The sequence below is a fragment of the Crinia signifera genome, chromosome 2 (assembly GCF_055691185.1).
Source record: "Crinia signifera chromosome 2, ASM5569118v1, whole genome shotgun sequence".
In the NCBI taxonomy this organism is placed as follows: Eukaryota; Metazoa; Chordata; class Amphibia; order Anura; family Myobatrachidae; genus Crinia; species Crinia signifera.
In genome coordinates this window covers 157,605,778-157,677,866 of record NC_139218.1, presented here as the reverse complement: position 1 = coordinate 157,677,866, position 72,089 = coordinate 157,605,778, and positions in this window count along the sequence as shown.

The window sequence follows — 72,089 nt, the reverse complement described above, 5'->3', positions numbered from 1 at the left end:
GTATTTCAGGGGTGAGTTAGCAGGTTATTGGGGTAGTAAGTCCTGATTTTTTTGGAGGTTGCAGTGACCACTACGCCATTCAAAATAGGCAGGCTTTAGCATAAGCATTTAGGCCCCGTAGGATGATTTTAGCTAAAATGTGCCCCAAACACTCAAACCGGCTTGTATCTTGCAATGGAAAATATGGGAAACATGACTTAGACAGCAAATGATACACTGTATGCCATGTTTCCAAATTTTTATGCACAGTGGTTACAGCATGAAGTGAATGCATGTGAATATACACAGGTGCATTGCATTAAACAAGTCCAATGAGCGTGAAAAAAATGGCCGGCCTGCCTGCTTTCATCCATCATTTGTTCTAAATTTATAATTAATCAATGAGCTGAGGTGGAGTCTTAGCCAGTGGTACCATCAGGGGTGTGTAATGCACTTTAGGGTAGACAGCCAATCAGCTGCCAGATTCAATCTGTCAATCAAACACAGCAGCCAATCAGAGAGCTGGCCATTGATCAGCAGGCCCTTTATGACATCACAGACAGACCCACGGAACTCTCTGTGCTTGTCTGCTGGCTGGCTGTCAGTTGGGTGGGTGGGCGGCAGAGGGGGAGGATGTACGTCTCGTTTCTCCTGAAAATTGCGTTTTTTCGGCGTTTCCGGAAAAAGTCGCGGTCCGACGCGCAAAAGTGGGGTATCGTAGAAATCGCCTTTAAAAGACGCACCTTTCTGGTCCCACAAAAATGGGCATTTCAAATTAGAAACAAGTCAAATGAACAAAATAGTGTGAATAAGTAAGTATTTCAGGGGTGAGTTAGCAGGTTATTGGGGTAGTAAGTCCTGATATTTTTGGAGGTTGCATTGACCACTACGCCATTCAAAATAGGCAGGCTTTGGCATAAGCAGTTAGGCCCCGTAGGATGATTTTAGCTAAAATGTGCCCCAAACACTCAAACCGGCTTGTATCTTGCAATGGAAAATATGGGAAACATGACTTAGACAGCAAATGATACACTGTATGCCATGTTTCCAAATTTTTATGCACAGTGGTTACAGCATGAAGCGAATGCATGTGAATATACAAAGGTGCATTGCATTAAACAAGTCCAATGAGCGTGAAAAAAATGGCCGGCCTGCCTGCTTTCATCCATCATTTGTTCTAAATTTATAATTAATCAATGAGCTGAGGTGGAGTCTTAGCCAGTGGTACCATCAGGGGTGTGTAATGCACTTTAGGGTAGACAGCCAATCAGCTGCCAGATTCAATCTGTCAATCAAACACAGCAGCCAATCAGAGAGCTGGCCATTGATCAGCAGGCCCTTTATGACATCACAGACAGACCCACGGAACTCTCTGTGCTTGTCTGCTGGCTGGCTGTCAGTTGGGTGGGTGGGCGGCAGAGGGGAAGGATGTACGTCTCGTTTCTCCTGAAAATTGCGGTTTTTCGGCGTTTCCGGAAAAAGTCGCCGTCCGACGCGCAAAAGTGGGGTATCGTAGAAATCGCCTTTTAAAGACGCACCTTTCTGGCCCCACAAAAATGGGCATTTCAAATTAGAAACAAGTCAAATGAACAAAATAGTGTGAATAAGTAAGTATTTCAGGGGTGAGTTAGCAGGTTATTGGGGTAGTAAGTCCTGATTTTTTTGGAGGTTGCAGTGACCACTACGCCATTCAAAATAGGCAGGCTTTAGCATAAGCATTTAGGCCCCGTAGGATGATTTTAGCTAAAATGTGCCCCAAACACTCAAACCGGCTTGTATCTTGCAATGGAAAATATGGGAAACATGACTTAGACAGCAAATGATACACTGTATGCCATGTTTCCAAATTTTTATGCACAGTGGTTACAGCATGAAGTGAATGCATGTGAATATACACAGGTGCATTGCATTAAACAAGTCCAATGAGCGTGAAAAAAATGGCCGGCTTGCCTGCTTTCATCCATCATTTGTTCTAAATTTATAATTAATCAATGAGCTGAGGTGGAGTCTTAGCCAGTGGTACCATCAGGGGTGTGTAATGCACTTTAGGGTAGACAGCCAATCAGCTGCCAGATTCAATCTGTCAATCAAACACAGCAGCCAATCAGAGAGCTGGCCATTGATCAGCAGGCCCTTTATGACATCACAGAAAGACCCACGGAACTCTCTGTGCTTGTCTGCTGGCTGGCTGTCAGTTGGGTGGGTGGGCGGCAGAGGGGGAGGATGTACGTCTCGTTTCTCCTGAAAATTGCGGTTTTTCGGCGTTTCCGGAAAAAGTCGCGGTCCGACGCGCAAAAGTGGGATATCGTAGAAATCGCCTTTTAAAGACGCACCTTTCTGGCCCCACATGGGCATTTCAAATTAGAAACAAGTCAAATGAACAAAATAGTGTGAATAAGTAAGTATTTTAGGGGTGAGTTAGCAGGTTATTGGGGTAGTAAGTCCTGATTTTTTTGGAGGTTGCAGTGACCACTACGCCATTCAAAATAGGCAGGCTTTAGCATAAGCAGTTAGGCCCCGTAGGATGATTTTAGCTAAAATGTGCCCCAAACACTCAAACCGGCTTGTATCTTGCAATGGAAAATATGGGAAACATGACTTAGACAGCAAATGATACACTGTATGCCATGTTTCCAAATTTTTATGCACAGTGGTTACAGCATGAAGCGAATGCATGTGAATATACAAAGGTGCATTGCATTAAACAAGTCCAATGAGCGTGAAAAAAATGGCCGGCCTGCCTGCTTTCATCCATCATTTGTTCTAAATTTATAATTAATCAATGAGCTGAGGTGGAGTCTTAGCCAGTGGTACCATCAGGGGTGTGTAATGCACTTTAGGGTAGACAGCCAATCAGCTGCCAGATTCAATCTGTCAATCAAACACAGCAGCCAATCAGAGAGCTGGCCATTGATCAGCAGGCCCTTTATGACATCACAGACAGACCCACGGAACTCTCTGTGCTTGTCTGCTGGCTGGCTTTCAGTTGGGTGGGTGGGCGGCAGAGGGGGAGGATGTACGTCTCGTTTCTCCTGAAAATTGCGGTTTTTCAGCGTTTCCGGAAAAAGTCGTGGTCCGACGCGCAAAAGTGGGGTATCGTAGAAATCGCCTTTTAAAGACGCACCTTTCTGGCCCCACAAAAATGGGCATTTCAAATTAGAAACAAGTCAAATGAACAAAATAGTGTGAATAAGTAAGTATTTCAGGGGTGAGTTAGCAGGTTATTGGGGTAGTAAGTCCTGATTTTTTTGGAGGTTGCAGTGACCACTACGCCATTCAAAATAGGCAGGCTTTAGCATAAGCATTTAGGCCCCGTAGGATGATTTTAGCTAAAATGTGCCCCAAACACTCAAACCGGCTTGTATCTTGCAATGGAAAATATGGGAAACATGACTTAGACAGCAAATGATACACTGTATGCCATGTTTCCAAATTTTTATGCACAGTGGTTACAGCATGAAGTGAATGCATGTGAATATACACAGGTGCATTGCATTAAACAAGTCCAATGAGCGTGAAAAAAATGGCCGGCCTGCCTGCTTTCATCCATCATTTGTTCTAAATTTATAATTAATCAATGAGCTGAGGTGGAGTCTTAGCCAGTGGTACCATCAGGGGTGTGTAATGCACTTTAGGGTAGACAGCCAATCAGCTGCCAGATTCAATCTGTCAATCAAACACAGCAGCCAATCAGAGAGCTGGCCATTGATCAGCAGGCCCTTTATGACATCACAGACAGACCCACGGAACTCTCTGTGCTTGTCTGCTGGCTGGCTGTCAGTTGGGTGGGTGGGCGGCAGAGGGGGAGGATGTACGTCTCGTTTCTCCTGAAAATTGCGTTTTTTCGGCGTTTCCGGAAAAAGTCGCGGTCCGACGCGCAAAAGTGGGGTATCGTAGAAATCGCCTTTTAAAGACGCACCTTTCTGGCCCCACAAAAATGGGCATTTCAAATTAGAAACAAGTCAAATGAACAAAATAGTGTGAATAAGTAAGTATTTCAGGGGTGAGTTAGCAGGTTATTGGGGTAGTAAGTCCTGATTTTTTTGGAGGTTGCATTGACCACTACGCCATTCAAAATAGGCAGGCTTTGGCATAAGCAGTTAGGCCCCGTAGGATGATTTTAGCTAAAATGTGCCCCAAACACTCAAACCGGCTTGTATCTTGCAATGGAAAATATGGGAAACATGACTTAGACAGCAAATGATACACTGTATGCCATGTTTCCAAATTTTTATGCACAGTGGTTACAGCATGAAGCGAATGCATGTGAATATACAAAGGTGCATTGCATTAAACAAGTCCAATGAGCGTGAAAAAAATGGCCGGCCTGCCTGCTTTCATCCATCATTTGTTCTAAATTTATAATTAATCAATGAGCTGAGGTGGAGTCTTAGCCAGTGGTACCATCAGGGGTGTGTAATGCACTTTAGGGTAGACAGCCAATCAGCTGCCAGATTCAATCTGTCAATCAAACACAGCAGCCAATCAGAGAGCTGGCCATTGATCAGCAGGCCCTTTATGACATCACAGACAGACCCACGGAACTCTCTGTGCTTGTCTGCTGGCTGGCTGTCAGTTGGGTGGGTGGGCGGCAGAGGTGGAGGATGTACGTCTCGTTTCTCCTGAAAATTGCGGTTTTTCGGCGTTTCCGGAAAAAGTCGCGGTCCGACGCGCAAAAGTGGGGTATCGTAGAAATCGCCTTTTAAAGACGCACCTTTCTGGCCCCACAAAAATGGGCATTTCAAATTAGAAACAAGTCAAATGAACAAAATAGTGTGAATAAGTAAGTATTTCAGGGGTGAGTTAGCAGGTTATTGGGGTAGTAAGTCCTGATTTTTTTGGAGGTTGCAGTGACCACTACGCCATTCAAAATAGGCAGGCTTTGGCATAAGCAGTTAGGCCCCGTAGGATGATTTTAGCTAAAATGTGCCCCAAACACTCAAACCGGCTTGTATCTTGCAATGGAAAATATGGGAAACATGACTTAGACAGCAAATGATACACTGTATGCCATGTTTCCAAATTTTTATGCACAGTGGTTACAGCATGAAGCGAATGCATGTGAATATACAAAGGTGCATTGCATTAAACAAGTCCAATGAGCGTGAAAAAAATGGCCGGCCTGCCTGCTTTCATCCATCATTTGTTCTAAATTTATAATTAATCAATGAGCTGAGGTGGAGTCTTAGCCAGTGGTACCATCAGGGGTGTGTAATGCACTTTAGGGTAGACAGCCAATCAGCTGCCAGATTCAATCTGTCAATCAAACACAGCAGCCAATCAGAGAGCTGGCCATTGATCAGCAGGCCCTTTATGACATCACAGACAGACCCACGGAACTCTCTGTGCTTGTCTGCTGGCTGGCTGTCAGTTGGGTGGGTGGGCGGCAGAGGGGGAGGATGTACGTCTCGTTTCTCCTGAAAATTGCGGTTTTTCAGCGTTTCCGGAAAAAGTCACGGTCCGACGCGCAAAAGTGGGGTATCGTAGAAATCGCCTTTTAAAGACGCACCTTTCTGGCCCCACAAAAATGGGCATTTCAAATTAGAAACAAGTCAAATGAACAAAATAGTGTGAATAAGTAAGTATTTCAGGGGTGAGTTAGCAGGTTATTGGGGTAGTAAGTCCTGATTTTTTTGGAGGTTGCAGTGACCACTACGCCATTCAAAATAGGCAGGCTTTAGCATAAGCATTTAGGCCCCGTAGGATGATTTTAGCTAAAATGTGCCCCAAACACTCAAACCGGCTTGTATCTTGCAATGGAAAATATGGGAAACATGACTTAGACAGCAAATGATACACTGTATGCCATGTTTCCAAATTTTTATGCACAGTGGTTACAGCATGAAGTGAATGCATTTGACTATACACAGGTGCATTGCATTAAACAAGTCCAATGAGCGTGAAAAAAATGGCCGGCCTGCCTGCTTTCATCCATCATTTGTTCTAAATTTATAATTAATCAATGAGCTGAGGTGGAGTCTTAGCCAGTGGTACCATCAGGGGTGTGTAATGCACTTTAGGGTAGACAGCCAATCAGCTGCCAGATTCAATCTGTCAATCAAACACAGCAGCCAATCAGAGAGCTGGCCATTGATCAGCAGGCCCTTTATGACATCACAGACAGACCCACGGAACTCTCTGTGCTTGTCTGCTGGCTGGCTGTCAGTTGGGTGGGTGGGCGGCAGAGGGGGAGGATGTACGTCTCGTTTCTCCTGAAAATTGCGATTTTTCGGCGTTTCCGGAAAAAGTCGCGGTCCGACGCGCAAAAGTGGGGTATCGTAGAAATCGCCTTTTAAAGACGCACCTTTCTGGCCCCACAAAAATGGGCATTTCAAATTAGAAACAAGTCAAATGAACAAAATAGTGTGAATAAGTAAGTATTTCAGGGGTGAGTTAGCAGGTTATTGGGGTAGTAAGTCCTGATATTTTTGGAGGTTGCATTGACCACTACGCCATTCAAAATAGGCAGGCTTTGGCATAAGCAGTTAGGCCCCGTAGGATGATTTTAGCTAAAATGTGCCCCAAACACTCAAACCGGCTTGTATCTTGCAATGGAAAATATGGGAAACATGACTTAGACAGCAAATGATACACTGTATGCCATGTTTCCAAATTTTTATGCACAGTGGTTACAGCATGAAGCGAATGTATGTGAATATACAAAGGTGCATTGCATTAAACAAGTCCAATGAGCGTGAAAAAAATGGCCGGCCTGCCTGCTTTCATCCATCATTTGTTCTAAATTTATAATTAATCAATGAGCTGAGGTGGAGTCTTAGCCAGTGGTACCATCAGGGGTGTGTAATGCACTTTAGGGTAGACAGCCAATCAGCTGCCAGATTCAATCTGTCAATCAAACACAGCAGCCAATCAGAGAGCTGGCCATTGATCAGCAGGCCCTTTATGACATCACAGACAGACCCACGGAACTTTCTGTGCTTGTCTGCTGGCTGGCTGTCAGTTGGGTGGGTGGGCGGCAGAGGGGAAGGATGTACGTCTCGTTTCTCCTGAAAATTGCGGTTTTTCAGCGTTTCCGGAAAAAGTCGCGGTCCGACGCGCAAAAGTGGGGTATCGTAGAAATCGCCTTTTAAAGACGCACCTTTCTGGCCCCACAAAAATGGGCATTTCAAATTAGAAACAAGTCAAATGAACAAAATAGTGTGAATAAGTAAGTATTTCAGGGGTGAGTTAGCAGGTTATTGGGGTAGTAAGTCCTGATTTTTTTGGAGGTTGCAGTGACCACTATGCCATTCAAAATAGGCAGGCTTTAGCATAAGCATTTAGGCCCCGTAGGATGATTTTAGCTAAAATGTGCCCCAAACACTCAAACCGGCTTGTATCTTGCAATGGAAAATATGGGAAACATGACTTAGACAGCAAATGATACACTGTATGCCATGTTTCCAAATTTTTATGCACAGTGGTTACAGCATGAAGTGAATGCATGTGAATATACACAGGTGCATTGCATTAAACAAGTCCAATGAGCGTGAAAAAAATGGCCGGCTTGCCTGCTTTCATCCATCATTTGTTCTAAATTTATAATTAATCAATGAGCTGAGGTGGAGTCTTAGCCAGTGGTACCATCAGGGGTGTGTAATGCACTTTAGGGTAGACAGCCAATCAGCTGCCAGATTCAATCTGTCAATCAAACACAGCAGCCAATCAGAGAGCTGGCCATTGATCAGCAGGCCCTTTATGACATCACAGAAAGACCCACGGAACTCTCTGTGCTTGTCTGCTGGCTGGCTGTCAGTTGGGTGGGTGGGCGGCAGAGGGGGAGGATGTACGTCTCGTTTCTCCTGAAAATTGCGGTTTTTCGGCGTTTCCGGAAAAAGTCGCGGTCCGACGCGCAAAAGTGGGATATCGTAGAAATCGCCTTTTAAAGACGCACCTTTCTGGCCCCACATGGGCATTTCAAATTAGAAACAAGTCAAATGAACAAAATAGTGTGAATAAGTAAGTATTTCAGGGGTGAGTTAGCAGGTTATTGGGGTAGTAAGTCCTGATTTTTTTGGAGGTTGCAGTGACCACTACGCCATTCAAAATAGGCAGGCTTTAGCATAAGCAGTTAGGCCCCGTAGGATGATTTTAGCTAAAATGTGCCCCAAACACTCAAACCGGCTTGTATCTTGCAATGGAAAATATGGGAAACATGACTTAGACAGCAAATGATACACTGTATGCCATGTTTCCAAATTTTTATGCACAGTGGTTACAGCATGAAGCGAATGCATGTGAATATACAAAGGTGCATTGCATTAAACAAGTCCAATGAGCGTGAAAAAAATGGCCGGCCTGCCTGCTTTCATCCATCATTTGTTCTAAATTTATAATTAATCAATGAGCTGAGGTGGAGTCTTAGCCAGTGGTACCATCAGGGGTGTGTAATGCACTTTAGGGTAGACAGCCAATCAGCTGCCAGATTCAATCTGTCAATCAAACACAGCAGCCAATCAGAGAGCTGGCCATTGATCAGCAGGCCCTTTATGACATCACAGACAGACCCACGGAACTCTCTGTGCTTGTCTGCTGGCTGGCTTTCAGTTGGGTGGGTGGGCGGCAGAGGGGGAGGATGTACGTCTCGTTTCTCCTGAAAATTGCGGTTTTTCAGCGTTTCCGGAAAAAGTCGTGGTCCGACGCGCAAAAGTGGGGTATCGTAGAAATCGCCTTTTAAAGACGCACCTTTCTGGCCCCACAAAAATGGGCATTTCAAATTAGAAACAAGTCAAATGAACAAAATAGTGTGAATAAGTAAGTATTTCAGGGGTGAGTTAGCAGGTTATTGGGGTAGTAAGTCCTGATTTTTTTGGAGGTTGCAGTGACCACTACGCCATTCAAAATAGGCAGGCTTTAGCATAAGCATTTAGGCCCCGTAGGATGATTTTAGCTAAAATGTGCCCCAAACACTCAAACCGGCTTGTATCTTGCAATGGAAAATATGGGAAACATGACTTAGACAGCAAATGATACACTGTATGCCATGTTTCCAAATTTTTATGCACAGTGGTTACAGCATGAAGTGAATGCATGTGAATATACACAGGTGCATTGCATTAAACAAGTCCAATGAGCGTGAAAAAAATGGCCGGCCTGCCTGCTTTCATCCATCATTTGTTCTAAATTTATAATTAATCAATGAGCTGAGGTGGAGTCTTAGCCAGTGGTACCATCAGGGGTGTGTAATGCACTTTAGGGTAGACAGCCAATCAGCTGCCAGATTCAATCTGTCAATCAAACACAGCAGCCAATCAGAGAGCTGGCCATTGATCAGCAGGCCCTTTATGACATCACAGACAGACCCACGGAACTCTCTGTGCTTGTCTGCTGGCTGGCTGTCAGTTGGGTGGGTGGGCGGCAGAGGGGGAGGATGTACGTCTCGTTTCTCCTGAAAATTGCGTTTTTTCGGCGTTTCCGGAAAAAGTCGCGGTCCGACGCGCAAAAGTGGGGTATCGTAGAAATCGCCTTTTAAAGACGCACCTTTCTGGACCCACAAAAATGGGCATTTCAAATTAGAAACAAGTCAAATGAACAAAATAGTGTGAATAAGTAAGTATTTCAGGGGTGAGTTAGCAGGTTATTGGGGTAGTAAGTCCTGATTTTTTTGGAGGTTGCATTGACCACTACGCCATTCAAAATAGGCAGGCTTTGGCATAAGCAGTTAGGCCCCGTAGGATGATTTTAGCTAAAATGTGCCCCAAACACTCAAACCGGCTTGTATCTTGCAATGGAAAATATGGGAAACATGACTTAGACAGCAAATGATACACTGTATGCCATGTTTCCAAATTTTTATGCACAGTGGTTACAGCATGAAGCGAATGCATGTGAATATACAAAGGTGCATTGCATTAAACAAGTCCAATGAGCGTGAAAAAAATGGCCGGCCTGCCTGCTTTCATCCATCATTTGTTCTAAATTTATAATTAATCAATGAGCTGAGGTGGAGTCTTAGCCAGTGGTACCATCAGGGGTGTGTAATGCACTTTAGGGTAGACAGCCAATCAGCTGCCAGATTCAATCTGTCAATCAAACACAGCAGCCAATCAGAGAGCTGGCCATTGATCAGCAGGCCCTTTATGACATCACAGACAGACCCACGGAACTCTCTGTGCTTGTCTGCTGGCTGGCTGTCAGTTGGGTGGGTGGGCGGCAGAGGGGGAGGATGTACGTCTCGTTTCTCCTGAAAATTGCGGTTTTTCAGCGTTTCCGGAAAAAGTCGCGGTCCGACGCGCAAAAGTGGGGTATCGTAGAAATCGCCTTTTAAAGACACACCTTTCTGGCCCCACAAAAATGGGCATTTCAAATTAGAAACAAGTCAAATGAACAAAATAGTGTGAATAAGTAAGTATTTCAGGGGTGAGTTAGCAGGTTATTGGGGTAGTAAGTCCTGATTTTTTTGGAGGTTGCAGTGACCACTACGCCATTCAAAATAGGCAGGCTTTAGCATAAGCATTTAGGCCCCGTAGGATGATTTTAGCTAAAATGTGCCCCAAACACTCAAACCGGCTTGTATCTTGCAATGGAAAATATGGGAAACATGACTTACATCGCTTTCAGACCGCATAACTGGCTTTGACCCTGTATTTGGAAACGTTTCCAAAAACGGGTCTGCCAGATAAAACCCCTTTCACACCGCAGCACTTAAACGGTATATTACCGTTTAAGTGCCGATTTTTTGACACTGGCAGACCCGTTTTTGGAAACTTTCCAAATACAGGGTCAAAGCCAGTGCAGCCTTCAGCCCTCCCCTCCGTGCAGCTCCCCCCCCCCCTCGTGTGTCGACCGAGAGCATGTCGACGCCCCCCCGCGCATGTCGACGCCCCCCGCGCATGTCGACGCCCCCCCCACCCCGCGTGTCGGCGCCCCCCCCCCCCCCCGTGTCGACTTACCCCGTGCCGGTACCTCCGTTGTGGACTGCAGCTCAGTATGCTCGGAAAACACTTATGAAAAAAGTGTCTTCCAGAAAATGGCTGCCCCATAGGAAACCCAGTTTAAAAAAACTGTCTTCCGTATGGGGGGCAGCCATTTTCTGAAAGACACTTTTTTCATAAGTGCTTTCCGAGCATACTGAGCTGCAGTGCCGGGAACCACAACGGAGATACCGGCACGGGGTAAGTCGACAGGGGGGGGGGGGGGGGGCGCCGACACGCGCGGGGGGGTCGACACGCGGGGGGGGCGTCGACACGCGCGGGGGGGGCGTCGACACGCGCGCGGGGGGTGTCGACACGCGCGGGGGGGTCTCCAGTGCTGTGAATACTTAATGAGCGCTCATTAAGTATTCACTGTGCTGAATTTAGGACCCAGCTCATTGGCTGGGTCCTAAATACCGTTTCTGAGCCGATTTTTGCGCTAAAATACCGGTTCAGAAACGGGTAGGACCCTGCATTTTAACCGGTTAGAAAAAACGGCATTTTCTAACCGGTTAAGTGGGACTGGACCTTTCAGACCGCACACATTACCGTTTTAAAACGGTAAAAAAACGGCAATTTACCGTTTTAAAAGTGCGGTCTGAAAGGGGCATTAGACAGCAAATGATACACTGTATGCCATGTTTCCAAATTTTTATGCACAGTGGTTACAGCATGAAGTGAATGCATGTGAATATACACAGGTGCATTGCATTAAACAAGTCCAATGAGCGTGAAAAAAATGGCCGGCTTGCCTGCTTTCATCCATCATTTGTTCTAAATTTATAATTAATCAATGAGCTGAGGTGGAGTCTTAGCCAGTGGTACCATCAGGGGTGTGTCATGCACTTTAGGGTAGACAGCCAATCAGCTGCCAGATTCAATCTGTCAATCAAACACAGCAGCCAATCAGAGAGCTGGCCATTGATCAGCAGGCCCTTTATGACATCACAGACAGACCCACGGAACTCTCTGTGCTTGTCTGCTGGCTGGCTGTCAGTTGGGTGGGTGGGCGGCAGAGGGGGAGGATGTACGTCTCGTTTCTCCTGAAAATTGCGGTTTTTCGGCGTTTCCGGAAAAAGTCGCGGTCCGACGCGCAAAAGTGGGATATCGTAGAAATCGCCTTTTAAAGACGCACCTTTCTGGCCCCACAAAAATCGGCATTTCAAATTAGAAACAAGTCAAATGAACAAAATAGTGTGAATAAGTAAGTATTTCAGGGGTGAGTTAGCAGGTTATTGGGGTAGTAAGTCCTGATTTTTTTGGAGGTTGCAGTGACCACTACGCCATTCAAAATAGGCAGGCTTTAGCATAAGCAGTTAGGCCCCGTAGGATGATTTTAGCTAAAATGTGCCCCAAACACTCAAACCGGCTTGTATCTTGCAATGGAAAATATGGGAAACATGACTTAGACAGCAAATGATACACTGTATGCCATGTTTCCAAATTTTTATGCACAGTGGTTACAGCATGAAGCGAATGCATGTGAATATACAAAGGTGCATTGCATTAAACAAGTCCAATGAGCGTGAAAAAAATGGCCGGCCTGCCTGCTTTCATCCATCATTTGTTCTAAATTTATAATTAATCAATGAGCTGAGGTGGAGTCTTAGCCAGTGGTACCATCAGGGGTGTGTAATGCACTTTAGGGTAGACAGCCAATCAGCTGCCAGATTCAATCTGTCAATCAAACACAGCAGCCAATCAGAGAGCTGGCCATTGATCAGCAGGCCCTTTATGACATCACAGACAGACCCACGGAACTCTCTGTGCTTGTCTGCTGGCTGGCTGTCAGTTGGGTGGGTGGGCGGCAGAGGGGGAGGATGTACGTCTCGTTTCTCCTGAAAATTGCGGTTTTTCGGCGTTTCCGGAAAAAGTCGCCGTCCGACGCGCAAAAGTGGGGTATCGTAGAAATCGCCTTTTAAAGACGCACCTTTCTGGCCCCACAAAAATGGGCATTTCAAATTAGAAACAAGTCAAATGAACAAAATAGTGTGAATAAGTAAGTATTTCAGGGGTGAGTTAGCAGGTTATTGGGGTAGTAAGTCCTGATTTTTTTGGAGGTTGCAGTGACCACTACGCCATTCAAAATAGGCAGGCTTTAGCATAAGCAGTTAGGCCCCGTAGGATGATTTTAGCTAAAATGTGCCCCAAACACTCAAACCGGCTTGTATCTTGCAATGGAAAATATGGGAAACATGACTTAGACAGCAAATGATACACTGTATGCCATGTTTCCAAATTTTTATGCACAGTGGTTACAGCATGAAGCGAATGCATGTGAATATACAAAGGTGCATTGCATTAAACAAGTCCAATGAGCGTGAAAAAAATGGCCGGCCTGCCTGCTTTCATCCATCATTTGTTCTAAATTTATAATTAATCAATGAGCTGAGGTGGAGTCTTAGCCAGTGGTACCATCAGGGGTGTGTAATGCACTTTAGGGTAGACAGCCAATCAGCTGCCAGATTCAATCTGTCAATCAAACACAGCAGCCAATCAGAGAGCTGGCCATTGATCAGCAGGCCCTTTATGACATCACAGACAGACCCACGGAACTCTCAGTGCTTGTCTGCTGGCTGGCTGGCAGTTGGGTGGGTGGGCGGCAGAGGGGGAGGATGTACGTCTCGTTTCTCCTGAAAATTGCGGTTTTTCGGCGTTTCCGGAAAAAGTCGCGGTCCGACGCGCAAAAGTGGGGTATCGTAGAAATCGCCTTTTAAAGACGCACCTTTCTGGCCCCACAAAAATGGGCATTTCAAATTAGAAACAAGTCAAATGAACAAAATAGTGTGAATAAGTAAGTATTTCAGGGGTGAGTTAGCAGGTTATTGGGGTAGTAAGTCCTGATTTTTTTGGAGGTTGCAGTGACCACTACGCCATTCAAAATAGGCAGGCTTTAGCATAAGCAGTTAGGCCCCGTAGCATGATTTTAGCTAAAATGTGCCCCAAACACTCAAACCGGCTTGTATCTTGCAATGGAAAATATGGGAAACATGACTTAGACAGCAAATGATACACTGTATGCCATGTTTCCAAATTTTTATGCACAGTGGTTACAGCATGAAGCGAATGCATGTGAATATACAGAGGTGCATTGCATTAAACAAGTCCAATGAGCGTGAAAAAAATGGCCGGCCTGCCTGCTTTCATCCATCATTTGTTCTAAATTTATAATTAATCAATGAGCTGAGGTGGAGTCTTAGCCAGTGGTACCATCAGGGGTGTGTAATGCACTTTAGGGTAGACAGCCAATCAGCTGCCAGATTCAATCTGTCAATCAAACACAGCAGCCAATCAGAGAGCTGGCCATTGATCAGCAGGCCCTTTATGACATCACAGACAGACCCACGGAACTCTCTGTGCTTGTCTGCTGGCTGGCTGTCAGTTGGGTGGGTGGGCGGCAGAGGGGGAGGATGTACGTCTCGTTTCTCCTGAAAATTGCGGTTTTTCGGCGTTTCCGGAAAAAGTCGCGGTCCGACGCGCAAAAGTGGGGTATCGTAGAAATCGTCATTTAAAGACGCACCTTTCTGGCCCCACAAAAATGGGCATTTCAAATTAGAAACAAGTCAAATGAACAAAATAGTGTGAATAAGTAAGTATTTCAGGGGTGAGTTATCAGGTTATTGGGGTAGTAAGTCCTGATCTTTTTGGAGGTTGCAGTGACCACTACGCCATTCAAAATAGGCAGGCTTTAGCATAAGCAGTTAGGCCCCGTAGGATGATTTTAGCTAAAATGTGCCCCAAACACTCAAACCGGCTTGTATCTTGCAATGGAAAATATGGGAAACATGACTTAGACAGCAAATGATACACTGTATGCCATGTTTCCAAATTTTTATGCACAGTGGTTACAGCATGAAGCGAATGCATGTGAATATACAAAGGTGCATTGCATTAAACAAGTCCAATGAGCGTGAAAAAAATGGCCGGCCTGCCTGCTTTCATCCATCATTTGTTCTAAATTTATAATTAATCAATGAGCTGAGGTGGAGTCTTAGCCAGTGGTACCATCAGGGGTGTGTAATGCACTTTAGGGTAGACAGCCAATCAGCTGCCAGATTCAATCTGTCAATCAAACACAGCAGCCAATCAGAGAGCTGGCCATTGATCAGCAGGCCCTTTATGACATCACAGACAGACCCACGGAACTCTCAGTGCTTGTCTGCTGGCTGGCTGTCAGTTGGGTGGGTGGGCGGCAGAGGGGGAGGATGTACGTCTCGTTTCTCCTGAAAATTGCGGTTTTTCGGCGTTTCCGGAAAAAGTCGCGGTCCGACGCGCAAAAGTGGGGTATCGTAGAAATCGCCTTTTAAAGACGCACCTTTCTGGCCCCACAATAATGGGCATTTCAAATTAGAAACAAGTCAAATGAACAAAATAGTGTGAATAAGTAAGTATTTCAGGGGTGAGTTAGCAGGTTATTGGGGTAGTAAGTCCTGATTTTTTTGGAGGTTGCAGTGACCACTACGCCATTCAAAATAGGCAGGCTTTAGCATAAGCAGTTAGGCCCCGTAGGATGATTTTAGCTAAAATGTGCCCCAAACACTCAAACCGGCTTGTATCTTGCAATGGAAAATATGGGAAACATGACTTAGACAGCAAATGATACACTGTATGCCATGTTTCCAAATTTTTATGCACAGTGGTTACAGCATGAAGCGAATGCATGTGAATATACACAGGTGCATTGCATTAAACAAGTCCAATGAGTGTGAAAAAAATGGCCGGCCTGCCTGCTTTCATCCATCATTTGTTCTAAATTTATAATTAATCAATGAGCTGAGGTGGAGTCTTAGCCAGTGGTACCATCAGGGGTGTGTAATGCACTTTAGGGTAGACAGCCAATCAGCTGCCAGATTCAATCTGTCAATCAAACACAGCAGCCAATCAGAGAGCTGGCCATTGATCAGCAGGCCCTTTATGACATCACAGACAGACCCACGGAACTCTCTGTGCTTGTCTGCTGGCTGGCTGTCAGTTGGGTGGGTGGGCGGCAGAGGGGGAGGATGTACGTCTCGTTTCTCCTGAAAATTGCGGTTTTTCGGCGTTTCCGGAAAAAGTCGCGGTCCGACGCGCAAAAGTGGGGTATCGTAGAAATCGTCATTTAAAGACGCACCTTTCTGGCCCCACAAAAATGGGCATTTCAAATTAGAAACAAGTCAAATGAACAAAATAGTGTGAATAAGTAAGTATTTCAGGGGTGAGTTATCAGGTTATTGGGGTAGTAAGTCCTGATCTTTTTGGAGGTTGCAGTGACCACTACGCCATTCAAAATAGGCAGGCTTTAGCATAAGCAGTTAGGCCCCGTAGGATGATTTTAGCTAAAATGTGCCCCAAACACTCAAACCGGCTTGTATCTTGCAATGGAAAATATGGGAAACATGACTTAGACAGCAAATGATACACTGTATGCCATGTTTCCAAATTTTTATGCACAGTGGTTACAGCATGAAGCGAATGCATGTGAATATACACAGGTGCATTGCATTAAACAAGTCCAATGAGTGTGAAAAAAATGGCCGGCCTGCCTGCTTTCATCCATCATTTGTTCTAAATTTATAATTAATCAATGAGCTGAGGTGGAGTCTTAGCCAGTGGTACCATCAGGGGTGTGTAATGCACTTTAGGGTAGACAGCCAATCAGCTGCCAGATTCAATCTGTCAATCAAACACAGCAGCCAATCAGAGAGCTGGCCATTGATCAGCAGGCCCTTTATGACATCACAGACAGACCCACGGAACTCTCAGTGCTTGTCTGCTGGCTGGCTGTCAGTTGGGTGGGTGGGCGGCAGAGGGGGAGGATGAACGTCTCGTTTCTCCTGAAAATTGCGGTTTTTCGGCGTTTCCGGAAAAAGTCGCGGTCCGACGCGCAAAAGTGGGGTATCGTAGAAATCGCCTTTTAAAGACGCACCTTTCTGGCCCCACAAAAATGGGCATTTCAAATTAGAAACAAGTCAAATGAACAAAATAGTGTGAATAAGTAAGTATTTCAGGGGTGAGTTAGCAGGTTATTGGGGTAGTAAGTCCTGATTTTTTTGGAGGTTGCAGTGACCACTACGCCATTCAAAATAGGCAGGCTTTAGCATAAGCAGTTAGGCCCCGTAGGATGATTTTAGCTAAAATGTGCCCCAAACACTCAAACCGGCTTGTATCTTGCAATGGAAAATATGGGAAACATGACTTAGACAGCAAATGATACACTGTATGCCATGTTTCCAAATTTTTATGCACAGTGGTTACAGCATGAAGCGAATGCATGTGAATATACAAAGGTGCATTGCATTAAACAAGTCCAATGAGCGTGAAAAAAATGGCCGGCCTGCCTGCTTTCATCCATCATTTGTTCTAAATTTATAATTAATCAATGAGCTGAGGTGGAGTCTTAGCCAGTGGTACCATCAGGGGTGTGTAATGCACTTTAGGGTAGACAGCCAATCAGCTGCCAGATTCAATCTGTCAATCAAACACAGCAGCCAATCAGAGAGCTGGCCATTGATCAGCAGGCCCTTTATGACATCACAGACAGACCCACGGAACTCTCTGTGCTTGTCTGCTGGCTGGCTGTCAGTTGGGTGGGTGGGCGGCAGAGGGGGAGGATGTACGTCTCGTTTCTCCTGAAAATTGCGGTTTTTCAGCGTTTCCGGAAAAAGTCGCGGTCCGACGCGTAAAAGTGGGGTATCGTAGAAATCGCCTTTTAAAGACGCACCTTTCTGGCCCCACAAAAATGGGCATTTCAAATTAGAAACAAGTCAAATGAACAAAATAGTGTGAATAAGTAAGTATTTCAGGGGTGAGTTAGCAGGTTATTGGGGTAGTAAGTCCTGATTTTTTTGGAGGTTGCAGTGACCACTACGCCATTCAAAATAGGCAGGCTTTAGCATAAGCATTTAGGCCCCGTAGGATGATTTTAGCTAAAATGTGCCCCAAACACTCAAACCGGCTTGTATCTTGCAATGGAAAATATGGGAAACATGACTTAGACAGCAAATGATACACTGTATGCCATGTTTCCAAATTTTTATGCACAGTGGTTACAGCATGAAGTGAATGCATGTGAATATACACAGGTGCATTGCATTAAACAAGTCCAATGAGCGTGAAAAAAATGGCCGGCTTGCCTGCTTTCATCCATCATTTGTTCTAAATTTATAATTAATCAATGAGCTGAGGTGGAGTCTTAGCCAGTGGTACCATCAGGGGTGTGTCATGCACTTTAGGGTAGACAGCCAATCAGCTGCCAGATTCAATCTGTCAATCAAACACAGCAGCCAATCAGAGAGCTGGCCATTGATCAGCAGGCCCTTTATGACATCACAGACAGACCCACGGAACTCTCTGTGCTTGTCTGCTGGCTGGCTGTCAGTTGGGTGGGTGGGCGGCAGAGGGGGAGGATGTACGTCTCGTTTCTCCTGAAAATTGCGGTTTTTCGGCGTTTCCGGAAAAAGTCGCGGTCCGACGCGCAAAAGTGGGATATCGTAGAAATCGCCTTTTAAAGACGCACCTTTCTGGCCCCACAAAAATCGGCATTTCAAATTAGAAACAAGTCAAATGAACAAAATAGTGTGAATAAGTAAGTATTTCAGGGGTGAGTTAGCAGGTTATTGGGGTAGTAAGTCCTGATTTTTTTGGAGGTTGCAGTGACCACTACGCCATTCAAAATAGGCAGGCTTTAGCATAAGCAGTTAGGCCCCGTAGGATGATTTTAGCTAAAATGTGCCCCAAACACTCAAACCGGCTTGTATCTTGCAATGGAAAATATGGGAAACATGACTTAGACAGCAAATGATACACTGTATGCCATGTTTCCAAATTTTTATGCACAGTGGTTACAGCATGAAGCGAATGCATGTGAATATACAAAGGTGCATTGCATTAAACAAGTCCAATGAGCGTGAAAAAAATGGCCGGCCTGCCTGCTTTTATCCATCATTTGTTCTAAATTTATAATTAATCAATGAGCTGAGGTGGAGTCTTAGCCAGTGGTACCATCAGGGGTGTGTAATGCACTTTAGGGTAGACAGCCAATCAGCTGCCAGATTCAATCTGTCAATCAAACACAGCAGCCAATCAGAGAGCTGGCCATTGATCAGCAGGCCCTTTATGACATCACAGACAGACCCACGGAACTCTCTGTGCTTGTCTGCTGGCTGGCTGTCAGTTGGGTGGGTGGGCGGCAGAGGGGGAGGATGTACGTCTCGTTTCTCCTGAAAATTGCGGTTTTTCGGCGTTTCCGGAAAAAGTCGCCGTCCGACGCGCAAAAGTGGGGTATCGTAGAAATCGCCTTTTAAAGACGCACCTTTCTGGCCCCACAAAAATGGGCATTTCAAATTAGAAACAAGTCAAATGAACAAAATAGTGTGAAGAAGTAAGTATTTCAGGGGTGAGTTAGCAGGTTATTGGGGTAGTAAGTCCTGATTTTTTTGGAGGTTGCAGTGACCACTATGCCATTCAAAATAGGCAGGCTTTAGCATAAGCAGTTAGGCCCCGTAGGATGATTTTAGCTAAAATGTGCCCCAAACACTCAAACCGGCTTGTATCTTGCAATGGAAAATATGGGAAACATGACTTAGACAGCAAATGATACACTGTATGCCATGTTTCCAAATTTTTATGCACAGTGGTTACAGCATGAAGCGAATGCATGTGAATATACAAAGGTGCATTGCATTAAACAAGTCCAATGAGCGTGAAAAAAATGGCCGGCCTGCCTGCTTTCATCCATCATTTGTTCTAAATTTATAATTAATCAATGAGCTGAGGTGGAGTCTTAGCCAGTGGTACCATCAGGGGTGTGTAATGCACTTTAGGGTAGACAGCCAATCAGCTGCCAGATTCAATCTGTCAATCAAACACAGCAGCCAATCAGAGAGCTGGCCATTGATCAGCAGGCCCTTTATGACATCACAGACAGACCCACGGAACTCTCAGTGCTTGTCTGCTGGCTGGCTGTCAGTTGGGTGGGTGGGCGGCAGAGGGGGAGGATGTACGTCTCGTTTCTCCTGAAAATTGCGGTTTTTCGGCGTTTCCGGAAAAAGACGCGGTCCGACGCGCAAAAGTGGGGTATCGTAGAAATCGCCTTTTAAAGACGCACCTTTCTGGCCCCACAAAAATGGGCATTTCAAATTAGAAACAAGTCAAATGAACAAAATAGTGTGAATAAGTAAGTATTTCAGGGGTGAGTTAGCAGGTTATTGGGGTAGTAAGTCCTGATTTTTTTGGAGGTTGCAGTGACCACTACGCCATTCAAAATAGGCAGGCTTTAGCATAAGCAGTTAGGCCCCGTAGGATGATTTTAGCTAAAATGTGCCCCAAACACTCAAACCGGCTTGTATCTTGCAATGGAAAATATGGGAAACATGACTTAGACAGCAAATGATACACTGTATGCCATGTTTCCAAATTTTTATGCACAGTGGTTACAGCATGAAGCGAATGCATGTGAATATACACAGGTGCATTGCATTAAACAAGTCCAATGAGTGTGAAAAAAATGGCCGGCCTGCCTGCTTTCATCCATCATTTGTTCTAAATTTATAATTAATCAATGAGCTGAGGTGGAGTCTTAGCCAGTGGTACCATCAGGGGTGTGTAATGCACTTTAGGGTAGACAGCCAATCAGCTGCCAGATTCAATCTGTCAATCAAACACAGCAGCCAATCAGAGAGCTGGCCATTGATCAGCAGGCCCTTTATGACATCACAGACAGACCCACGGAACTCTCTGTGCTTGTCTGCTGGCTGGCTGTCAGTTGGGTGGGTGGGCGGCAGAGGGGGAGGATGTACGTCTCGTTTCTCCTGAAAATTGCGGTTTTTCGGCGTTTCCGGAAAAAGTCGCGGTCCGACGCGCAAAAGTGGGGTATCGTAGAAATCGTCATTTAAAGACGCACCTTTCTGGCCCCACAAAAATGGGCATTTCAAATTAGAAACAAGTCAAATGAACAAAATAGTGTGAATAAGTAAGTATTTCAGGGGTGAGTTAGCAGGTTATTGGGGTAGTAAGTCCTGATTTTTTTGGAGGTTGCAGTGACCACTACGCCATTCAAAATAGGCAGGCTTTAGCATAAGCAGTTAGGCCCCGTAGGATGATTTTAGCTAAAATGTGCCCCAAACACTCAAACCGGCTTGTATCTTGCAATGGAAAATATGGGAAACATGACTTAGACAGCAAATGATACACTGTATGCCATGTTTCCAAATTTTTATGCACAGTGGTTACAGCATGAAGCGAATGCATGTGAATAAACACAGGTGCATTGCATTAAACAAGTCCAATGAGTGTGAAAAAAATGGCCGGCCTGCCTGCTTTCATCCATCATTTGTTCTAAATTTATAATTAATCAATGAGCTGAGGTGGAGTCTTAGCCAGTGGTACCATCAGGGGTGTGTAATGCACTTTAGGGTAGACAGCCAATCAGCTGCCAGATTCAATCTGTCAATCAAACACAGCAGCCAATCAGAGAGCTGGCCATTGATCAGCAGGCCCTTTATGACATCACAGACAGACCCACGGAACTCTCAGTGCTTGTCTGCTGGCTGGCTGTCAGTTGGGTGGGTGGGCGGCAGAGGGGGAGGATGTACGTCTCGTTTCTCCTGAAAATTGCGGTTTTTCGGCGTTTCCGGAAAAAGTCGCGGTCCGACGCGCAAAAGTGGGGTATCGTAGAAATCACCTTTTAAAGACGCACCTTTCTGGCCCCACAAAAATGGGCATTTCAAATTAGAAACAAGTCAAATGAACAAAATAGTGTGAATAAGTAAGTATTTCAGGGGTGAGTTAGCAGGTTATTGGGGTAGTAAGTCCTGATTTTTTTGGAGGTTGCAGTGACCACTACGCCATTCAAAATAGGCAGGCTTTAGCATAAGCAGTTAGGCCCCGTAGGATGATTTTAGCTAAAATGTGCCCCAAACACTCAAACCGGCTTGTATCTTGCAATGGAAAATATGGGAAACATGACTTAGACAGCAAATGATACACTGTATGCCATGTTTCCAAATTTTTATGCACAGTGGTTACAGCATGAAGCGAATGCATGTGAATATACAAAGGTGCATTGCATTAAACAAGTCCAATGAGCGTGAAAAAAATGGCCGGCCTGCCTGCTTTCATCCATCATTTGTTCTAAATTTATAATTAATCAATGAGCTGAGGTGGAGTCTTAGCCAGTGGTACCATCAGGGGTGTGTAATGCACTTTAGGGTAGACAGCCAATCAGCTGCCAGATTCAATCTGTCAATCAAACACAGCAGCCAATCAGAGAGCTGGCCATTGATCAGCAGGCCCTTTATGACATCACAGACAGACCCACGGAACTCTCTGTGCTTGTCTGCTGGCTGGCTGTCAGTTGGGTGGGTGGGCGGCAGAGGGGGAGGATGTACGTCTCGTTTCTCCTGAAAATTGCGGTTTTTCTGCGTTTCCGGAAAAAGTCGCGGTCCGACGCGCAAAAGTGGGGTATCGTAGAAATCGCCTTTTATAGACGCACCTTTCTGGCCCCACAAAAATGGGCATTTCAAATTAGAAACAAGTCAAATGAACAAAATAGTGTGAATAAGTAAGTATTTCAGGGGTGAGTTAGCAGGTTATTGGGGTAGTAAGTCCTGATTTTTTTGGAGGTTGCAGTGACCACTACGCCATTCAAAATAGGCAGGCTTTAGCATAAGCAGTTAGGCCCCGTAGGATGATTTTAGCTAAAATGTGCCCCAAACACTCAAACCGGCTTGTATCTTGCAATGGAAAATATGGGAAACATGACTTAGACAGCAAATGATACACTGTATGCCATGTTTCCAAATTTTTATGCACAGTGGTTACAGCATGAAGCGAATGCATGTGAATATACAAAGGTGCATTGCATTAAACAAGTCCAATGAGCGTGAAAAAAATGGCCGGCCTGCCTGCTTTCATCCATCATTTGTTCTAAATTTATAATTAATCAATGAGCTGAGGTGGAGTCTTAGCCAGTGGTACCATCAGGGGTGTGTAATGCACTTTAGGGTAGACAGCCAATCAGCTGCCAGATTCAATCTGTCAATCAAACACAGCAGCCAATCAGAGAGCTGGCCATTGATCAGCAGGCCCTTTATGACATCACAGACAGACCCACGGAACTCTCTGTGCTTGTCTGCTGGCTGGCTGTCAGTTGGGTGGGTGGGCGGCAGAGGGGGAGGATGTACGTCTCGTTTCTCCTGAAAATTGCGGTTTTTCGGCGTTTCCGGAAAAAGTCGCGGTCCGACGCGCAAAAGTGGGGTATCGTAGAAATCGCCTTTTAAAGACGCACCTTTCTGGTCCCACAAAAATGGGCATTTCAAATTAGAAACAAGTCAAATGAACAAAATAGTGTGAATAAGTAAGTATTTCAGGGGTGAGTTAGCAGGTTATTGGGGTAGTAAGTCCTGATTTTTTTGGAGGTTGCAGTGACCACTACGCCATTCAAAATAGGCAGGCTTTAGCATAAGCAGTTAGGCCCCGTAGGATGATTTTAGCTAAAATGTGCCCCAAACACTCAAACCGGCTTGTATCTTGCAATGGAAAATATGGGAAACATGACTTAGACAGCAAATGATACACTGTATGCCATGTTTCCAAATTTTTATGCACAGTGGTTACAGCATGAAGCGAATGCATGTGAATATACAAAGGTGCATTGCATTAAACAAGTCCAATGAGCGTGAAAAAAATGGCCGGCCTGCCTGCTTTCATCCATCATTTGTTCTAAATTTATAATTAATCAATGAGCTGAGGTGGAGTCTTAGCCAGTGGTACCATCAGGGGTGTGTAATGCACTTTAGGGTAGACAGCCAATCAGCTGCCAGATTCAATCTGTCAATCAAACACAGCAGCCAATCAGAGAGCTGGCCATTGATCAGCAGGCCCTTTATGACATCACAGACAGACCCACGGAACTCTCTGTGCTTGTCTGCTGGCTGGCTGTCAGTTGGGTGGGTGGGCGGCAGAGGGGGAGGATGTACGTCTCGTTTCTCCTGAAAATTGCGGTTTTTCGGCGTTTCCGGAAAAAGTCGCGGTCCGACGCGCAAAAGTGGGGTATCGTAGAAATCGCCTTTTAAAGACGCACCTTTCTGGCCCCACAAAAATGGGCATTTCAAATTAGAAACAAGTCAAATGAACAAAATAGTGTGAATAAGTAAGTATTTCAGGGGTGAGTTAGCAGGTTATTGGGGTAGTAAGTCCTGATTTTTTTGGAGGTTGCAGTGACCACTACGCCATTCAAAATAGGCAGGCTTTAGCATAAGCAGTTAGGCCCCGTAGGATGATTTTAGCTAAAATGTGCCCCAAACACTCAAACCGGCTTGTATCTTGCAATGGAAAATATGGGAAACATGACTTAGCCAGCAAATGATACACTGTATGCCATGTTTCCAAATTGTTATGCACAGTGGTTACAGCATGAAGCGAATGCATGTGAATATACAAAGGTGCATTGCATTAAACAAGTCCAATGAGCGTGAAAAAAATGTCCGGCCTGCCTGCTTTCATCCATCATTTGTTCTAAATTTATAATTAATCAATGAGCTGAGGTGGAGTCTTAGCCAGTGGTACCATCAGGGGTGTGTAATGCACTTTAGGGTAGACAGCCAATCAGCTGCCAGATTCAATCTGTCAATCAAACACAGCAGCCAATCAGAGAGCTGGCCATTGATCAGCAGGCCCTTTATGACATCACAGACAGACCCACGGAACTCTCTGTGCTTGTCTGCTGGCTGGCTGTCAGTTGGGTGGGTGGGCGGCAGAGGGGGAGGATGTACGTCTCGTTTCTCCTGAAAATTGCGGTTTTTCGGCGTTTCCGGAAAAAGTCGCGGTCCGACGCGCAAAAGTGGGGTATCGTAGAAATCGCCTTTTAAAGACGCACCTTTCTGGCCCCACAAAAATGGGCATTTCAAATTAGAAACAAGTCAAATGAACAAAATAGTGTGAATAAGTAAGTATTTCAGGGGTGAGTTAGCAGGTTATTGGGGTAGTAAGTGCTGATTTTTTTGGAGGTTGCAGTGACCACTACGCCATTCAAAATAGGCAGGCTTTAGCATAAGCAGTTAGGCCCCGTAGGATGATTTTAGCTAAAATGTGCCCCAAACACTCAAACCGGCTTGTATCTTGCAATGGAAAATATGGGAAACATGACTTAGACAGCAAATGATACACTGTATGCCATGTTTCCAAATTTTTATGCACAGTGGTTACAGCATGAAGCGAATGCATGTGAATATACAAAGGTGCATTGCATTAAACAAGTCCAATGAGCGTGAAAAAAATGGCCGGCCTGCCTGCTTTCATCCATCATTTGTTCTAAATTTATAATTAATCAATGAGCTGAGGTGGAGTCTTAGCCAGTGGTACCATCAGGGGTGTGTAATGAACTTTAGGGTAGACAGCCAATCAGCTGCCAGATTCAATCTGTCAATCAAACACAGCAGCCAATCAGAGAGCTGGCCATTGATCAGCAGGCCCTTTATGACATCACAGACAGACCCACGGAACTCTCTGTGCTTGTCTGCTGGCTGGCTGTCAGTTGGGTGGGTGGGCGGCAGAGGGGGAGGATGTACGTCTCGTTTCTCCTGAAAATTGCGGTTTTTCGGCGTTTCCGGAAAAAGTCGCGGTCCGACGCGCAAAAGTATGGTATCGTAGAAATCGCCTTTTAAAGACGCACCTTTCTGGCCCCACAAAAATGGGCATTTCAAATTAGAAACAAGTCAAATGAACAAAATAGTGTGAATAAGTAAGTATTTCAGGGGTGAGTTAGCAGGTTATTGGGGTAGTAAGTCCTGATTTTTTTGGAGGTTGCAGTGACCACTACGCCATTCAAAATAGGCAGGCTTTAGCATAAGCAGTTAGGCCCCGTAGGATGATTTTAGCTAAAATGTGCCCCAAACACTCAAACCGGCTTGTATCTTGCAATGGAAAATATGGGAAACATGACTTAGACAGCAAATGATACACTGTATGCCATGTTTCCAAATTTGTATGCACAGTGGTTACAGCATGAAGCGAATGCATGTGAATATACAAAGGTGCATTCCATTAAACAAGTCCAATGAGCGTGAAAAAAATGGCCGGCCTGCCTGCTTTCATCCATCATTTGTTCTAAATTTATAATTAATCAATGAGCTGAGGTGGAGTCTTAGCCAGTGGTACCATCAGGGGTGTGTAATGCACTTTAGGGTAGACAGCCAATCAGCTGCCAGATTCAATCTGTCAATCAAACACAGCAGCCAATCAGAGAGCTGGCCATTGATCAGCAGGCCCTTTATGACATCACAGACAGACCCACGGAACTCTCTGTGCTTGTCTGCTGGCTGGCTGTCAGTTGGGTGGGTGGGCGGCAGAGGGGGAGGATGTACGTCTCGTTTCTCCTGAAAATTGCGGTTTTTCGGCGTTTCCGAAAAAAGTCGCGGTCCGACGCGCAAAAGTGGGGTATCGTAGAAATTGCCTTTTAAAGACGCACCTTTCTGGCCCCACAAAAATGATAATTTCAAATTAGAAACAAGTCAAATGAACAAAATAGTGTGAATAAGTAAGTATTTCAGGGGTGAGTTAGCAGGTTATTGGGGTAGTAAGTCCTGATTTTTTTGGAGGTTGCAGTGACCACTACGCCATTCAAAATAGGCAGGCTTTAGCATAAGCAGTTAGGCCCCGTAGGATGATTTTAGCTAAAATGTGCCCCAAACACTCAAACCGGCTTGTATCTTGCAATGGAAAATATGGGAAACATGACTTAGACAGCAAATGATACACTGTATGCCATGTTTCCAAATTTGTATGCACAGTGGTTACAGCATGAAGCGAATGCATGTGAATATACAAAGGTGCATTGCATTAAACAAGTCCAATGAGCGTGAAAAAATGGCCGGCCTGCCTGCTTTCATCCATCATTTGTTCTAAATTTATAATTAATCAATGAGCTGAGGTGGAGTCTTAGCCAGTGGTACCATCAGGGGTGTGTAATGCACTTTAGGGTAGACAGCCAATCAGCTGCCAGATTCAATCTGTCAATCAAACACAGCAGCCAATCAGAGAGCTGGCCATTGATCAGCAGGCCCTTTATGACATCACAGACAGACCCACGGAACTCTCTGTGCTTGTCTGCTGGCTGGCTGTCAGTTGGGTGGGTGGGCGGCAGAGGGGGAGGATGTACGTCTCGTTTCTTCTGAAAATTGCGGTTTTTCAGCGTTTCCGGAAAAAGTCGCGGTCCGACGCGCAAAAGTGGGGTATCGTAGAAATCGCCTTTTAAAGACGCACCTTTCTGGCCCCACAAAAATGGGCATTTCAAATTAGAAACAAGTCAAATGAACAAAATAGTGTGAATAGGTAAGTATTTCAGGGGTGAGTTAGCAGGTTATTGGGGTAGTAAGTCCTGATTTTTTTGGAGGTTGCAGTGACCACTACGCCATTCAAAATAGGCAGGCTTTAGCATAAGCAGTTAGGCCCCGTAGGATGATTTTAGCTAAAATGTGCCCCAAACACTCAAACCGGCTTGTATCTTGCAATGGAAAATATGGGAAACATGACATAGACAGCAAATGATACACTGTATGCCATGTTTCCAAATTTTTATGCACAGTGGTTACAGCATGAAGCGAATGCATGTGAATATACAAAGGTGCATTGCATTAAACAAGTCCAATGAGCGTGAAAAAAATGACCGGCCTGCCTGCTTTCATCCATCATTTGTTCTAAATTTATAATTAATCAATGAGCTGAGGTGGAGTCTTAGCCAGTGGTACCATCAGGGGTGTGTAATGCACTTTAGGGTAGACAGCCAATCAGCTGCCAGATTCAATCTGTCAATCAAACACAGCAGCCAATCAGAGAGCTGGCCATTGATCAGCAGGCCCTTTATGACATCACAGACAGACCCACGGAACTCTCTGTGCTTGTCTGCTGGCTGGCTGTCAGTTGGGTGGGTGGGCGGCAGAGGGGGAGGATGTACGTCTCGTTTCTCCTGAAAATTGCGGTTTTTCGGCGTTTCCGGAAAAAGTCGCGGTCCGACGCGCAAAAGTGGGGTATCGTAGAAATCGCCTTTTAAAGACGCACCTTTCTGGCCCCACAAAAATGGGCATTTCAAATTAGAAACAAGTCAAATGAACAAAATAGTGTGAATAAGTAAGTATTTCAGGGGTGAGTTAGCAGGTTATTGGGGTAGTAAGTCCTGATTTTTTTGGAGGTTGCAGTGACCACTACGCCATTCAAAATAGGCAGGCTTTAGCATAAGCAGTTAGGCCCCGTAGGATGATTTTAGATAAAATGTTCCCCAAACACTCAAACCGGCTTGTATCTTGCAATGGAAAATATGGGAAACATGACTTAGACAGCAAATGATACACTGTATGCCATGTTTCCAAATTTTTATGCACAGTGGTTACAGCATGAAGCGAATGCATGTGAATATACAAAGGTGCATTGCATTAAACAAGTCCAATGTGCGTGAAAAAAATGGCCGGCCTGCCTGCTTTCATCCATCATTTGTTCTAAATTTATAATTAATCAATGAGCTGAGGTGGAGTCTTAGCCAGTGGTACCATCAGGGGTGTGTAATGCACTTTAGGGTAGACAGCCAATCAGCTGCCAGATTCAATCTGTCAATCAAACACAGCAGCCAATCAGAGAGCTGGCCATTGATCAGCAGGCCCTTTATGACATCACAGACAGACCCACAGAACTCTCTGTGCTTGTCTGCTGGCTGGCTGTCAGTTGGGTGGGTGGGCGGCAGAGGGGGAGTTTGTACGTCTCGTTTCTCCTGAAAATTGCGTTTTTTCGGCGTTTCCGGAAAAAGTCGCGGTCCAACGCGCAAAAGTGGGGTATCGTAGAAATCACCTTTTAAAGACGCACCTTTCTGGCCCCACAAAAATGGGCATTTCAAATTAGAAACAAGTCAAATGAACAAAATAGTGTGAATAAGTAAGTATTTCAGGGGTGAGTTAGCAGGTTATTGGGGTAGTAAGCAGGGCCGGATTTGTCACTAGGCCCGTGAGGCACGGGCCTAGGGGCGGCACCTGTCATGGGCGGCACCTGCTGTCACTCAGACACTGACACGTTCGCCCGCGCCGCTCAATAAAAGATGGTCAGCAGGAAGGAGCTCTCTACTCTCTGCATCCCACGATTCCCCACTACTGTGCCTGTGCGCTGCTGCCGCCGCTGTACCTGTCACGCTCTGGGCAGCAGCGTCGGCAGCATGAACTAGAGACAGTCCCATCCCTCCCTCCTGAGCAGTGCATGCAGGCATATGTCACACGCTGACAGACAGCCTGAAGCTCTGAAACTCCGGAGTCCGTCCACCTTCCGGAGTCCCGTCCACACAAGCTGTCCAAAAGAGTTACGCTGCTTGTGTTTTATGTTCCTTACTACTTGAGGCATGGAACTATTCTCCCTGCAGTCAGTGAACCCAGTGAACCCTCATTCCTCTCCTCATACTGTTGCTGCTGCACTGTGCGGGATGTGTCTGGAGCAGACAGTTTAACTGTTTGCATCCCTACTATTAAACACACAGTAAGTGATAATACATTTTCATGTTAACAGTGTGTTCCTCCATGTGCATGTGTGTCCCATAGCTATTTATTGTGCTTCCATAAGTTCGATCTATCGATATAAATATATATACTCTCCCACTGCTTGTCCTTGCAGTAGTGGCACCTCTCATTCCAGCATTATATATATATTACACATGTGCATATATACGGGGGGGGGGGGGGGCGGCCAAATATTTTGTGCCTAGGGGCGGCCTGGCCGTTAAATTCGCCCCTGGTAGTAAGTCCTGATTTTTTTGGAGGTTGCAGTGACCACTACGCCATTCAAAATAGGCAGGCTTTAGCATAAGCAGTTAGGCCCCGTAGGATGATTTTAGCTAAAATGTGCCCCAAACACTCAAACCGGCTTGTATCTTGCAATCGAAAATATGGGAAACATGACTTAGACAGCAAATGATACACTGTATGCCATGTTTCCAAATTTTTATGCACAGTGGTTACAGCATGAAGCGAATGCATGTGAATATACAAAGGTGCATTGCATTAAACAAGTCCAATGAGCGTAAAAAAAAATTGCCGGCCTGCCTGCTTTCATCCATCATTTGTTCTAAATTTATAATTAATCAATGAGCTGAGGTGGAGTCTTAGCCAGTGGTACCATCAGGGGTGTGTAATGCACTTTAGGGTAGACAGCCAATCAGCTGCCAGATTCAATCTGTCATTCAAACACAGCAGCCAATCAGAGAGCTGGCCATTGATCAGCAGGCCCTTTATGACATCACAGACAGACCCATGGAACTCTCTGTGCTTGTCTGCTGGCTGGCTGTCAGTTGGGTGGGTGGGCGGCAGAGGGGGAGGATGTACGTCTCGTTTCTCCTGAAAATTGCGGTTTTTCTGCGTTTCCGGAAAAAGTCGCGGTCCGACGCGCAAAAGTGGGGTATCGTAGAAATCGCCTTTTAAAGACGCACCTTTCTGGCCCCACAAAAATGGGCATTTCAAATTAGAAACAAGTCAAATGAACAAAATAGTGTGAATAAGTAAGTATTTCAGGGGTGAGTTAGCAGGTTATTGGGGTAGTAAGTCCTGATTTTTTTGGAGGTTGCAGTGACCACTACGCCATTCAAAATAGGCAGGCTTTGGCATAAGCAGTTAGGCCCCGTAGGATGATTTTAGCTAAAATGTGCCCCAAACACTCAAACCGGCTTGTATCTTTCAATGGAAAATATGGGAAACATGACTTAGACAGCAAATGATACACTGTATGCCATGTTTCCAAATTTTTATGCACAGTGGTTACAGCATGAAGCGAATGCATGTGAATATACAAAGGTGCATTGCATTAAACAAGTCCAATGAGCGTGAAAAAAATGGCCGGCCTGCCTGTTTTCATCCATCATTTGTTCTAAATTTATAATTAATCAATGAGCTGAGGTGGAGTCTTAGCCAGTGGTACCATCAGGGGTGTGTAATGCACTTTAGGGTAGACAGCCAATCAGCTGCCAGATTCAATCTGTCAATCAAACACAGCAGCCAATCAGAGAGCTGGCCATTGATCAGCAGGCCCTTTATGACATCACAGACAGACCCACGGAACTCTCTGTGCTTGTCTGCTGGCTGGCTGTCAGTTGGGTGGGTGGGCGGCAGAGGGGGAGGATGTACGTCTCGTTTCTCCTGAAAATTGCGGTTTTTCAGCGTTTCCGGAAAAAGTCGCGGTCCGACGAGCAAAAGTGGGGTATCGTAGAAATCGCCTTTTAAAGACGCACCTTTCTGGCCCCACAAAAATGGGCATTTCAAATTAGAAACAAGTCAAATGAACAAAATAGTGTGAATAAGTAAGTATTTCAGGGGTGAGTTAGCAGGTTATTGGGGTAGTAAGTCCTGATTTTTTTGGAGGTTGCAGTGACCACTACGCCATTCAAAATAGGCAGGCTTTAGCATAAGCAGTTAGGCCCCGTAGGATGATTTTAGCTAAAATGTTCCCCAAACACTCAAACCGGCTTGTATCTTGCAATGGAAAATATGGGAAACATGACTTAGACAGCAAATGATACACTGTATGCCATGTTTCCAAATTTTTATGCACAGTGGTTACAGCATGAAGCGAATGCATGTGAATATACAAAGGTGCATTGCATTAAACAAGTCCAATGAGCGTGAAAAAAATGGCCGGCCTGCCTGCTTTCATCCATCATTTGTTCTAAATTTATAATTAATCAATGAGCTGAGGTGGAGTCTTAGCCAGTGGTACCATCAGGGGTGTGTAATGCACTTTAGGGTAGACAGCCAATCAGCTGCCAGATTCAATCTGTCAATCAAACACAGCAGCCAATCAGAGAGCTGGCCATTGATCAGCAGGCCCTTTATGACATCACAGACAGACCCACGGAACTCTCTGTGCTTGTCTGCTGGCTGGCTGTCAGTTGGGTGGGTGGGCGGCAGAGGGGGAGGATGTACGTCTCGTTTCTCCTGAAAATTGCGGTTTTTCGGCGTTTCCGGAAAAAGTCACGGTCCGACGCGCAAAAGTGGGGTATCGTAGAAATCGCCTTTTATAGACGCACCTTTCTGGCCCCACAAAAATGGGCATTTCAAATTAGAAACAAGTCAAATGAACAAAATAGTGTGAATAAGTAAGTATTTCAGGGGTGAGTTAGCAGGTTATTGGGGTAGTAAGTCCTGATTTTTTTGGAGGTTGCAGTGACCACTACGCCATTCAAAATAGGCAGGCTTTGGCATAAGCAGTTAGGCCCCGTAGGATGATTTTAGCTAAAATGTGCCCCAAACACTCAAACCGGCTTGTATCTTGCAATGGAAAATATGGGAAACATGACTTAGACAGCAAATGATACACTGTATGCCATGTTTCCAAATTTTTATGCACAGTGGTTACAGCATGAAGCGAATGCATGTGAATATACAAAGGTGCATTGCATTAAACAAGTCCAATGAGCGTGAAAAAAATGGCCGGCCTGCCTGCTTTCATCCATCATTTGTTCTAAATTTATAATTAATCAATGAGCTGAGGTGGAGTCTTAGCCAGTGGTACCATCAGATGTGTGTAATGCACTTTAGGGTAGACAGCCAATCAGCTGCCAGATTCAATCTGTCAATCAAACACAGCAGCCAATCAGAGAGCTGGCCATTGATCAGCAGGCCCTTTATGACATCACAGACAGACCCACGGAACTCTCTGTGCTTGTCTGCTGGCTGGCTGTCAGTTGGGTGGGTGGGCGGCAGAGGGGGAGGATGTACGTCTCGTTTCTCCTGAAAATTGCGGTTTTTCGGCGTTTCCGGAAAAAGTCGCGGTCCGACGCGCAAAAGTGGGGTATCGTAGAAATCGCCTTTTAAAGACGCACCTTTCTGGCCCCACAAAAATGGGCATTTCAAATTAGAAACAAGTCAAATGAACAAAATAGTGTGAATAAGTAATTATTTCAGGGGTGAGTTAGCAGGTTATTGGGGTAGTAAGTCCTGATTTTTTTGGAGGTTGCAGTGACCACTACGCCATTCAAAATAGGCAGGCTTTAGCATAAGAAGTTAGGGCCCGTAGGATGATTTTAGCTAAAATGTGCCCCAAACACTCAAACCGGCTTGTATCTTGCAATGGAAAATATGGGAAACATGACTTAGACAGCAAATGATACACTGTATGCCATGTTTCCAAATTTTTATGCACAGTGGTTACAGCATGAAGCGAATGCATGTGAATATACAAAGGTGCATTGCATTAAACAAGTCCAATGAGCGTGAAAAAAATGTCCGGCCTGCCTGCTTTCATCCATCATTTGTTCTAAATTTATAATTAATCAATGAGCTGAGGTGGAGTCTTAGCCAGTGGTACCATCAGGGGTGTGTAATGCACTTTAGGGTAGACAGCCAATCAGCTGCCAGATTCAATCTGTCAATCAAACACAGCAGCCAATCAGAGAGCTGGCCATTGATCAGCAGGCCCTTTATGACATCACAGACAGACCCACGGAACTCTCTGTGCTTGTCTGCTGGCTGGCTGTCAGTTGGGTGGGTGGGCGGCAGAGGGGGAGGATGTACGTCTCGTTTCTCCTGAAAATTGCGGTTTTTCGGCGTTTCCGGAAAAAGTCGCGGTCCGACGCGCAAAAGTGGGGTATCGTAGAAATCGCCTTTTAAAGACGCACCTTTCTGGCCCCACAAAAATGGGCATTTCAAATTAGAAACAAGTCAAATGAACAAAATAGTGTGAATAAGTAAGTATTTCAGGGGTGAGTTAGCAGGTTATTGGGGTAGTAAGTCCTGATTTTTTTGGAGGTTGCAGTGACCACTACGCCATTCAAAATAGGCAGGCTTTGGCATAAGCAGTTAGGCCCCGTAGGATGATTTTAGCTAAAATGTGCCCCAAACACTCAAACCGGCTTGTATCTTGCAATGGAAAATATGGGAAACATGACTTAGACAGCAAATGATACACTGTATGCCATGTTTCCAAATTTTTATGCACAGTGGTTACAGCATGAAGCGAATGCATGTGAATATACAAAGGTGCATTGCATTAAACAAGTCCAATGAGCGTGAAAAAAATGGCCGGCCTGCCTGCTTTCATCCATCATTTGTTCTAAATTTATAATTAATCAATGAGCTGAGGTGGAGTCTTAGCCAGTGGTACCATCAGGGGTGTGTAATGCACTTTAGGGTAGACAGCCAATCAGCTGCCAGATTCAATCTGTCAATCAAACACAGCAGCCAATCAGAGAGCTGGCCATTGATCAGCAGGCCCTTTATGACATCACAGACAGACCCACGGAACTCTCTGTGCTTGTCTGCTGGCTGCCTGTCAGTTGGGTGGGTGGGCGGCAGAGGGGGAGGATGTACGTCTCGTTTCTCCTGAAAATTGCGGTTTTTCGGCGTTTCCGGAAAAAGTCGCGGTCCGACGCGCAAAAGTGGGGTATCGTAGAAATCGCCTTTTAAAGACGCACCTTTCTGGCCCCACAAAAATGGGCATTTCAAATTAGAAACAAGTCAAATGAACAAAATAGTGTGAATAAGTAAGTATTTCAGGGGTGAGTTAGCAGGTTATTGGGGTAGTAAGTCCTGATTTTTTTGGAGGTTGCAGTGACCACTACGCCATTCAAAATAGGCAGGCTTTAGCATAAGCAGTTAGGCCCCGTAGGATGATTTTAGCTAAAATGTGCCCCAAACACTCAAACCGGCTTGTATCTTGCAATGGAAAATATGGGAAACATGACTTAGACAGCAAATGATACACTGTATGCCATGTTTCCAAATTTTTATGCACAGTGGTTACAGCATGAAGCGAATGCATGTGAATATACAAAGGTGCATTGCATTAAACAAGTCCAATGAGCGTGAAAAAAATGGCCGGCCTGCCTGTTTTCATCCATCATTTGTTCTAAATTTATAATTAATCAATGAGCTGAGGTGGAGTCTTAGCCAGTGGTACCATCAGGGGTGTGTAATGCACTTTAGGGTAGACAGCCAATCAGCTGCCAGATTCAATCTGTCAATCAAACACAGCAGCCAATCAGAGAGCTGGCCATTGATCATCAGGCCCTTTATGACATCACAGACAGACCCACGGAACTCTCTGTGCTTGTCTGCTGGCTGGCTGTCAGTTGGGTGGGTGGGCGGCAGAGGGGGAGGATGTACGTCTCGTTTCTCCTGAAAATTGCGGTTTTTCGGCGTTTCCGGAAAAAGTCGCGGTCCGACGCGCAAAAGTGGGGTATCGTAGAAATCGCCTTTTAAAGACGCACCTTTCTGGCCCCACAAAAATGGGCATTTCAAATTAGAAACAAGTCAAATGAACAAAATAGTGTGAATAAGTAAGTATTTCAGGGGTGAGTTAGCAGGTTATTGGGGTAGTAAGTCCTGATTTTTTTGGAGGTTGCAGTGACCACTACGCCATTCAAAATAGGCAGGCTTTAGCATAAGCAGTTAGGGCCCGTAGGATGATTTTAGCTAAAATGTGCCCCAAACACTCAAACCGGCTTGTATCTTGCAATGGAAAATATGGGAAACATGACTTAGACAGCAAATGATACACTGTATGCCATGTTTCCAAATTTTTATGCACAGTGGTTACAGCATGAAGCGAATGCATGTGAATATACAAAGGTGCATTGCATTAAACAAGTCCAATGAGCGTGAAAAAAATGTCCGGCCTGCCTGCTTTCATCCATCATTTGTTCTAAATTTATAATTAATCAATGAGCTGAGGTGGAGTCTTAGCCAGTGGTACCATCAGGGGTGTGTAATGCACTTTAGGGTAGACAGCCAATCAGCTGCCAGATTCAATCTGTCAATCAAACACAGCAGCCAATCAGAGAGCTGGCCATTGATCAGCAGGCCCTTTATGACATCACAGACAGACCCACGGAACTCTCTGTGCTTGTCTGCTGGCTGGCTGTCAGTTGGGTGGGTGGGCGGCAGAGGGGGAGGATGTACGTCTCGTTTCTCCTGAAAATTGCGGTTTTTCGGCGTTTCCGGAAAAAGTCGCGGTCCGACGCGCAAAAGTGGGGTATCGTAGAAATCGCCTTTTAAAGACGCACCTTTCTGGCCCCACAAAAATGGGCATTTCAAATTAGAAACAAGTCAAATGAACAAAATAGTGTGAATAAGTAAGTATTTCAGGGGTGAGTTAGCAGGTTATTGGGGTAGTAAGTCCTGATTTTTTTGGAGGTTGCAGTGACCACTACGCCATTCAAAATAGGCAGGCTTTAGCATAAGCAGTTAGGGCCCGTAGGATGATTTTAGCTAAAATGTGCCCCAAACACTCAAACCGGCTTGTATCTTGCAATGGAAAATATGGGAAACATGACTTAGACAGCAAATGATACACTGTATGCCATGTTTCCAAATTTTTATGCACAGTGGTTACAGCATGAAGCGAATGCATGTGAATATACAAAGGTGCATTGCATTAAACAAGTCCAATGAGCGTGAAAAAAATGGCCGGCCTGCCTGCTTTCATCCATCATTTGTTCTAAATTTATAATTAATCAATGAGCTGAGGTGGAGTCTTAGCCAGTGGTACCATCAGGGGTGTGTAATGCACTTTAGGGTAGACAGCCAATCAGCTGCCAGATTCAATCTGTCAATCAAACACAGCAGCCAATCAGAGAGCTGGCCATTGATCAGCAGGCCCTTTATGACATCACAGACAGACCCACGGAACTCTCTGTGCTTGTCTGCTGGCTGTCTGTCAGTTGGGTGGGTGGGCGGCAGAGGGGGAGGATGTACGTCTCGTTTCTCCTGAAAATTGCGGTTTTTCGGCGTTTCCGGAAAAAGTCGCGGTCCGACGCGCAAAAGTGGGGTATCGTAGAAATCGCCTTTTAAAGACGCACCTTTCTGGCCCCACAAAAATGGGCATTTCAAATTAGAAACAAGTCAAATGAACAAAATAGTGTGAATAAGTAAGTATTTCAGGGGTGAGTTAGCAGGTTATTGGGGTAGTAAGTCCTGATTTTTTTGGAGGTTGCAGTGACCACTACGCCATTCAAAATAGGCAGGCTTTGGCATAAGCAGTTAGGCCCCGTAGGATGATTTTAGCTAAAATGTGCCCCAAACACTCAAACCGGCTTGTATCTTGCAATGGAAAATATGGGAAACATGACTTAGACAGCAAATGATACACTGTATGCCATGTTTCCAAATTTTTATGCACAGTGGTTACAGCATGAAGCGAATGCATGTGAATATACAAAGGTGCATTGCATTAAACAAGTCCAATGAGCGTGAAAAAAATGGCTGGCCTGCCTGCTTTCATCCATCATTTGTTCTAAATTTATAATTAATCAATGAGCTGAGGTGGAGTCTTAGCCAGTGGTACCATCAGGGGTGTGTAATGCACTTTAGGGTAGACAGCCAATCAGCTGCCAGATTCAATCTGTCAATCAAACACAGCAGCCAATCAGAGAGCTGGCCATTGATCAGCAGGCCCTTTATGACATCACAGACAGACCCACGGAACTCTCTGTGCTTGTCTGCTGGCTGCCTGTCAGTTGGGTGGGTGGGCGGCAGAGGGGGAGGATGTACGTCTCGTTTCTCCTGAAAATTGCGGTTTTTCGGCGTTTCCGGAAAAAGTCGCGGTCCGACGCGCAAAAGTGGGGTATCGTAGAAATCGCCTTTTAAAGACGCACCTTTCTGGCCCCACAAAAATGGGCATTTCAAATTAGAAACAAGTCAAATGAACAAAATAGTGTGAATAAGTAAGTATTTCAGGGGTGAGTTAGCAGGTTATTGGGGTAGTAAGTCCTGATTTTTTTGGAGGTTGCAGTGACCACTACGCCATTCAAAATAGGCAGGCTTTGGCATAAGCAGTTAGGCCCCGTAGGATGATTTTAGCTAAAATGTGCCCCAAACACTCAAACCGGCTTGTATCTTGCAATGGAAAATATGGGAAACATGACTTAGACAGCAAATGATACACTGTATGCCATGTTTCCAAATTTTTATGCACAGTGGTTACAGCATGAAGCGAATGCATGTGAATATACAAAGGTGCATTGCATTAAACAAGTCCAATGAGCGTGAAAAAAATGTCCGGCCTGCCTGCTTTCATCCATCATTTGTTCTAAATTTATAATTAATCAATGAGCTGAGGTGGAGTCTTAGCCAGTGGTACCATCAGGGGTGTGTAATGCACTTTAGGGTAGACAGCCAATCAGCTGCCAGATTCAATCTGTCAATCAAACACAGCAGCCAATCAGAGAGCTGGCCATTGATCAGCAGGCCCTTTATGACATCACAGACAGACCCACGGAACTCTCTGTGCTTGTCTGCTGGCTGCCTGTCAGTTGGGTGGGTGGGCGGCAGAGGGGGAGGATGTACGTCTCGTTTCTCCTGAAAATTGCGGTTTTTCGGCGTTTCCGGAAAAAGTCGCGGTCCGACGCGCAAAAGTGGGGTATCGTAGAAATCGCCTTTTAAAGACGCACCTTTCTGGCCCCACAAAAATGGGCATTTCAAATTAGAAACAAGTCAAATGAACAAAATAGTGTGAATAAGTAAGTATTTCAGGGGTGAGTTAGCAGGTTATTGGGGTAGTAAGTCCTGATTTTTTTGGAGGTTGCAGTGACCACTACGCCATTCAAAATAGGCAGGCTTTAGCATAAGCAGTTAGGGCCCGTAGGATGATTTTAGCTAAAATGTGCCCCAAACACTCAAACCGGCTTGTATCTTGCAATGGAAAATATGGGAAACATGACTTAGACAGCAAATGATACACTGTATGCCATGTTTCCAAATTTTTATGCACAGTGGTTACAGCATGAAGCGAATGCATGTGAATATACAAAGGTGCATTGCATTAAACAAGTCCAATGAGCGTGAAAAAAATGTCCGGCCTGCCTGCTTTCATCCATCATTTGTTCTAAATTTATAATTAATCAATGAGCTGAGGTGGAGTCTTAGCCAGTGGTACCATCAGGGGTGTGTAATGCACTTTAGGGTAGACAGCCAATCAGCTGCCAGATTCAATCTGTCAATCAAACACAGCAGCCAATCAGAGAGCTGGCCATTGATCAGCAGGCCCTTTATGACATCACAGACAGACCCACGGAACTCTCTGTGCTTGTCTGCTGGCTGGCTGTCAGTTGGGTGGGTGGGCGGCAGAGGGGGAGGATGTACGTCTCGTTTCTCCTGAAAATTGCGGTTTTTCGGCGTTTCCGGAAAAAGTCGCGGTCCGACGCGCAAAAGTGGGGTATCGTAGAAATCGCCTTTTAAAGACGCACCTTTCTGGCCCCACAAAAATGGGCATTTCAAATTAGAAACAAGTCAAATGAACAAAATAGTGTGAATAAGTAAGTATTTCAGGGGTGAGTTAGCAGGTTATTGGGGTAGTAAGTCCTGATTTTTTTGGAGGTTGCAGTGACCACTACGCCATTCAAAATAGGCAGGCTTTAGCATAAGCAGTTAGGGCCCGTAGGATGATTTTAGCTAAAATGTGCCCCAAACACTCAAACCGGCTTGTATCTTGCAATGGAAAATATGGGAAACATGACTTAGACAGCAAATGATACACTGTATGCCATGTTTCCAAATTTTTATGCACAGTGGTTACAGCATGAAGCGAATGCATGTGAATATACAAAGGTGCATTGCATTAAACAAGTCCAATGAGCGTGAAAAAAATGTCCGGCCTGCCTGCTTTCATCCATCATTTGTTCTAAATTTATAATTAATCAATGAGCTGAGGTGGAGTCTTAGCCAGTGGTACCATCAGGGGTGTGTAATGCACTTTAGGGTAGACAGCCAATCAGCTGCCAGATTCAATCTGTCAATCAAACACAGCAGCCAATCAGAGAGCTGGCCATTGATCAGCAGGCCCTTTATGACATCACGGACAGACCCACGGAAGTCTCTGTGCTTGTCTGCTGGCTGGCTGTCAGTTGGGTGGGTGGGCGGCAGAGGGGGAGGATGTACGTCTCGTTTCTCCTGAAAATTGCGGTTTTTCGGCGTTTCCGGAAAAAGTCGCGGTCCGACGCGCAAAAGTGGGGTATCGTAGAAATCGCCTTTTAAAGACGCACCTTTCTGGCCCCACAAAAATGGGCATTTCAAATTAGAAACAAGTCAAATGAACAAAATAGTGTGAATAAGTAAGTATTTCAGGGGTGAGTTAGCAGGTTATTGGGGTAGTAAGTCCTGATTTTTTTGGAGGTTGCAGTGACCACTACGCCATTCAAAATAGGCAGGCTTTGGCATAAGCAGTTAGGCCCCGTAGGATGATTTTAGCTAAAATGTGCCCCAAACACTCAAACCGGCTTGTATCTTGCAATGGAAAATATGGGAAACATGACTTAGACAGCAAATGATACACTGTATGCCATGTTTCCAAATTTTTATGCACAGTGGTTACAGCATGAAGCGAATGCATGTGAATATACAAAGGTGCATTGCATTAAACAAGTCCAATGAGCGTGAAAAAAATGGCCGGCCTGCCTGCTTTCATCCATCATTTGTTCTAAATTTATAATTAATCAATGAGCTGAGGTGGAGTCTTAGCCAGTGGTACCATCAGGGGTGTGTAATGCACTTTAGGGTAGACAGCCAATCAGCTGCCAGATTCAATCTGTCAATCAAACACAGCAGCCAATCAGAGAGCTGGCCATTGATCAGCAGGCCCTTTATGACATCACAGACAGACCCACGGAACTCTCTGTGCTTGTCTGCTGGCTGCCTGTCAGTTGGGTGGGTGGGCGGCAGAGGGGGAGGATGTACGTCTCGTTTCTCCTGAAAATTGCGGTTTTTCGGCGTTTCCGGAAAAAGTCGCGGTCCGACGCGCAAAAGTGGGGTATCGTAGAAATCGCCTTTTAAAGACGCACCTTTCTGGCCCCACAAAAATGGGCATTTCAAATTAGAAACAAGTCAAATGAACAAAATAGTGTGAATAAGTAAGTATTTCAGGGGTGAGTTAGCAGGTTATTGGGGTAGTAAGTCCTGATTTTTTTGGAGGTTGCAGTGACCACTACGCCATTCAAAATAGGCAGGCTTTGGCATAAGCAGTTAGGCCCCGTAGGATGATTTTAGCTAAAATGTGCCCCAAACACTCAAACCGGCTTGTATCTTGCAATGGAAAATATGGGAAACATGACTTAGACAGCAAATGATACACTGTATGCCATGTTTCCAAATTTTTATGCACAGTGGTTACAGCATGAAGCGAATGCATGTGAATATACAAAGGTGCATTGCATTAAACAAGTCCAATGAGCGTGAAAAAAATGGCCGGCCTGCCTGCTTTCATCCATCATTTGTTCTAAATTTATAATTAATCAATGAGCTGAGGTGGAGTCTTAGCCAGTGGTACCATCAGGGGTGTGTAATGCACTTTAGGGTAGACAGCCAATCAGCTGCCAGATTCAATCTGTCAATCAAACACAGCAGCCAATCAGAGAGCTGGCCATTGATCAGCAGGCCCTTTATGACATCACAGACAGACCCACGGAACTCTCTGTGCTTGTCTGCTGGCTGCCTGTCAGTTGGGTGGGTGGGCGGCAGAGGGGGAGGATGTACGTCTCGTTTCTCCTGAAAATTGCGGTTTTTCGGCGTTTCCGGAAAAAGTCGCGGTCCGACGCGCAAAAGTGGGGTATCGTAGAAATCGCCTTTTAAAGACGCACCTTTCTGGCCCCACAAAAATGGGCATTTCAAATTAGAAACAAGTCAAATGAACAAAAGAGTGTGAATAAGTAAGTATTTCAGGGGTGAGTTAGCAGGTTATTGGGGTAGTAAGTCCTGATTTTTTTGGAGGTTGCAGTGACCACTACGCCATTCAAAATAGGCAGGCTTTAGCATAAGCAGTTAGGCCCCGTAGGATGATTTTAGCTAAAATGTGCCCCAAACACTCAAACCGGCTTGTATCTTGCAATGGAAAATATGGGAAACATGACTTAGACAGCAAATGATACACTGTATGCCATGTTTCCAAATTTTTATGCACAGTGGTTACAGCATGAAGCGAATGCATGTGAATATACAAAGGTGCATTGCATTAAACAAGTCCAATGAGCGTGAAAAAAATGGCCGGCCTGCCTGTTTTCATCCATCATTTGTTCTAAATTTATAATTAATCAATGAGCTGAGGTGGAGTCTTAGCCAGTGGTACCATCAGGGGTGTGTAATGCACTTTAGGGTAGACAGCCAATCAGCTGCCAGATTCAATCTGTCAATCAAACACAGCAGCCAATCAGAGAGCTGGCCATTGATCATCAGGCCCTTTATGACATCACAGACAGACCCACGGAACTCTCTGTGCTTGTCTGCTGGCTGGCTGTCAGTTGGGTGGGTGGGCGGCAGAGGGGGAGGATGTACGTCTCGTTTCTCCTGAAAATTGCGGTTTTTCGGCGTTTCCGGAAAAAGTCGCGGTCCGACGCGCAAAAGTGGGGTATCGTAGAAATCGCCTTTTAAAGACGCACCTTTCTGGCCCCACAAAAATGGGCATTTCAAATTAGAAACAAGTCAAATGAACAAAATAGTGTGAATAAGTAAGTATTTCAGGGGTGAGTTAGCAGGTTATTGGGGTAGTAAGTCCTGATTTTTTTGGAGGTTGCAGTGACCACTACGCCATTCAAAATAGGCAGGCTTTAGCATAAGCAGTTAGGGCCCGTAGGATGATTTTAGCTAAAATGTGCCCCAAACACTCAAACCGGCTTGTATCTTGCAATGGAAAATATGGGAAACATGACTTAGACAGCAAATGATACACTGTATGCCATGTTTCCAAATTTTTATGCACAGTGGTTACAGCATGAAGCGAATGCATGTGAATATACAAAGGTGCATTGCATTAAACAAGTCCAATGAGCGTGAAAAAAATGGCCGGCCTGCCTGCTTTCATCCATCATTTGTTCTAAATTTATAATTAATCAATGAGCTGAGGTGGAGTCTTAGCCAGTGGTACCATCAGGGGTGTGTAATGCACTTTAGGGTAGACAGCCAATCAGCTGCCAGATTCAATCTGTCAATCAAACACAGCAGCCAATCAGAGAGCTGGCCATTGATCAGCAGGCCCTTTATGACATCACAGACAGACCCACGGAACTCTCTGTGCTTGTCTGCTGGCTGGCTGTCAGTTGGGTGGGTGGGCGGCAGAGGGGGAGGATGTACGTCTCGTTTCTCCTGAAAATTGTGGTTTTTCGGCGTTTCCGGAAAAAGTCGCGGTCCGACGCGCAAAAGTGGGGTATCGTAGAAATCGCCTTTTAAAGACGCACCTTTCTGGCCCCACAAAAATGGGCATTTCAAATTAGAAACAAGTCAAATGAACAAAATAGTGTGAATAAGTAAGTATTTCAGGGGTGAGTTAGCAGGTTATTGGGGTAGTAAGTCCTGATTTTTTTGGAGGTTGCAGTGACCACTACGCCATTCAAAATAGGCAGGCTTTAGCATAAGCAGTTAGGGCCCGTAGGATGATTTTAGCTAAAATGTGCCCCAAACACTCAAACCGGCTTGTATCTTGCAATGGAAAATATGGGAAACATGACTTAGACAGCAAATGATACACTGTATGCCATGTTTCCAAATTTTTATGCACAGTGGTTACAGCATGAAGCGAATGCATGTGAATATACAAAGGTGCATTGCATTAAACAAGTCCAATGAGCGTGAAAAAAATGTCCGGCCTGCCTGCTTTCATCCATCATTTGTTCTAAATTTATAATTAATCAATGAGCTGAGGTGGAGTCTTAGCCAGTGGTACCATCAGGGGTGTGTAATGCACTTTAGGGTAGACAGCCAATCAGCTGCCAGATTCAATCTGTCAATCAAACACAGCAGCCAATCAGAGAGCTGGCCATTGATCAGCAGGCCCTTTATGACATCACAGACAGACCCACGGAACTCTCTGTGCTTGTCTGCTGGCTGGCTGTCAGTTGGGTGGGTGGGCGGCAGAGGGGGAGGATGTACGTCTCGTTTCTCCTGAAAATTGCGGTTTTTCGGCGTTTCCGGAAAAAGTCGCGGTCCGACGCGCAAAAGTGGGGTATCGTAGAAATCGCCTTTTAAAGACGCACCTTTCTGGCCCCACAAAAATGGGCATTTCAAATTAGAAACAAGTCAAATGAACAAAATAGTGTGAATAAGTAAGTATTTCAGGGGTGAGTTAGCAGGTTATTGGGGTAGTAAGTCCTGATTTTTTTGGAGGTTGCAGTGACCACTACGCCATTCAAAATAGGCAGGCTTTGGCATAAGCAGTTAGGCCCCGTAGGATGATTTTAGCTAAAATGTGCCCCAAACACTCAAACCGGCTTGTATCTTGCAATGGAAAATATGGGAAACATGACTTAGACAGCAAATGATACACTGTATGCCATGTTTCCAAATTTTTATGCACAGTGGTTACAGCATGAAGCGAATGCATGTGAATATACAAAGGTGCATTGCATTAAACAAGTCCAATGAGCGTGAAAAAAATGGCCGGCCTGCCTGCTTTCATCCATCATTTGTTCTAAATTTATAATTAATCAATGAGCTGAGGTGGAGTCTTAGCCAGTGGTACCATCAGGGGTGTGTAATGCACTTTAGGGTAGACAGCCAATCAGCTGCCAGATTCAATCTGTCAATCAAACACAGCAGCCAATCAGAGAGCTGGCCATTGATCAGCAGGCCCTTTATGACATCACAGACAGACCCACGGAACTCTCTGTGCTTGTCTGCTGGCTGCCTGTCAGTTGGGTGGGTGGGCGGCAGAGGGGGAGGATGTACGTCTCGTTTCTCCTGAAAATTGCGGTTTTTCGGCGTTTCCGGAAAAAGTCGCGGTCCGACGCGCAAAAGTGGGGTATCGTAGAAATCGCCTTTTAAAGACGCACCTTTCTGGCCCCACAAAAATGGGCATTTCAAATTAGAAACAAGTCAAATGAACAAAATAGTGTGAATAAGTAAGTATTTCAGGGGTGAGTTAGCAGGTTATTGGGGTAGTAAGTCCTGATTTTTTTGGAGGTTGCAGTGACCACTACGCCATTCAAAATAGGCAGGCTTTGGCATAAGCAGTTAGGCCCCGTAGGATGATTTTAGCTAAAATGTGCCCCAAACACTCAAACCGGCTTGTATCTTGCAATGGAAAATATGGGAAACATGACTTAGACAGCAAATGATACACTGTATGCCATGTTTCCAAATTTTTATGCACAGTGGTTACAGCATGAAGCGAATGCATGTGAATATACAAAGGTGCATTGCATTAAACAAGTCCAATGAGCGTGAAAAAAATGGCCGGCCTGCCTGCTTTCATCCATCATTTGTTCTAAATTTATAATTAATCAATGAGCTGAGGTGGAGTCTTAGCCAGTGGTACCATCAGGGGTGTGTAATGCACTTTAGGGTAGACAGCCAATCAGCTGCCAGATTCAATCTGTCAATCAAACACAGCAGCCAATCAGAGAGCTGGCCATTGATCAGCAGGCCCTTTATGACATCACAGACAGACCCACGGAACTCTCTGTGCTTGTCTGCTGGCTGCCTGTCAGTTGGGTGGGTGGGCGGCAGAGGGGGAGGATGTACGTCTCGTTTCTCCTGAAAATTGCGGTTTTTCGGCGTTTCCGGAAAAAGTCGCGGTCCGACGCGCAAAAGTGGGGTATCGTAGAAATCGCCTTTTAAAGACGCACCTTTCTGGCCCCACAAAAATGGGCATTTCAAATTAGAAACAAGTCAAATGAACAAAAGAGTGTGAATAAGTAAGTATTTCAGGGGTGAGTTAGCAGGTTATTGGGGTAGTAAGTCCTGATTTTTTTGGAGGTTGCAGTGACCACTACGCCATTCAAAATAGGCAGGCTTTAGCATAAGCAGTTAGGCCCCGTAGGATGATTTTAGCTAAAATGTGCCCCAAACACTCAAACCGGCTTGTATCTTGCAATGGAAAATATGGGAAACATGACTTAGACAGCAAATGATACACTGTATGCCATGTTTCCAAATTTTTATGCACAGTGGTTACAGCATGAAGCGAATGCATGTGAATATACAAAGGTGCATTGCATTAAACAAGTCCAATGAGCGTGAAAAAAATGGCCGGCCTGCCTGTTTTCATCCATCATTTGTTCTAAATTTATAATTAATCAATGAGCTGAGGTGGAGTCTTAGCCAGTGGTACCATCAGGGGTGTGTAATGCACTTTAGGGTAGACAGCCAATCAGCTGCCAGATTCAATCTGTCAATCAAACACAGCAGCCAATCAGAGAGCTGGCCATTGATCATCAGGCCCTTTATGACATCACAGACAGACCCACGGAACTCTCTGTGCTTGTCTGCTGGCTGGCTGTCAGTTGGGTGGGTGGGCGGCAGAGGGGGAGGATGTACGTCTCGTTTCTCCTGAAAATTGCGGTTTTTCGGCGTTTCCGGAAAAAGTCGCGGTCCGACGCGCAAAAGTGGGGTATCGTAGAAATCGCCTTTTAAAGACGCACCTTTCTGGCCCCACAAAAATGGGCATTTCAAATTAGAAACAAGTCAAATGAACAAAATAGTGTGAATAAGTAAGTATTTCAGGGGTGAGTTAGCAGGTTATTGGGGTAGTAAGTCCTGATTTTTTTGGAGGTTGCAGTGACCACTACGCCATTCAAAATAGGCAGGCTTTAGCATAAGCAGTTAGGGCCCGTAGGATGATTTTAGCTAAAATGTGCCCCAAACACTCAAACCGGCTTGTATCTTGCAATGGAAAATATGGGAAACATGACTTAGACAGCAAATGATACACTGTATGCCATGTTTCCAAATTTTTATGCACAGTGGTTACAGCATGAAGCGAATGCATGTGAATATACAAAGGTGCATTGCATTAAACAAGTCCAATGAGCGTGAAAAAAATGGCCGGCCTGCCTGCTTTCATCCATCATTTGTTCTAAATTTATAATTAATCAATGAGCTGAGGTGGAGTCTTAGCCAGTGGTACCATCAGGGGTGTGTAATGCACTTTAGGGTAGACAGCCAATCAGCTGCCAGATTCAATCTGTCAATCAAACACAGCAGCCAATCAGAGAGCTGGCCATTGATCAGCAGGCCCTTTATGACATCACAGACAGACCCACGGAACTCTCTGTGCTTGTCTGCTGGCTGGCTGTCAGTTGGGTGGGTGGGCGGCAGAGGGGGAGGATGTACGTCTCGTTTCTCCTGAAAATTGTGGTTTTTCGGCGTTTCCGGAAAAAGTCGCGGTCCGACGCGCAAAAGTGGGGTATCGTAGAAATCGCCTTTTAAAGACGCACCTTTCTGGCCCCACAAAAATGGGCATTTCAAATTAGAAACAAGTCAAATGAACAAAATAGTGTGAATAAGTAAGTATTTCAGGGGTGAGTTAGCAGGTTATTGGGGTAGTAAGTCCTGATTTTTTTGGAGGTTGCAGTGACCACTACGCCATTCAAAATAGGCAGGCTTTAGCATAAGCAGTTAGGGCCCGTAGGATGATTTTAGCTAAAATGTGCCCCAAACACTCAAACCGGCTTGTATCTTGCAATGGAAAATATGGGAAACATGACTTAGACAGCAAATGATACACTGTATGCCATGTTTCCAAATTTTTATGCACAGTGGTTACAGCATGAAGCGAATGCATGTGAATATACAAAGGTGCATTGCATTAAACAAGTCCAATGAGCGTGAAAAAAATGTCCGGCCTGCCTGCTTTCATCCATCATTTGTTCTAAATTTATAATTAATCAATGAGCTGAGGTGGAGTCTTAGCCAGTGGTACCATCAGGGGTGTGTAATGCACTTTAGGGTAGACAGCCAATCAGCTGCCAGATTCAATCTGTCAATCAAACACAGCAGCCAATCAGAGAGCTGGCCATTGATCAGCAGGCCCTTTATGACATCACAGACAGACCCACGGAACTCTCTGTGCTTGTCTGCTGGCTGGCTGTCAGTTGGGTGGGTGGGCGGCAGAGGGGGAGGATGTACGTCTCGTTTCTCCTGAAAATTGCGGTTTTTCGGCGTTTCCGGAAAAAGTCGCGGTCCGACGCGCAAAAGTGGGGTATCGTAGAAATCGCCTTTTAAAGACGCACCTTTCTGGCCCCACAAAAATGGGCATTTCAAATTAGAAACAAGTCAAATGAACAAAATAGTGTGAATAAGTAAGTATTTCAGGGGTGAGTTAGCAGGTTATTGGGGTAGTAAGTCCTGATTTTTTTGGAGGTTGCAGTGACCACTACGCCATTCAAAATAGGCAGGCTTTGGCATAAGCAGTTAGGCCCCGTAGGATGATTTTAGCTAAAATGTGCCCCAAACACTCAAACCGGCTTGTATCTTGCAATGGAAAATATGGGAAACATGACTTAGACAGCAAATGATACACTGTATGCCATGTTTCCAAATTTTTATGCACAGTGGTTACAGCATGAAGCGAATGCATGTGAATATACAAAGGTGCATTGCATTAAACAAGTCCAATGAGCGTGAAAAAAATGGCCGGCCTGCCTGCTTTCATCCATCATTTGTTCTAAATTTATAATTAATCAATGAGCTGAGGTGGAGTCTTAGCCAGTGGTACCATCAGGGGTGTGTAATGCACTTTAGGGTAGACAGCCAATCAGCTGCCAGATTCAATCTGTCAATCAAACACAGCAGCCAATCAGAGAGCTGGCCATTGATCAGCAGGCCCTTTATGACATCACAGACAGACCCACGGAACTCTCTGTGCTTGTCTGCTGGCTGGCTGTCAGTTGGGTGGGTGGGCGGCAGAGGGGGAGGATGTACGTCTCGTTTCTCCTGAAAATTGCGGTTTTTTGGCGTTTCCGGAAAAAGTCGCGGTCCGACGCGCAAAAGTGGGGTATCGTAGAAATCGCCTTTTAAAGACGCACCTTTCTGGCCCCACAAAAATGGGCATTTCAAATTAGAAACAAGTCAAATGAACAAAATAGTGTGAATAAGTAAGTATTTCAGGGGTGAGTTAGCAGGTTATTGGGGTAGTAAGTCCTGATTTTTTTGGAGGTTGCAGTGACCACTACGCCATTCAAAATAGGCAGGCTTTGGCATAAGCAGTTAGGCCCCGTAGGATGATTTTAGCTAAAATGTGCCCCAAACACTCAAACCGGCTTGTATCTTGCAATGGAAAATATGGGAAACATGACTTAGACAGCAAATGATACACTGTATGCCATGTTTCCAAATTTTTATGCACAGTGGTTACAGCATGAAGCGAATGCATGTGAATATACAAAGGTGCATTGCATTAAACAAGTCCAATGAGCGTGAAAAAAATGGCCGGCCTGCCTGCTTTCATCCATCATTTGTTCTAAATTTATAATTAATCAATGAGCTGAGGTGGAGTCTTAGCCAGTGGTACCATCAGGGGTGTGTAATGCACTTTAGGGTAGACAGCCAATCAGCTGCCAGATTCAATCTGTCAATCAAACACAGCAGCCAATCAGAGAGCTGGCCATTGATCAGCAGGCCCTTTATGACATCACAGACAGACCCACGGAACTCTCTGTGCTTGTCTGCTGGCTGGCTGTCAGTTGGGTGGGTGGGCGGCAGAGGGGGAGGATGTACGTCTCGTTTCTCCTGAAAATTGCGGTTTTTCAGCGTTTCCGGAAAAAGTCGCGGTCCGACGCGCAAAAGTGGGGTATCGTAGAAATCGCCTTTTAAAGACGCACCTTTCTGGCCCCACAAAAATGGGCATTTCAAATTAGAAACAAGTCAAATGAACAAAATAGTGTGAATAAGTAAGTATTTCAGGGGTGAGTTAGCAGGTTATTGGGGTAGTAAGTCCTGATTTTTTTGGAGGTTGCAGTGACCACTACGCCATTCAAAATAGGCAGGCTTTAGCATAAGCATTTAGGCCCCGTAGGATGATTTTAGCTAAAATGTGCCCCAAACACTCAAACCGGCTTGTATCTTGCAATGGAAAATATGGGAAACATGACTTAGACAGCAAATGATACACTGTATGCCATGTTTCCAAATTTTTATGCACAGTGGTTACAGCATGAAGCGAATGCATGTGAATATACAAAGGTGCATTGCATTAAACAAGTCTAATGAGCGTGAAAAAAATGGCCGGCCTGCCTGCTTTCATCCATCATTTGTTCTAAATTTATAATTAATCAATGAGCTGAGGTGGAGTCTTAGCCAGTGGTACCATCAGGGGTGTGTAATGCACTTTAGGGTAGACAGCCAATCAGCTGCCAGATTCAATCTGTCAATCAAACACAGCAGCCAATCAGAGAGCTGGCCATTGATCAGCAGGCCCTTTATGACATCACAGACAGACCCACGGAACTCTCTGTGCTTGTCTGCTGGCTGGCTGTCAGTTGGGTGGGTGGGCGGCAGAGGGGGAGGATGTACGTCTCGTTTCTCCTGAAAATTGTGTTTTTTCTGCGTTTACGGAAAAAGTCGCGGTCCGACGCGCAAAAGTGGGGTATCGTAGAAATCGCCTTTTAAAGACGCACCTTTCTGGCCCCACAAAAATGGGCATTTCAAATTAGAAACAAGTCAAATGAACAAAATAGTGTGAATAAGTAAGTATTTCAGGGGTGAGTTAGCAGGTTATTGGGGTAGTAAGTCCTGATTTTTTTGGAGGTTGCAGTGACCACTACGCCATTCAAAATAGGCAGGCTTTAGCATAAGCAGTTAGGCCCCGTAGGATGATTTTAGCTAAAATGTGCCCCAAACACTCAAACCGGCTTGTATCTTGCAATGGAAAATATGGGAAACATGACTTAGACAGCAAATGATACACTGTATGCCATGTTTCCAAATTTTTATGCACAGTGGTTACAGCATGAAGCGAATGCATGTGAATATACAAAGGTGCATTGCATTAAACAAGTCCAATGAGCGTGAAAAAAATGGCCGGCCTGCCTGTTTTCATCCATCATTTGTTCTAAATTTATAATTAATCAATGAGCTGAGGTGGAGTCTTAGCCAGTGGTACCATCAGGGGTGTGTAATGCACTTTAGGGTAGACAGCCAATCAGCTGCCAGATTCAATCTGTCAATCAAACACAGCAGCCAATCAGAGAGCTGGCCATTGATCAGCAGGCCCTTTATGACATCACAGACAGACCCACGGAACTCTCTGTGCTTGTCTGCTGGCTGGCTGTCAGTTGGGTGGGTGGGCGGCAGAGGGGGAGGATGTACGTCTCGTTTCTCCTGAAAATTGCGGTTTTTCGGCGTTTCCGGAAAAAGTCGCGGTCCGACGCGCAAAAGTGGGGTATCGTAGAAATCGCCTTTTAAAGACGCACCTTTCTGGCCCCACAAAAATGGGCATTTCAAATTAGAAACAAGTCAAATGAACAAAATAGTGTGAATAAGTAAGTATTTCAGGGGTGAGTTAGCAGGTTATTGGGGTAGTAAGTCCTGATTTTTTTGGAGGTTGCAGTGACCACTACGCCATTCAAAATAGGCAGGCTTTAGCATAAGCAGTTAGGGCCCGTAGGATGATTTTAGCTAAAATGTGCCCCAAACACTCAAACCGGCTTGTATCTTGCAATGGAAAATATGGGAAACATGACTTAGACAGCAAATGATACACTGTATGCCATGTTTCCAAATTTTTATGCACAGTGGTTACAGCATGAAGCGAATGCATGTGAATATACAAAGGTGCATTGCATTAAACAAGTCCAATGAGCGTGAAAAAAATGTCCGGCCTGCCTGCTTTCATCCATCATTTGTTCTAAATTTATAATTAATCAATGAGCTGAGGTGGAGTCTTAGCCAGTGGTACCATCAGGGGTGTGTAATGCACTTTAGGGTAGACAGCCAATCAGCTGCCAGATTCAATCTGTCAATCAAACACAGCAGCCAATCAGAGAGCTGGCCATTGATCAGCAGGCCCTTTATGACATCACAGACAGACCCACGGAACTCTCTGTGCTTGTCTGCTGGCTGGCTGTCAGTTGGGTGGGTGGGCGGCAGAGGGGGAGGATGTACGTCTCGTTTCTCCTGAAAATTGCGGTTTTTCGGCGTTTCCGGAAAAAGTCGCGGTCCGACGCGCAAAAGTGGGGTATCGTAGAAATCGCCTTTTAAAGACGCACCTTTCTGGCCCCACAAAAATGGGCATTTCAAATTAGAAACAAGTCAAATGAACAAAATAGTGTGAATAAGTAAGTATTTCAGGGGTGAGTTAGCAGGTTATTGGGGTAGTAAGTCCTGATTTTTTTGGAGGTTGCAGTGACCACTACGCCATTCAAAATAGGCAGGCTTTGGCATAAGCAGTTAGGCCCCGTAGGATGATTTTAGCTAAAATGTGCCCCAAACACTCAAACCGGCTTGTATCTTGCAATGGAAAATATGGGAAACATGACTTAGACAGCAAATGATACACTGTATGCCATGTTTCCAAATTTTTATGCACAGTGGTTACAGCATGAAGCGAATGCATGTGAATATACAAAGGTGCATTGCATTAAACAAGTCCAATGAGCGTGAAAAAAATGTCCGGCCTGCCTGCTTTCATCCATCATTTGTTCTAAATTTATAATTAATCAATGAGCTGAGGTGGAGTCTTAGCCAGTGGTACCATCAGGGGTGTGTAATGCACTTTAGGGTAGACAGCCAATCAGCTGCCAGATTCAATCTGTCAATCAAACACAGCAGCCAATCAGAGAGCTGGCCATTGATCAGCAGGCCCTTTATGACATCACAGACAGACCCACGGAACTCTCTGTGCTTGTCTGCTGGCTGGCTGTCAGTTGGGTGGGTGGGCGGCAGAGGGGGAGGATGTACGTCTCGTTTCTCCTGAAAATTGCGGTTTTTCGGCGTTTCCGGAAAAAGTCGCGGTCCGACGCGCAAAAGTGGGGTATCGTAGAAATCGCCTTTTAAAGACGCACCTTTCTGGCCCCACAAAAATGGGCATTTCAAATTAGAAACAAGTCAAATGAACAAAATAGTGTGAATAAGTAAGTATTTCAGGGGTGAGTTAGCAGGTTATTGGGGTAGTAAGTCCTGATTTTTTTGGAGGTTGCAGTGACCACTACGCCATTCAAAATAGGCAGGCTTTGGCATAAGCAGTTAGGCCCCGTAGGATGATTTTAGCTAAAATGTGCCCCAAACACTCAAACCGGCTTGTATCTTGCAATGGAAAATATGGGAAACATGACTTAGACAGCAAATGATACACTGTATGCCATGTTTCCAAATTTTTATGCACAGTGGTTACAGCATGAAGCGAATGCATGTGAATATACAAAGGTGCATTGCATTAAACAAGTCCAATGAGCGTGAAAAAAATGGCCGGCCTGCCTGCTTTCATCCATCATTTGTTCTAAATTTATAATTAATCAATGAGCTGAGGTGGAGTCTTAGCCAGTGGTACCATCAGGGGTGTGTAATGCACTTTAGGGTAGACAGCCAATCAGCTGCCAGATTCAATCTGTCAATCAAACACAGCAGCCAATCAGAGAGCTGGCCATTGATCAGCAGGCCCTTTATGACATCACAGACAGACCCACGGAACTCTCTGTGCTTGTCTGCTGGCTGCCTGTCAGTTGGGTGGGTGGGCGGCAGAGGGGGAGGATGTACGTCTCGTTTCTCCTGAAAATTGCGGTTTTTCGGCGTTTCCGGAAAAAGTCGCGGTCCGACGCGCAAAAGTGGGGTATCGTAGAAATCGCCTTTTAAAGACGCACCTTTCTGGCCCCACAAAAATGGGCATTTCAAATTAGAAACAAGTCAAATGAACAAAATAGTGTGAATAAGTAAGTATTTCAGGGGTGAGTTAGCAGGTTATTGGGGTAGTAAGTCCTGATTTTTTTGGAGGTTGCAGTGACCACTACGCCATTCAAAATAGGCAGGCTTTGGCATAAGCAGTTAGGCCCCGTAGGATGATTTTAGCTAAAATGTGCCCCAAACACTCAAACCGGCTTGTATCTTGCAATGGAAAATATGGGAAACATGACTTAGACAGCAAATGATACACTGTATGCCATGTTTCCAAATTTTTATGCACAGTGGTTACAGCATGAAGCGAATGCATGTGAATATACAAAGGTGCATTGCATTAAACAAGTCCAATGAGCGTGAAAAAAATGGCCGGCCTGCCTGCTTTCATCCATCATTTGTTCTAAATTTATAATTAATCAATGAGCTGAGGTGGAGTCTTAGCCAGTGGTACCATCAGGGGTGTGTAATGCACTTTAGGGTAGACAGCCAATCAGCTGCCAGATTCAATCTGTCAATCAAACACAGCAGCCAATCAGAGAGCTGGCCATTGATCAGCAGGCCCTTTATGACATCACAGACAGACCCACGGAACTCTCTGTGCTTGTCTGCTGGCTGCCTGTCAGTTGGGTGGGTGGGCGGCAGAGGGGGAGGATGTACGTCTCGTTTCTCCTGAAAATTGCGGTTTTTCGGCGTTTCCGGAAAAAGTCGCGGTCCGACGCGCAAAAGTGGGGTATCGTAGAAATCGCCTTTTAAAGACGCACCTTTCTGGCCCCACAAAAATGGGCATTTCAAATTAGAAACAAGTCAAATGAACAAAATAGTGTGAATAAGTAAGTATTTCAGGGGTGAGTTAGCAGGTTATTGGGGTAGTAAGTCCTGATTTTTTTGGAGGTTGCAGTGACCACTACGCCATTCAAAATAGGCAGGCTTTAGCATAAGCAGTTAGGCCCCGTAGGATGATTTTAGCTAAAATGTGCCCCAAACACTCAAACCGGCTTGTATCTTGCAATGGAAAATATGGGAAACATGACTTAGACAGCAAATGATACACTGTATGCCATGTTTCCAAATTTTTATGCACAGTGGTTACAGCATGAAGCGAATGCATGTGAATATACAAAGGTGCATTGCATTAAACAAGTCCAATGAGCGTGAAAAAAATGGCCGGCCTGCCTGTTTTCATCCATCATTTGTTCTAAATTTATAATTAATCAATGAGCTGAGGTGGAGTCTTAGCCAGTGGTACCATCAGGGGTGTGTAATGCACTTTAGGGTAGACAGCCAATCAGCTGCCAGATTCAATCTGTCAATCAAACACAGCAGCCAATCAGAGAGCTGGCCATTGATCATCAGGCCCTTTATGACATCACAGACAGACCCACGGAACTCTCTGTGCTTGTCTGCTGGCTGGCTGTCAGTTGGGTGGGTGGGCGGCAGAGGGGGAGGATGTACGTCTCGTTTCTCCTGAAAATTGCGGTTTTTCGGCGTTTCCGGAAAAAGTCGCGGTCCGACGCGCAAAAGTGGGGTATCGTAGAAATCGCCTTTTTAAAGACGCACCTTTCTGGCCCCACAAAAATGGGCATTTCAAATTAGAAACAAGTCAAATGAACAAAATAGTGTGAATAAGTAAGTATTTCAGGGGTGAGTTAGCAGGTTATTGGGGTAGTAAGTCCTGATTTTTTTGGAGGTTGCAGTGACCACTATGCCATTCAAAATAGGCAGGCTTTAGCATAAGCAGTTAGGGCCCGTAGGATGATTTTAGCTAAAATGTGCCCCAAACACTCAAACCGGCTTGTATCTTGCAATGGAAAATATGGGAAACATGACTTAGACAGCAAATGATACACTGTATGCCATGTTTCCAAATTTTTATGCACAGTGGTTACAGCATGAAGCGAATGCATGTGAATATACAAAGGTGCATTGCATTAAACAAGTCCAATGAGCGTGAAAAAAATGTCCGGCCTGCCTGCTTTCATCCATCATTTGTTCTAAATTTATAATTAATCAATGAGCTGAGGTGGAGTCTTAGCCAGTGGTACCATCAGGGGTGTGTAATGCACTTTAGGGTAGACAGCCAATCAGCTGCCAGATTCAATCTGTCAATCAAACACAGCAGCCAATCAGAGAGCTGGCCATTGATCAGCAGGCCCTTTATGACATCACAGACAGACCCACGGAACTCTCTGTGCTTGTCTGCTGGCTGGCTGTCAGTTGGGTGGGTGGGCGGCAGAGGGGGAGGATGTACGTCTCGTTTCTCCTGAAAATTGCGGTTTTTCGGCGTTTCCGGAAAAAGTCGCGGTCCGACGCGCAAAAGTGGGGTATCGTAGAAATCGCCTTTTAAAGACGCACCTTTCTGGCCCCACAAAAATGGGCATTTCAAATTAGAAACAAGTCAAATGAACAAAATAGTGTGAATAAGTAAGTATTTCAGGGGTGAGTTAGCAGGTTATTGGGGTAGTAAGTCCTGATTTTTTTGGAGGTTGCAGTGACCACTACGCCATTCAAAATAGGCAGGCTTTAGCATAAGCAGTTAGGGCCCGTAGGATGATTTTAGCTAAAATGTGCCCCAAACACTCAAACCGGCTTGTATCTTGCAATGGAAAATATGGGAAACATGACTTAGACAGCAAATGATACACTGTATGCCATGTTTCCAAATTTTTATGCACAGTGGTTACAGCATGAAGCGAATGCATGTGAATATACAAAGGTGCATTGCATTAAACAAGTCCAATGAGCGTGAAAAAAATGTCCGGCCTGCCTGCTTTCATCCATCATTTGTTCTAAATTTATAATTAATCAATGAGCTGAGGTGGAGTCTTAGCCAGTGGTACCATCAGGGGTGTGTAATGCACTTTAGGGTAGACAGCCAATCAGCTGCCAGATTCAGATTCAATCTGTCAATCAAACACAGCAGCCAATCAGAGAGCTGGCCATTGATCAGCAGGCCCTTTATGACATCACAGACAGACCCACGGAACTCTCTGTGCTTGTCTGCTGGCTGGCTGTCAGTTGGGTGGGTGGGCGGCAGAGGGGGAGGATGTACGTCTCGTTTCTCCTGAAAATTGCGGTTTTTCGGCGTTTCCGGAAAAAGTCGCGGTCCGACGCGCAAAAGTGGGGTATCGTAGAAATCGCCTTTTAAAGACGCACCTTTCTGGCCCCACAAAAATGGGCATTTCAAATTAGAAACAAGTCAAATGAACAAAATAGTGTGAATAAGTAAGTATTTCAGGGGTGAGTTAGCAGGTTATTGGGGTAGTAAGTCCTGATTTTTTTGGAGGTTGCAGTGACTACTACGCCATTCAAAATAGGCAGGCTTTGGCATAAGCAGTTAGGCCCCGTAGGATGATTTTAGCTAAAATGTGCCCCAAACACTCAAACCGGCTTGTATCTTGCAATGGAAAATATGGGAAACATGACTTAGACAGCAAATGATACACTGTATGCCATGTTTCCAAATTTTTATGCACAGTGGTTACAGCATGAAGCGAATGCATGTGAATATACAAAGGTGCATTGCATTAAACAAGTCCAATGAGCGTGAAAAAAATGGCCGGCCTGCCTGCTTTCATCCATCATTTGTTCTAAATTTATAATTAATCAATGAGCTGAGGTGGAGTCTTAGCCAGTGGTACCATCAGGGGTGTGTAATGCACTTTAGGGTAGACAGCCAATCAGCTGCCAGATTCAATCTGTCAATCAAACACAGCAGCCAATCAGAGAGCTGGCCATTGATCAGCAGGCCCTTTATGACATCACAGACAGACCCACGGAACTCTCTGTGCTTGTCTGCTGGCTGCCTGTCAGTTGGGTGGGTGGGCGGCAGAGGGGGAGGATGTACGTCTCGTTTCTCCTGAAAATTGCGGTTTTTCGGCGTTTCCGGAAAAAGTCGCGGTCCGACGCGCAAAAGTGGGGTATCGTAGAAATCGCCTTTTAAAGACGCACCTTTCTGGCCCCACAAAAATGGGCATTTCAAATTAGAAACAAGTCAAATGAACAAAATAGTGTGAATAAGTAAGTATTTCAGGGGTGAGTTAGCAGGTTATTGGGGTAGTAAGTCCTGATTTTTTTGGAGGTTGCAGTGACCACTACGCCATTCAAAATAGGCAGGCTTTGGCATAAGCAGTTAGGCCCCGTAGGATGATTTTAGCTAAAATGTGCCCCAAACACTCAAACCGGCTTGTATCTTGCAATGGAAAATATGGGAAACATGACTTAGACAGCAAATGATACACTGTATGCCATGTTTCCAAATTTTTATGCACAGTGGTTACAGCATGAAGCGAATGCATGTGAATATACAAAGGTGCATTGCATTAAACAAGTCCAATGAGCGTGAAAAAAATGGCCGGCCTGCCTGCTTTCATCCATCATTTGTTCTAAATTTATAATTAATCAATGAGCTGAGGTGGAGTCTTAGCCAGTGGTACCATCAGGGGTGTGTAATGCACTTTAGGGTAGACAGCCAATCAGCTGCCAGATTCAATCTGTCAATCAAACACAGCAGCCAATCAGAGAGCTGGCCATTGATCAGCAGGCCCTTTATGACATCACAGACAGACCCACGGAACTCTCTGTGCTTGTCTGCTGGCTGGCTGTCAGTTGGGTGGGTGGGCGGCAGAGGGGGAGGATGTACGTCTCGTTTCTCCTGAAAATTGCGTTTTTTCAGCGTTTCCGGAAAAAGTCGCGGTCCGACGCGCAAAAGTGGGGTATCGTAGAAATCGCCTTTTAAAGACGCACCTTTCTGGCCCCACAAAAATGGGCATTTCAAATTAGAAACAAGTCAAATGAACAAAATAGTGTGAATAAGTAAGTATTTCAGGGGTGAGTTAGCAGGTTATTGGGGTAGTAAGTCCTGATTTTTTTGGAGGTTGCAGTGACCACTACGCCATTCAAAATAGGCAGGCTTTAGCATAAGCATTTAGGCCCCGTAGGATGATTTTAGCTAAAATGTGCCCCAAACACTCAAACCGGCTTGTATCTTGCAATGGAAAATATGGGAAACATGACTTAGACAGCAAATGATACACTGTATGCCATGTTTCCAAATTTTTATGCACAGTGGTTACAGCATGAAGCGAATGCATGTGAATATACAAAGGTGCATTGCATTAAACAAGTCTAATGAGCGTGAAAAAAATGGCCGGCCTGCCTGCTTTCATCCATCATTTGTTCTAAATTTATAATTAATCAATGAGCTGAGGTGGAGTCTTAGCCAGTGGTACCATCAGGGGTGTGTAATGCACTTTAGGGTAGACAGCCAATCAGCTGCCAGATTCAATCTGTCAATCAAACACAGCAGCCAATCAGAGAGCTGGCCATTGATCAGCAGGCCCTTTATGACATCACAGACAGACCCACGGAACTCTCTGTGCTTGTCTGCTGGCTGGCTGTCAGTTGGGTGGGTGGGCGGCAGAGGGGGAGGATGTACGTCTCGTTTCTCCTGAAAATTGCGGTTTTTCTGCGTTTCCGGAAAAAGTCGCGGTCCGACGCGCAAAAGTGGGGTATCGTAGAAATCGCCTTTCAAAGACGCACCTTTCTGGCCCCACAAAAATGGGCATTTCAAATTAGAAACAAGTCAAATGAACAAAATAGTGTGAATAAGTAAGTATTTCAGGGGTGAGTTAGCAGGTTATTGGGGTAGTAAGTCCTGATTTTTTTGGAGGTTGCAGTGACCACTACGCCATTCAAAATAGGCAGGCTTTAGCATAAGCAGTTAGGCCCCGTAGGATGATTTTAGCTAAAATGTGCCCCAAACACTCAAACCGGCTTGTATCTTGCAATGGAAAATATGGGAAACATGACTTAGACAGCAAATGATACACTGTATGCCATGTTTCCAAATTTTTATGCACAGTGGTTACAGCATGAAGCGAATGCATGTGAATATACAAAGGTGCATTGCATTAAACAAGTCCAATGAGCGTGAAAAAAATGGCCGGCCTGCCTGTTTTCATCCATCATTTGTTCTAAATTTATAATTAATCAATGAGCTGAGGTGGAGTCTTAGCCAGTGGTACCATCAGGGGTGTGTAATGCACTTTAGGGTAGACAGCCAATCAGCTGCCAGATTCAATCTGTCAATCAAACACAGCAGCCAATCAGAGAGCTGGCCATTGATCATCAGGCCCTTTATGACATCACAGACAGACCCACGGAACTCTCTGTGCTTGTCTGCTGGCTGGCTGTCAGTTGGGTGGGTGGGCGGCAGAGGGGGAGGATGTACGTCTCGTTTCTCCTGAAAATTGCGGTTTTTCGGCGTTTCCGGAAAAAGTCGCGGTCCGACGCGCAAAAGTGGGGTATCGTAGAAATCGCCTTTTAAAGACGCACCTTTCTGGCCCCACAAAAATGGGCATTTCAAATTAGAAACAAGTCAAATGAACAAAATAGTGTGAATAAGTAAGTATTTCAGGGGTGAGTTTGCAGGTTATTGGGGTAGTAAGTCCTGATTTTTTTGGAGGTTGCAGTGACCACTACGCCATTCAAAATAGGCAGGCTTTAGCATAAGCAGTTAGGGCCCGTAGGATGATTTTAGCTAAAATGTGCCCCAAACACTCAAACCGGCTTGTATCTTGCAATGGAAAATATGGGAAACATGACTTAGACAGCAAATGATACACTGTATGCCATGTTTCCAAATTTTTATGCACAGTGGTTACAGCATGAAGCGAATGCATGTGAATATACAAAGGTGCATTGCATTAAACAAGTCCAATGAGCGTGAAAAAAATGTCCGGCCTGCCTGCTTTCATCCATCATTTGTTCTAAATTTATAATTAATCAATGAGCTGAGGTGGAGTCTTAGCCAGTGGTACCATCAGGGGTGTGTAATGCACTTTAGGGTAGACAGCCAATCAGCTGCCAGATTCAATCTGTCAATCAAACACAGCAGCCAATCAGAGAGCTGGCCATTGATCAGCAGGCCCTTTATGACATCACAGACAGACCCACGGAACTCTCTGTGCTTGTCTGCTGGCTGGCTGTCAGTTGGGTGGGTGGGCGGCAGAGGGGGAGGATGTACGTCTCGTTTCTCCTGAAAATTGCGGTTTTTCGGCGTTTCCGGAAAAAGTCGCGGTCCGACGCGCAAAAGTGGGGTATCGTAGAAATCGCCTTTTAAAGACGCACCTTTCTGGCCCCACAAAAATGGGCATTTCAAATTAGAAACAAGTCAAATGAACAAAATAGTGTGAATAAGTAAGTATTTCAGGGGTGAGTTAGCAGGTTATTGGGGTAGTAAGTCCTGATTTTTTTGGAGGTTGCAGTGACCACTACGCCATTCAAAATAGGCAGGCTTTGGCATAAGCAGTTAGGCCCCGTAGGATGATTTTAGCTAAAATGTGCCCCAAACACTCAAACCGGCTTGTATCTTGCAATGGAAAATATGGGAAACATGACTTAGACAGCACATGATACACTGTATGCCATGTTTCCAAATTTTTATGCACAGTGGTTACAGCATGAAGCGAATGCATGTGAATATACAAAGGTGCATTGCATTAAACAAGTCCAATGAGCGTGAAAAAAATGGCCGGCCTGCCTGCTTTCATCCATCATTTGTTCTAAATTTATAATTAATCAATGAGCTGAGGTGGAGTCTTAGCCAGTGGTACCATCAGGGGTGTGTAATGCACTTTAGGGTAGACAGCCAATCAGCTGCCAGATTCAATCTGTCAATCAAACACAGCAGCCAATCAGAGAGCTGGCCATTGATCAGCAGGCCCTTTATGACATCACAGACAGACCCACGGAACTCTCTGTGCTTGTCTGCTGGCTGGCTGTCAGTTGGGTGGGTGGGCGGCAGAGGGGGAGGATGTACGTCTCGTTTCTCCTGAAAATTGCGGTTTTTCAGCGTTTCCGGAAAAAGTCGCGGTCCGACGCGCAAAAGTGGGGTATCGTAGAAATCGCCTTTTAAAGACGCACCTTTCTGGCCCCACAAAAATGGGCATTTCAAATTAGAAACAAGTCAAATGAACAAAATAGTGTGAATAAGTAAGTATTTCAGGGGTGAGTTAGCAGGTTATTGGGGTAGTAAGTCCTGATTTTTTTGGAGGTTGCAGTGACCACTACGCCATTCAAAATAGGCAGGCTTTAGCATAAGCATTTAGGCCCCGTAGGATGATTTTAGCTAAAATGTGCCCCAAACACTCAAACCGGCTTGTATCTTGCAATGGAAAATATGGGAAACATGACTTAGACAGCAAATGATACACTGTATGCCATGTTTCCAAATTTTTATGCACAGTGGTTACAGCATGAAGTGAATGCATGTGAATATACACAGGTGCATTGCATTAAACAAGTCCAATGAGCGTGAAAAAAATGTCCGGCCTGCCTGCTTTCATCCATCATTTGTTCTAAATTTATAATTAATCAATGAGCTGAGGTGGAGTCTTAGCCAGTGGTACCATCAGGGGTGTGTAATGCACTTTAGGGTAGACAGCCAATCAGCTGCCAGATTCAATCTGTCATTCAAACACAGCAGCCAATCAGAGAGCTGGCCATTGATCAGCAGGCCCTTTATGACATCACAGACAGACCCATGGAACTCTCTGTGCTTGTCTGCTGGCTGGCTGTCAGTTGGGTGGGTGGGCGGCAGAGGGGGAGGATGTACGTCTCGTTTCTCCTGAAAATTGCGGTTTTTCGGCGTTTCCGGAAAAAGTCGCGGTCCGACGCGCAAAAGAGGGGTATCGTAGAAATCGCCTTTTAAAGACGCACCTTTCTGGCCACACAAAAATGGGCATTTCAAATTAGAAACAAGTCAAATGAACAAAATAGTGTGAATAAGTAAGTATTTCAGGGGTGAGTTAGCAGGTTATTGGGGTAGTAAGTCCTGATTTTTTTGGAGGTTGCAGTGACCACTACGCCATTCAAAATAGGCAGGCTTTAGCATAAGCAGTTAGGCCCCGTAGGATGATTTTAGCTAAAATGTGCCCCAAACACTCAAACCGGCTTGTATCTTGCAATGGAAAATATGGGAAACATGACTTAGACAGCAAATGATACACTGTATGCCATGTTTCCAAATTTTTATGCACAGTGGTTACAGCATGAAGCGAATGCATGTGAATATACAAAGGTGCATTGCATTAAACAAGTCTAATGAGCGTGAAAAAAATGGCCGGCCTGCCTGCTTTCATCCATCATTTGTTCTAAATTTATAATTAATCAATGAGCTGAGGTGGAGTCTTAGCCAGTGGTACCATCAGGGGTGTGTAATGCACTTTAGGGTAGACAGCCAATCAGCTGCCAGATTCAATCTGTCAATCAAACACAGCAGCCAATCAGAGAGCTGGCCATTGATCAGCAGGCCCTTTATGACATCACAGACAGACCCACGGAACTCTCTGTGCTTGTCTGCTGGCTGGCTGTCAGTTGGGTGGGTGGGCGGCAGAGGGGGAGGATGTACGTCTCGTTTCTCCTGAAAATTGCGTTTTTTCTGCGTTTCCGGAAAAAGTCGCGGTCCGACGCGCAAAAGTGGGGTATCGTAGAAATCGCCTTTTAAAGACGCACCTTTCTGGCCCCACAAAAATGGGCATTTCAAATTAGAAACAAGTCAAATGAACAAAATAGTGTGAATAAGTAAGTATTTCAGGGGTGAGTTAGCAGGTTATTGGGGTAGTAAGTCCTGATTTTTTTGGAGGTTGCAGTGACCACTACGCCATTCAAAATAGGCAGGCTTTAGCATAAGCAGTTAGGCCCCGTAGGATGATTTTAGATAAAATGTGCCCCAAACACTCAAACCGGCTTGTATCTTGCAATGGAAAATATGGGAAACATGACTTAGACAGCAAATGATACACTGTATGCCATGTTTCCAAATTTTTATGCACAGTGGTTACAGCATGAAGCGAATGCATGTGAATATACAAAGGTGCATTGCATTAAACAAGTCCAATGAGCGTGAAAAAAATGGCCGGCCTGCCTGTTTTCATCCATCATTTGTTCTAAATTTATAATTAATCAATGAGCTGAGGTGGAGTCTTAGCCAGTGGTACCATCAGGGGTGTGTAATGCACTTTAGGGTAGACAGCCAATCAGCTGCCAGATTCAATCTGTCAATCAAACACAGCAGCCAATCAGAGAGCTGGCCATTGATCAGCAGGCCCTTTATGACATCACAGACAGACCCACGGAACTCTCTGTGCTTGTCTGCTGGCTGGCTGTCAGTTGGGTGGGTGGGCGGCAGAGGGGGAGGATGTACGTCTCGTTTCTCCTGAAAATTGCGGTTTTTCGGCGTTTCCGGAAAAAGTCGCGGTCCGACGCGCAAAAGTGGGGTATCGTAGAAATCGCCTTTTAAAGACGCACCTTTCTGGCCCCACAAAAATGGGCATTTCAAATTAGAAACAAGTCAAATGAACAAAATAGTGTGAATAAGTAAGTATTTCAGGGGTGAGTTAGCAGGTTATTGGGGTAGTAAGTCCTGATTTTTTTGGAGGTTGCAGTGACCACTACGCCATTCAAAATAGGCAGGCTTTAGCATAAGCAGTTAGGCCCCGTAGGATGATTTTAGCTAAAATGTTCCCCAAACACTCAAACCGGCTTGTATCTTGCAATGGAAAATATGGGAAACATGATTTAGACAGCAAATGATACACTGTATGCCATGTTTCCAAATTTTTATGCACAGTGGTTACAGCATGAAGCGAATGCATGTGAATATACAAAGGTGCATTGCATTAAACAAGTCCAATGAGCGTGAAAAAAATGGCCGGCCTGCCTGCTTTCATCCATCATTTGTTCTAAATTTATAATTAATCAATGAGCTGAGGTGGAGTCTTAGCCAGTGGTACCATCAGGGGTGTGTAATGCACTTTAGGGTAGACAGCCAATCAGCTGCCAGATTCAATCTGTCAATCAAACACAGCAGCCAATCAGAGAGCTGGCCATTGATCAGCAGGCCCTTTATGACATCACAGACAGACCCACGGAACTCTCTGTGCTTGTCTGCTGGCTGGCTGTCAGTTGGGTGGGTGGGCGGCAGAGGGGGAGGATGTACGTCTCGTTTCTCCTGAAAATTGCGGTTTTTCGGCGTTTCCGGAAAAAGTCGCGGTCCGACGCGCAAAAGTGGGGTATCGTAGAAATCTCCTTTTAAAGACGCACCTTTCTGGCCCCACAAAAATGGGCATTTCAAATTAGAAACAAGTCAAATGAACAAAATAGTGTGAATAAGTAAGTATTTCAGGGGTGAGTTAGCAGGTTATTGGGGTAGTAAGTCCTGATTTTTTTGGAGGTTGCAGTGACCACTACGCCATTCAAAATAGGCAGGCTTTAGCATAAGCATTTAGGCCCCGTAGGATGATTTTAGCTAAAATGTGCCCCAAACACTCAAACCGGCTTGTATCTTGCAATGGAAAATATGGGAAACATGACTTAGACAGCAAATGATACACTGTATGCCATGTTTCCAAATTTTTATGCACAGTGGTTACAGCATGAAGCGAATGCATGTGAATATACAAAGGTGCATTGCATTAAACAAGTCCAATGAGCGTGAAAAAAATGGCCGGCCTGCCTGCTTTCATCCATCATTTGTTCTAAATTTATAATTAATCAATGAGCTGAGGTGGAGTCTTAGCCAGTGGTACCATCAGGGGTGTGTAATGCACTTTAGGGTAGACAGCCAATCAGCTGCCAGATTCAATCTGTCAATCAAACACAGCAGCCAATAAGAGAGCTGGCCATTGATCAGCAGGCCCTTTATGACATCACAGACAGACCCACGGAACTCTCTGTGCTTGTCTGCTGGCTGGCTGTCAGTTGGGTGGGTGGGCGGCAGAGGGGGAGGATGTACGTCTCGTTTCTCCTGAAAATTGCGGTTTTTCAGCGTTTCCGGAAAAAGTCGCGGTCCGACGCGCAAAAGTGGGGTATCGTAGAAATCGCCTTTTAAAGACGCACCTTTCTGGCCCCACAAAAATGGGCATTTCAAATTAGAAACAAGTCAAATGAACAAAATAGTGTGAATAAGTAAGTATTTCAGGGGTGAGTTAGCAGGTTATTGGGGTAGTAAGTCCTGATTTTTTTGGAGGTTGCAGTGACCACTACGCCATTCAAAATAGGCAGGCTTTAGCATAAGCATTTAGGCCCCGTAGGATGATTTTAGCTAAAATGTGCCCCAAACACTCAAACCGGCTTGTATCTTGCAATGGAAAATATGGGAAACATGACTTAGACAGCAAATGATACACTGTATGCCATGTTTCCAAATTTTTATGCACAGTGGTTACAGCATGAAGTGAATGCATGTGAATATACACAGGTGCATTGCATTAAACAAGTCCAATGAGCGTGAAAAAAATGGCCGGCCTGCCTGCTTTCATCCATCATTTGTTCTAAATTTATAATTAATCAATGAGCTGAGGTGGAGTCTTAGCCAGTGGTACCATCAGGGGTGTGTAATGCACTTTAGGGTAGACAGCCAATCAGCTGCCAGATTCAATCTGTCATTCAAACACAGCAGCCAATCAGAGAGCTGGCCATTGATCAGCAGGCCCTTTATGACATCACAGACAGACCCACGGAACTCTCTGTGCTTGTCTGCTGGCTGGCTGTCAGTTGGGTGGGTGGGCGGCAGAGGGGGAGGATGTACGTCTCGTTTCTCCTGAAAATTGCGGTTTTTCGGCGTTTCCGGAAAAAGTCGCGGTCCGACGCGCAAAAGTGGGGTATCGTAGAAATCGCCTTTTAAAGACGCACCTTTCTGGCCCCACAAAAATGGGCATTTCAAATTAGAAACAAGTCAAATGAACAAAATAGTGTGAATAAGTAAGTATTTCAGGGGTGAGTTAGCAGGTTATTGGGGTAGTAAGTCCTGATTTTTTTGGAGGTTGCAGTGACCACTACGCCATTCAAAATAGGCAGGCTTTAGCATAAGCAGTTAGGCCCCGTAGGATGATTTTAGCTAAAATGTGCCCCAAACACTCAAACCGGCTTGTATCTTGCAATGGAAAATATGGGAAACATGACTTAGACAGCAAATGATACACTGTATGCCATGTTTCCAAATTTTTATGCACAGTGGTTACAGCATGAAGCGAATGCATGTGAATATACACAGGTGCATTGCATTAAACAAGTCCAATGAGCGTGAAAAAAATGGCCGGCCTGCCTGTTTTCATCCATCATTTGTTCTAAATTTATAATTAATCAATGAGCTGAGGTGGAGTCTTAGCCAGTGGTACCATCAGGGGTGTGTAATGCACTTTAGGGTAGACAGCCAATCAGCTGCCAGATTCAATCTGTCAATCAAACACAGCAGCCAATCAGAGAGCTGGCCATTGATCAGCAGGCCCTTTATGACATCACAGACAGACCCACGGAACTCTCTGTGCTTGTCTGCTGGCTGGCTGTCAGTTGGGTGGGTGGGCGGCAGAGGGGGAGGATGTACGTCTCGTTTCTCCTGAAAATTGCGGTTTTTCGGCGTTTCCGGAAAAAGTCGCGGTCCGACGCGCAAAAGTGGGGTATCGTAGAAATCGCCTTTTAAAGACGCACCTTTCTGGCCCCACAAAAATGGGCATTTCAAATTAGAAACAAGTCAAATGAACAAAATAGTGTGAATAAGTAAGTATTTCAGGGGTGAGTTTGCAGGTTATTGGGGTAGTAAGTCCTGATTTTTTTGGAGGTTGCAGTGACCACTACGCCATTCAAAATAGGCAGGCTTTAGCATAAGCAGTTAGGGCCCGTAGGATGATTTTAGCTAAAATGTGCCCCAAACACTCAAACCGGCTTGTATCTTGCAATGGAAAATATGGGAAACATGACTTAGACAGCAAATGATACACTGTATGCCATGTTTCCAAATTTTTATGCACAGTGGTTACAGCATGAAGCGAATGCATGTGAATATACAAAGGTGCATTGCATTAAACAAGTCCAATGAGCGTGAAAAAAATGTCCGGCCTGCCTGCTTTCATCCATCATTTGTTCTAAATTTATAATTAATCAATGAGCTGAGGTGGAGTCTTAGCCAGTGGTACCATCAGGGGTGTGTAATGCACTTTAGGGTAGACAGCCAATCAGCTGCCAGATTCAATCTGTCAATCAAACACAGCAGCCAATCAGAGAGCTGGCCATTGATCAGCAGGCCCTTTATGACATCACAGACAGACCCACGGAACTCTCTGTGCTTGTCTGCTGGCTGGCTGTCAGTTGGGTGGGTGGGCGGCAGAGGGGGAGGATGTACGTCTCGTTTCTCCTGAAAATTGCGGTTTTTCGGCGTTTCCGGAAAAAGTCGCTGTCCGACGCGCAAAAGTGGGGTATCGTAGAAATCGCCTTTTAAAGACGCACCTTTCTGGCCCCACAAAAATGGGCATTTCAAATTAGAAACAAGTCAAATGAACAAAATAGTGTGAATAAGTAAGTATTTCAGGGGTGAGTTAGCAGGTTATTGGGGTAGTAAGTCCTGATTTTTTTGGAGGTTGCAGTGACCACTACGCCATTCAAAATAGGCAGGCTTTGGCATAAGCAGTTAGGCCCCGTAGGATGATTTTAGCTAAAATGTGCCCCAAACACTCAAACCGGCTTGTATCTTGCAATGGAAAATATGGGAAACATGACTTAGACAGCACATGATACACTGTATGCCATGTTTCCAAATTTTTATGCACAGTGGTTACAGCATGAAGCGAATGCATGTGAATATACAAAGGTGCATTGCATTAAACAAGTCCAATGAGCGTGAAAAAAATGGCCGGCCTGCCTGCTTTCATCCATCATTTGTTCTAAATTTATAATTAATCAATGAGCTGAGGTGGAGTCTTAGCCAGTGGTACCATCAGGGGTGTGTAATGCACTTTAGGGTAGACAGCCAATCAGCTGCCAGATTCAATCTGTCAATCAAACACAGCAGCCAATCAGAGAGCTGGCCATTGATCAGCAGGCCCTTTATGACATCACAGACAGACCCACGGAACTCTCTGTGCTTGTCTGCTGGCTGGCTGTCAGTTGGGTGGGTGGGCGGCAGAGGGGGAGGATGTACGTCTCGTTTCTCCTGAAAATTGCGGTTTTTCAGCGTTTCCGGAAAAAGTCGCGGTCCGACGCGCAAAAGTGGGGTATCGTAGAAATCGCCTTTTAAAGACGCACCTTTCTGGCCCCACAAAAATGGGCATTTCAAATTAGAAACAAGTCAAATGAACAAAATAGTGTGAATAAGTAAGTATTTCAGGGGTGAGTTAGCAGGTTATTGGGGTAGTAAGTCCTGATTTTTTTGGAGGTTGCAGTGACCACTACGCCATTCAAAATAGGCAGGCTTTAGCATAAGCATTTAGGCCCCGTAGGATGATTTAGCTAAAATGTGCCCCAAACACTCAAACCGGCTTGTATCTTGCAATGGAAAATATGGGAAACATGACTTAGACAGCAAATGATACACTGTATGCCATGTTTCCAAATTTTTATGCACAGTGGTTACAGCATGAAGTGAATGCATGTGAATATACACAGGTGCATTGCATTAAACAAGTCCAATGAGCGTGAAAAAAATGTCCGGCCTGCCTGCTTTCATCCATCATTTGTTCTAAATTTATAATTAATCAATGAGCTGAGGTGGAGTCTTAGCCAGTGGTACCATCAGGGGTGTGTAATGCACTTTAGGGTAGACAGCCAATCAGCTGCCAGATTCAATCTGTCATTCAAACACAGCAGCCAATCAGAGAGCTGGCCATTGATCAGCAGGCCCTTTATGACATCACAGACAGACCCATGGAACTCTCTGTGCTTGTCTGCTGGCTGGCTGTCAGTTGGGTGGGTGGGCGGCAGAGGGGGAGGATGTACGTCTCGTTTCTCCTGAAAATTGCGGTTTTTCGGCGTTTCCGGAAAAAGTCGCGGTCCGACGCGCAAAAGAGGGGTATCGTAGAAATCGCCTTTTAAAGACGCACCTTTCTGGCCACACAAAAATGGGCATTTCAAATTAGAAACAAGTCAAATGAACAAAATAGTGTGAATAAGTAAGTATTTCAGGGGTGAGTTAGCAGGTTATTGGGGTAGTAAGTCCTGATTTTTTTGGAGGTTGCAGTGACCACTACGCCATTCAAAATAGGCAGGCTTTAGCATAAGCAGTTAGGCCCCGTAGGATGATTTTAGCTAAAATGTGCCCCAAACACTCAAACCGGCTTGTATCTTGCAATGGAAAATATGGGAAACATGACTTAGACAGCAAATGATACACTGTATGCCATGTTTCCAAATTTTTATGCACAGTGGTTACAGCATGAAGCGAATGCATGTGAATATACAAAGTGCATTGCATTAAACAAGTCTAATGAGCGTGAAAAAAATGGCCGGCCTGCCTGCTTTCATCCATCATTTGTTCTAAATTTATAATTAATCAATGAGCTGAGGTGGAGTCTTAGCCAGTGGTACCATCAGGGGTGTGTAATGCACTTTAGGGTAGACAGCCAATCAGCTGCCAGATTCAATCTGTCAATCAAACACAGCAGCCAATCAGAGAGCCTGGCCATTGATCAGCAGGCCCTTTATGACATCACAGACAGACCCACGGAACTCTCTGTGCTTGTCTGCTGGCTGGCTGTCAGTTGGGTGGGTGGGCGGCAGAGGGGGAGGATGTACGTCTCGTTTCTCCTGAAAATTGCGTTTTTTCTGCGTTTCCGGAAAAAGTCGCGGTCCGACGCGCAAAAGTGGGGTATCGTAGAAATCGCCTTTTAAAGACGCACCTTTCTGGCCCCACAAAAATGGGCATTTCAAATTAGAAACAAGTCAAATGAACAAAATAGTGTGAATAAGTAAGTATTTCAGGGGTGAGTTAGCAGGTTATTGGGGTAGTAAGTCCTGATTTTTTTGGAGGTTGCAGTGACCACTACGCCATTCAAAATAGGCAGGCTTTAGCATAAGCAGTTAGGCCCCGTAGGATGATTTTAGATAAAATGTGCCCCAAACACTCAAACCGGCTTGTATCTTGCAATGGAAAATATGGGAAACATGACTTAGACAGCAAATGATACACTGTATGCCATGTTTCCAAATTTTTATGCACAGTGGTTACAGCATGAAGCGAATGCATGTGAATATACAAAGGTGCATTGCATTAAACAAGTCCAATGAGCGTGAAAAAAATGGCCGGCCTGCCTGTTTTCATCCATCATTTGTTCTAAATTTATAATTAATCAATGAGCTGAGGTGGAGTCTTAGCCAGTGGTACCATCAGAGGTGTGTAATGCACTTTAGGGTAGACAGCCAATCAGCTGCCAGATTCAATCTGTCAATCAAACACAGCAGCCAATCAGAGAGCTGGCCATTGATCAGCAGGCCCTTTATGACATCACAGACAGACCCACGGAACTCTCTGTGCTTGTCTGCTGGCTGGCTGTCAGTTGGGTGGGTGGGCGGCAGAGGGGGAGGATGTACGTCTCGTTTCTCCTGAAAATTGCGGTTTTTCGGCGTTTCCGGAAAAAGTCGCGGTCCGACGCGCAAAAGTGGGGTATCGTAGAAATCGCCTTTTAAAGACGCACCTTTCTGGCCCCACAAAAATGGGCATTTCAAATTAGAAACAAGTCAAATGAACAAAATAGTGTGAATAAGTAAGTATTTCAGGGGTGAGTTAGCAGGTTATTGGGGTAGTAAGTCCTGATTTTTTTGGAGGTTGCAGTGACCACTACGCCATTCAAAATAGGCAGGCTTTAGCATAAGCAGTTAGGCCCCGTAGGATGATTTTAGCTAAAATGTTCCCCAAACACTCAAACCGGCTTGTATCTTGCAATGGAAAATATGGGAAACATGATTTAGACAGCAAATGATACACTGTATGCCATGTTTCCAAATTTTTATGCACAGTGGTTACAGCATGAAGCGAATGCATGTGAATATACAAAGGTGCATTGCATTAAACAAGTCCAATGAGCGTGAAAAAAATGGCCGGCCTGCCTGCTTTCATCCATCATTTGTTCTAAATTTATAATTAATCAATGAGCTGAGGTGGAGTCTTAGCCAGTGGTACCATCAGGGGTGTGTAATGCACTTTAGGGTAGACAGCCAATCAGCTGCCAGATTCAATCTGTCAATCAAACACAGCAGCCAATCAGAGAGCTGGCCATTGATCAGCAGGCCCTTTATGACATCACAGACAGACCCACGGAACTCTCTGTGCTTGTCTGCTGGCTGGCTGTCAGTTGGGTGGGTGGGCGGCAGAGGGGGAGGATGTACGTCTCGTTTCTCCTGAAAATTGCGGTTTTTCGGCGTTTCCGGAAAAAGTCGCGGTCCGACGCGCAAAAGTGGGGTATCGTAGAAATCTCCTTTTAAAGACGCACCTTTCTGGCCCCACAAAAATGGGCATTTCAAATTAGAAACAAGTCAAATGAACAAAATAGTGTGAATAAGTAAGTATTTCAGGGGTGAGTTAGCAGGTTATTGGGGTAGTAAGTCCTGATTTTTTTGGAGGTTGCAGTGACCACTACGCCATTCAAAATAGGCAGGCTTTAGCATAAGCATTTAGGCCCCGTAGGATGATTTTAGCTAAAATGTGCCCCAAACACTCAAACCGGCTTGTATCTTGCAATGGAAAATATGGGAAACATGACTTAGACAGCAAATGATACACTGTATGCCATGTTTCCAAATTTTTATGCACAGTGGTTACAGCATGAAGCGAATGCATGTGAATATACAAAGGTGCATTGCATTAAACAAGTCCAATGAGCGTGAAAAAAATGGCCGGCCTGCCTGCTTT